The sequence below is a fragment of the Pinus tabuliformis genome, chromosome 5_1 (assembly GCF_031772625.1).
Source record: "Pinus tabuliformis cultivar Carrire ecotype Pingquan chromosome 5_1, CPIR1, whole genome shotgun sequence".
Classification (NCBI taxonomy): domain Eukaryota; kingdom Viridiplantae; phylum Streptophyta; class Pinopsida; order Pinales; family Pinaceae; genus Pinus; species Pinus tabuliformis.
This window is the reverse complement of record NC_142305.1, coordinates 179,989,935-180,062,023: the sequence shown is the minus strand read 5'-3', so window position 1 is coordinate 180,062,023 and position 72,089 is coordinate 179,989,935. Positions and strand designations below refer to the sequence as shown.

The following is a 72,089-nucleotide window of genomic DNA, read 5'->3' as shown; positions in this document are numbered from 1 at the left end:
AAGGCTAAGGAGAGCAAGGCTCACCATATCATCATCGACAGTAGTTATTCCCACACTGCCAAGCTCATCTCTGCAGGTAGCGAACTTGTTTAGATATGTGGATATAGCATCGCCCTTCTCCATCTTGATTCTTCGAAGCTTATCCCGCCAATTTCCTCTGGTCGTTATTGTTCTGGTAGAGGTCCTTTAATGTCGTCCACATTGAAAATGGAGTATCCTTCCCATGGAGACTTGAGACAATATGGTCTCGAACTCCCTCAAAGATGATCTGTCTCGCCTTTGCCACACACTTCTTCCACTCAGCCAACTCTTGTGCATTAGCTGAAGCTAGCTTTGGGATTTCTTGATCAATGAATTCCTTCAAGCCATTGTCTTCTAATACAACCTCCATTCTATGTTTACATGCTATGTAATTCGAGCTACCTTCCAAGGCATACTCGAGTCTCAAGCCATAGAATGCCATTGGCCAACCTTGAATTATGATATGAATTCGATTTGCACTTGCACCCCGAACTTCAAACTTTGAATTATTCTCTCAGTATATTGTTCATAGCTCTGATACCATGTAGAAAAACTCTTGGTAGGTTAACCCGATAATGCAATATAAATCAAAGAAGAATACTATAACCTACTTATACTATCAATTTTCGGAAGCTTAAAGATCGAGCTGAACAATATAACCAGAAGAAGAAGAATCAATGGCACAATACACAAGAAAATACTTTGGGGAAAGCCTCAGCTAAAAACCCCACAATATTGTATTATTATACATGGTGGAAATACATAGGAATTATACAAAGCCTTAACTCTCACAGCTAGTCAGCTCTCAGTACAATCCTCACAGATGCTCATAGGCAATCTTGGCTTCTCTCCAGCCTTCCTCTCTACCCTCCAAGCTCCTATTTCCTTGCGTTGTTCCTTGTGGATGATTAACCTATTACCAAGTGGAAAACCAATCCTTCAAAACTGCGCAATCCTCAAGGATGAATCCTTGACTGCATGCATGAGTTTTCTCCATGAGAAAACACATGCAACTGATAGTACATTGTCCTTGAACATTAATCTCAACTGGGTCTTTCTCATAATAGACATGCATGAGTTTCTAATGAGGGAATCTTCAGTTAACTGGAGTAGCACTAGTTGAGTGCATTAATGCATCAACTGACTGTTAACTCACTATTAGTTCCTCAAACAGTTTGGAACTAATTTAATTGGACTTAACTCAGTAAACTGAGTTAACTTATTACAAATAAAATATAACTCAATCTTATCTCCTTAATTTAAGGGATAAATCTTGCATGACTTCAAAAAGACTTCTAAATTGAATTTCTCTAACGAATTAATTTAAAATAAATTAATTAATTATTTCCAAGTAGCTGTTAAGACTAAATTCGATTTTAATTCACAATTTAATTCAAGGACAAATTAAATTGGAATATTCTTGTTGCCATATTTCAATAATGTAAACATGTCTTACACTCATTTCCAAAGTTTCAAGCATTGTCGCACAAGTTTCGTTGATTTCGTCGCAAAGTGTATCTTTTGTGTCGCATTCGGTAGGAGTCATCACAAAGTTGTTGCATTGAGGAATGTATGTGTTCGTATGTTCTGAGTGTCCCTTATGATGTCTTCAAGTGCTATAAGTGTGTGATCATGCTCAAAGCCTCTCTCTTGCTCATATTTATCTCATTGATCCAACACTTAGTCTAACTAGTAAAACTCCCTGACCAGGCCACTCAGCTCATCTTGCCCAGTGTGAACTGCGTTGCACAATCTCAAGCCTCAACCAGCACCCTTGTCCCTTAGTACTATGCAATGTGGAGTCTTCATATTCCAGGATTGTGCATTGCACAATCACAGTGCTAAAGCTCAGCCTCTGACCTCCAAAACCAATCAATCTCTCTCTTCTACCCAGCCAGAACTATGCATTGCGCAGTCTTAAGGCTCGAGCCTCAGCCTTGAGCTCTTGAACTGTGCAATTGCGCAATCACCCAACCTCCTCTACCTTCCAAAATTGTGCATTTGGTTGAATCAGTGCTCAACCCCTCATCCTGGCTCACTGAGCTCCCAAATTGCGCAATCTTCTTCCTCAGTCCATCCTTAACTGCGCATTGTGCAGTCTCAAGGCTCAATCCTAACCCTTGACTACCTAAGTTGTGCAATTGCGTAGTTACTGAGCCTATCCCTTAGCATGTCACTTGGTTCTAGCTCAGTCAATGGATCATCATGCAACATCTTAGACTAGGGGTTTATTAGGCTGATGACGTCTTGTCATGAGTGAATTGTAGATGCAGGTAATTTATCATGCCATGACAAAATGATGATGAAGGATATGGAGAAGGAGGCCATGCCAGAAGACACTTTATTAGCTGCAGAGATAAGATGATCATTAAGCGAGAAGATGAAGGAACAATAGATTACAACAGAAGATCAAAGATCAGGACCGCATGAAGACTCCATTTGATTCACAACCCTTTGGAGGGTGGATATGAAGAATAAATCATATCTCTCATGAAGATGAAGCATTGCACATCTCTTATTGAATAAAAAGGAGTGGCAAGAATGGATTGTCATTTTTATGTCATCAAGAAGTCCTTGTCAGCAGTGTCATGACATGTCATGTCATGAGTCATCATATGCCACATCATTATTATGGATTATATAATTTCTTATTAAAAAATGTATTGTAAAGTGGAAGTCCAAAGGACATGTACATAAGATGAAGAGTCATGTAAATTTGAAAAGCCATAGGAAGTCAAACATTCATGATGGTAGTCAAAGAGTCACAAGGGAGGTGAAGCATCACCCCATTGGTTATATATACACACTCATTGTATGAGAAAAGTATTTTTCACCTTGGCTCCTCTTGCAAGGCATTAGAGAGACAAATTACTTATTTTAAGGAGCAAGTGGTGGCTCCAACACTCCACTATTGGATCTAGTGATGTTCGATGTATACATGTGTTTTGGGACTTTTACTTAATATATGAATCTTAATGGCCAAATGTTCTTCATGCATGGATTAAGAATATTTGTAATAATATTCTGAGTGTTTATGATTCATGTTTGCTTTCACCCGTACTAAAGTAGTCGAACTATTTCAGTTATTTTAGTGCTTATCATATTGAAAATTTGTTGTATTGGTGGTAATGGCAGTGGCATCCTTGTGGACTATTCTGTTGGGTGTTAGACAGATCCTTTTTGTTCATGTGTACTTCTACCAGAGTGGTACTATTACCTCTCTCTTAGAGGCTCACTTAATTTTCCCTTCGCAGTAGAAGAACCTTGACACACCTACAAGCTAATGCCCATTGGGCATGCATACTTGCTTTTTGAAAGCACACACATGTTTCTCTGTCTTGCTGATAGTTAGAGCCAAGGAAAATCTGTAAGAGTACATGGCAATCGGGCCGATACTCCGAACGGGTCTCCTATTCCAAACAATGTGAGGTCTAACTGGGACTTCGCATCGGGGAGACCCCCTTAGTTGACGAATTTCCAGCACCGTCACCAGAATTTTTATACCACCATTATCCCAGAGGTAACCACTTGACCCATTGGGTTTGTTTATTAGATACAAAGCATCGAAGATAACCTTCCAAACATTTGTTCACTATCTCTGTCTTCCCATCAGATTGAGGATGATAATATGAGCTATGAACTAATTGAATACCAAGGCAAGAAAATAATTTTGTCCAAAAATTTCCAGAAAAAATTGAATCTCTATCATTTACAATAATCTTTGGGTTTCCATGTAGCTTTTAAATTGTTTCCACAAATGCAGTAGCCACTGTACTGGCACTGAAAGGATGAGATAGTGCACAAACACGTGCATACTTGGTAAGTCTATAAACTACCACCATGATGACACTCTTTCCTTCGTACTTGGGTAAACTTGTGATAAAATCCATTAATACTTCCTCCCAATGCTGATTTGGAATAATTAACGGTTGTAAAAGACTTGGGGTCTTAATTGTCTCAACTTTATTTTGTTTTCAAACTAAAAATTTTGTGACAAAATTCCGAATATCATATTTAAGGCCATTCCAAAAAAAAATTCTTCTCGGCCCTGTGGTAAGCTTTTATAAATCCTAAGTGCCCTCCTACAGGAAAGGTGTGCAATTCTAAAAGAACCTTTTGTTTGATTTGGGAGTTCTTACATAGATATGAGCGATATTTTTACCATAATGAATCACTTTTCCAGATAAATGTATCAGATGCACTAGGATCTTGCTGCAACTTTTGAATGTGTTCATACCTCTTCATCATTCTTCCATTCATCCCTTGCTTTAGTTATCCAATCAGGTTGGATAATAGAAATGGCATATATAAATACTTCCACATCCCCATCCCTTATTGAAAGTGCATCTGCAACAACATTTTGCTTCCCTTTTTTGTAGATAATTTCAAATTCATAACCCAACATCTTTGTGACCCATTTTTGCTGCTCTTTTGAAGATAATATTTATTTTAAGAAACCCGGATGCGGGTGTTTCGACGTGCCATTAAGGCCTCCCCGCACCTCAACACCTGTTGACAAGGCCGAGGAGGATCGCAGGTACACGACAGCGATGGCAACCAGTTTCCATTTAATGCTGAGGGCAAGCGATGGTAAGGAGAGGCAGAGCATGGCAGCTACTGCATTGATGCCGAACGAGTTTGCTCCGGTCTCGAGGAGTTTGGGCGTTATGGAATTTGGTACGAGGCATATGGTTTTTGCAGGGGCCTGGTTATTTAACCATATTGCCCAGACCTACAAGCCTCAGAGAATGTCGTTTGATGCGCGCGGAGGGCAGGATACTGTGCTGCAAGCTTTAATCAAAGAAACGGAGCAAAGGCTCCAGACGCTCCAGTTAGATACAGTCATGCGGCGGAGGGGAGTGCCTCGTCGAGGCGGACGTTCTGGGGTGCGCATTGTGAGGGATGAGGAGGTGCCGCATCCCATAGCTCCCATGGCGGCCAGTCCCCCCTCGTCATCCAGCTCAGAGGAGGAATTCCTGTTCTTGCCGGACTCCTACCAGACTTTTCGCTTCCGAATTCCTCGAAGGATCCTGCAGTCGGATGTAATCGTTAATTTTTCTGTGTATCTCTCTGAAGCGCCCTCGGTCAGCCCCTCATGGTCTTCCCCTGCTTCTGCTTACCTCCAGGGCAGCGAAATTCTTATGGGGGATATGAATGGCAGAGTTTATCATATGGCCCGTCCGTTGGCAGCCGCAGATCAAGCTGACCCGCCTCAGCCGGCTCCGGAACAGGACGACGCACTCCGTGATGTCTCTGTGCAGGAGATCTTGCCTCTGCGGAACCGAGATCAGAATAGAATTGAAGGCCAAGATTCGGTTCATCCGGATTCGGAGGGCCAGCAGCAGGATGGTGAGGAGTCGGTCATTTGGCTTGATCCGCCTAGTCCGGAGCAGAGGCAGCCACCTGTGTCGCCCAGTCACCTTACCTGAACCTGTTCGGAGGTGTTTCTCAAGGTTTTTGCTCACTTGTTCATGTCTGTGTTGGTTAAACTTTCCCCTTGTTCAGTTTCTGTTATCAGCCCTATAGGGGCAGTTTGTTATAAGTCAGAGTCAGTAAGCTTAAAATGTCTCTTTTTGGCTATCCGAAACTATATGGGGTCCAAGAAATTCATTTGGACATTTTTGTTATGCCGGCTCAGTGGTCTGAAAGTCTGTTTTAGATGTCTCAGGTGTCTTTGTTAGAGGGTGGCCTCGTCCCCCTCGGATGATGTAATCTATGTAAATATTTTTCTTTCTTAATATAGAAGTAGCCTTTACCCAGAAAAAAAAAAAATATATATATATATATATATATATATATTTGTTTTAAGAAGTATTTAAGACTATCATGATTTGGTTTTACCTTGAAGTGTCTCATAAATAGATTTGTGTAAATACTTGTGCTTGGTTGGCTGACTTTCAAAAGTAATGGGTTTTTCGTCTTGCATTAAAACAGCACCAATATCATTTCCTAAGGCATCATATTCCATAATAAAGGTGTTTGTGAAGCCTAGTGTAGCTAAAACCAGAGTTCACCACATTGCCTCTTTAAGATGTTCAAAGGCCTTATAATTGCTTCTAGATTCCAAAAAAAACATATTTATTTAGTAATGTTGTTAGTGGTGTTTTTATTTTCCCATAATTCTTAACAAACTTGCGATAATACCCTGTCAACCTGAGAAATACTCAAAGATATCTTAAAGTTGTGGGGATTTTCCATTCCTTTATGTCTTTAATTTTGTCAGGTTCTACCTTAACATCCTCACAAGATACAATATGACCCAAATATTCCACTTCATGTACCCCAAAGAAACATTTGGAACGTTTTGCATACAATTTTTTATCTTCCAATAGTTTGAGCACCATGTCAACATGTTGAAGATGATATTTCCAAGACTTGTAGATTAGTATATCATCAAAAAATACTAACACAAATTTTCTAAGGAATGGTTTGGAAATGGAGTTCATCAAACCTTGAAACATGGAAGTTGCATTAGTAAAACCAAAAGGCATGACCAAAATTTCATAATGACCTTCATGATTTCTTAATGTTGTTTTAGGAATGTCTTTTGTCTTCATTCTAATTTGATGATACCCTGAGCGAAAATCTAGTTTGGCGAAGTAAATTGCTCCAAGTAATTCACCTAACAATTCATCAATGATAGGAATGGAAAATTTATCTTTAATAGTGAGTTTACTAATATCTCTATAATCCAAACACATACACCATGATCCACCCCTCTTGTGCACCAATGCTACTAGAGAAGAGAAGGAATTTTGGCTAGGTTGAATTATACCTACTTCTAGCATTTATGCAACCATGTATTCAATTTCACTCTTTTGGGCATAGGGACATTTGTAAGGACTGACGTTTGGAGGAACACTTTAGGAAATCAAGTGAATATCATGATCGTGAATAGGTGGAAGACGTTTGAAAGTCTCAAATACCTTGGAATGATTGTCAAGTACTTTTAGGAGATCTGGAGAAATGGATGACTTAGATGTTTGAACATCTAGTGAGCATAATTGTTCAATTACCCATTGTTCTTCCTTATTCAAAATCTTTTTCATGCCATTGGAGATCATTATCTTCCACGATTTCCTTGTGATACCCCTTAATTCAATTTCCTTTCCTTCCTGTAAAAACATCAAGAAAATTTCTTGAAAATTAAAATTTATTGTCCCCAAAGATTGTAACCATTGGACTCTTACAAGCATTGGACTATTCAATACATATTCCTCCATGGTTATATTGATATTATGGCACTTCCCTAAGCAATTTATAGTTCTTCCATTTGCAATCATTAATTAACACTCTAGTGTTTGATATAGGAAGCAATTCAACTCCTTGGCTATCTTAAAATGAATAAAATTATGTGTACTACCTGAATCAATCAACAATATTACATTTTTCTTATTAATATATCCTTCTATCTTGAGAGTTTGAGGAATGGTGATTCCTGTGAATGCATTACAAAATAAGGTCAGATTCATTTCTTCTTTTTCAACCCCTAGGGGTGGTTCTTGGTGTATATCTTCTTCTTTTTATGTTTCTTGTCCATTTTCTTCCTCCTCTTCACAATCTATGTAAAATATTTTCTTCTTAACACGCTTATGACCTTTAGTGTATTTTCTATAACAATTGTAACAAAACCTTTTTGCTCTTTTTTCCTCTAATTTTTGCAGTATCAACCTTGTAGGTTGTGGGAGGATAGGAGCATCAACACTTAGGTGTGAGTGGTATACTTCCTTGTTGCCATAACTTTTCTTTCAACTTATATTGCCACACTAAATGCATTCTCCAATGACTTAGGTTTCCAAAGGAGAACCTCATATTGGATGTTATCCTTTAAAGTCCCTATGAAGACATCAGCCATCTGCTCCTTTGGAATATTAGTTATCTTGATATTCAATTTTTGGAAGCCCTCAATGTGCTCCCCAACTAAACCCTTTTGTTTGAGATTTATCATTTGGCTAAAGAAGGTATTACTCTTTGTATCATCATAATGTGTTATCAGTTCATCCGTAAAAAATTTCCAAGTGACTAGTGCTTTATAAGAACAAAGTCGTTGATACCATACAAAATTATTGGGTTCTAAATATAAAAACAGCGTAAACTTTGGAACGGGAACTCATACGATTACTTGTTTTTTTAGGTAGCAAAAAAAATATCCGATTTTGAAAAACGTGATTCAGAATACATTTCTTTTTTTTTTGGAGCATATTTTTGACACTTTAAATTTACTTATGTATCAAATATAAATATTTGTTCTTAAATATTGGTGATTTTCATGTTGATTTTGAAATGTGTTGATGCCACATCAACCCTTTTTTTAGAGGACTTATTTTGGACCCCTCAAATTTTTTAATGTATTAAGTATTGATATTTTTTTTTTTAAATGTTACATTTTTTGGCATTTCAAAATTTTTTATGTCAAATTGTTTTTTAAATGTTGATTACTTAACAAATTTTCTAGTTGTCTTATTTCTATTTTTTTTTATGTTGATTACTTAAAAGAACAGATACAAAAATATATATTAAAAAAAAAAACATAAAAAATGTTATATATATATATATATATATATTAGCTTGTAAATGATAAAAATTTAAAAAACTATAAAAATAAATAATACAAAAATTTTTAAAAACTATTAAAAAAAATTAACCCAAAAAAAAAATTAAAACGATTTTAAATCATTTAAAAACAAAATTAAAAACAAACAAACAAAAAATTAAAAAACTAATAAAATTTATTTAAAAACATTAAAAAAAACAAAACAAAACAAAAAGTAATTAAAAATTAATACAACATTAAAATTTAAATTTGAAAAATAAAAATAAAAAATAAAAAACTTCCCAAAAAAACTTCCCAAAAAAATTTAAAAAATTGGAGGGCGGCCTCGTCCAGTGGCCCGGGTGGGCGAGGCCCTGGGCGGGAAAATTTGCATGCAACTCTGCCTACCCAAGGTTGTGCCCCGTCGGGCTCCTAGGCGGGGCTGAAGTCCGATTATGAGCAGCTCCGTCCGCCAAGTCAGCGCTTTCTTCCTTCTATAAATAATCACATTTTCAACAACAACTTAGACTTAGTAGCAACAACTTTGACCTAGCAACAGCAACTTCAACCAACAGAATTTTGACCCAGTAGTAGCCCAGCAAATACTTTGACCCTCTAGTAGTAGACCAGAATATCCACACGTGTGAGAGAGAGATGACCCAAAAAACTTTGATTGTCCTTTCCAACAGTTCTCCTTGCAACTCTCCCTACCCAGGGCCACGCCCCCTCCGAGCTCCTGGGCGGGGCTGAAGTCCGATTATGAGAAACTCTGCCCGCCCAGTCAGAGCTTTGTTCCTTCTATAGATAATCACCCTTTCAGCGACAACTTCGACATAGCAACAACAACTTCGACCTAGCCACAACAACTTCGACCAGCAGAATTTCGACCCAATATTAGCCCGGCAAATACTTCGACCTAGCAACAACAACTTCGACCAACAGAATTTCGACCCAGTAGTAGCCCAACAAATACTTTGAACCTCCAGTAGTAGACTAGAAAATCCACTCGTGTGAGAGAGAGAGATGACCCAAAAACTTTGATCTTGTCCTTTCCAACAATTCTCCTTCTTCTCTTGGAATTTAGCACTTTTTCTGCCTCGTCCTCTTGGATAATGAACTTGTGTGAGATGTGTCTCCAAATGACTTTGAACTGCTTGTATATATAGGCTTTTGGTGAGGTCGAATTACCTTGTTTGAGGCTGGTTTGATCTCCTTGAGGCCGACTTGGTGTGGAGGTGACAAATAACTTATTTGACTCAATAATAATTATTCTTACATAATTTCAAAGCCCAAGAAGGGTCTCTTTAAATGGACAATGACTTAGCATAAATCCTAGAAGTCCTCAAGGGGGACTTTGACCTAAAACATGATGACTCAAACACAAAACCCATGCTTTAATAAGTCATGTTGATAATAATAGAAATTTCTTTCTTTCTTTTGATAAATACATTTTATTATAATTTATGAATACCAAACCTGGTGACATTCTCAACAGAAAGAGGTGAAAAAACTTAATCATGTGTAGCTATGGCAAGGAAGAAAGGGAAATTTGGAAAGTTTGAGCCTTGAAAGAAGTTTCGAAAGAAAATTGATATGTTTAAGATTCAATGTTATGAAATGAATATGGGCATTTTAAAAGGAATTGTCTTAAACTCAAGAAGGACAACAAGAAGGGAAAGGAAAGAAATGAAGCCCATGTCACCAAAGAAGTAGAAGAACCTAAAAAGAAGAAGACAAATAAGAAAGAAGTGAACTACCTATACTATGACTAAGATAACATCATATGCTTAGTTCTTTTCATTTTGTAGAAGGTAGGAGTCATGATGGAAAGCATCACAAGTATGATATGATGCATTATTGAGATGACATCATCATAGAGGCATGAAGGATAGTCGAAGTAGAAGTCTATATGGTTGGAGAAATTATAGTACATGATAGAAAGGAAGTAGCTCATAGCATCTTCGTTGGTAGCTTAGAAGAATAACCAAAGTAAGCAGTTTACATGGTTGGATAAATTCATCTAGAAAAATAAGAAGATAACATTCTTGTCACACTTCATTATCCTTGAAAAGAAGCATTTGTAGAATGAGGATCATCAAGATCCTCAAAAAAATCTTTGTTAGAAGATTCACCTCTACTTAGAAGAAGCAAGTGTCTTGCAGATAGTCTGCATTCCACCTTGTGTGGGATCCACAGTTTAGACGGACGATGGTATAATGACAAAGATATGCAACATGTCAAGTTGGTTGAAGTATTTTATCATCAAGCAAGGAAAGGAAGTTGCTAGAAGAAAGTCTAGATGACCACATGAAGAAAAAGGTATATATATATATATATTTGGTAATAGATAGATAAAGTCATTTCATCATATAGTTGTAGATAGAATGGTTGAATACTCTATCTCATGAGCATGATGAAATAAGAAGAAACTCTTCCATTAGAATGATACATGAAAGCATGTAGATGAAGAATATGAGGTGGTTGGAAACTATGGTTCCTATAATGAAGGAACAATGTATGATCCTTGGGAAGCAATATGTGAAGAAAGGTGAAAGAAGAGTTCGTGAAAGATGTATATATAGTCACGTAAGATATAATAAATGATCAAAATTTGATAACTAGAAGGATTATCTATGACATCTCCATGGAAAGGTGTGAAGACCCTGATAAGTATAAAAGAAGAAGAAGACCCTTGGTAATGAACGTCTTGAAGATGGATTCATACATGTGCAGCATGTTGTTATGAGACCAGCGCACAAAAAGATAGAAAAGAGAGATAAACACCTTAGAAATAAGCCTCTTCGAGGGGGCAACCTCCTTTACATTACACAAATGAACAATTCTTGGATGATACAAATGAAAAGACCTCTTTTCTATATATAGGAGTCTAAGGGGTCATAATATAATCAAAGCCGACATAACAATAATAATGTAAGGGCACAATAATAAAAATAGTGGGCTTCTATGGGGCACAATAATAACAATATGGGGACTACATGGGTACATCAATATAATAAGGGGGTTGTATTAATAACAATAAGGGGTTACACTAGTAGTATAGGGGCCTAACATGCCCCTCTCCTTCAAAAAGTGTTGTCCTCAAAGCTTGAGTAGTTCTTGATGCTTCTGTATAAAATTCTTGTCCTCCCATGTGGAATCTTCAACATGTAAGTTCTTCCACTTGATGAGATACTCTGAAATTAATCGATTTCGTAGCTGTCGGGTTTTTGTTTCTGTGACTGCTCCAAGTTCCAATATGATTTTTCCTTCCTCTTCAATTTCTAGACATATTGTTTGAATTTGGATCTTTTGCAACTTTTGAATAAGTGGCCATACTTCTTCGTCCTTCTTCCATTCATCCCTTGCTTCGTTTAGCCAATCTGGTTGGATAATAGAAATGGCACAAAATAATGCTTCCACATCCTTATCCTTTCTTGAGAGTGCATCTGCAACAAAATTTTGCTTCCATTTTCTATAGATGATGTCAAAGTCATAACCCAACATATTTGTGACACATTTTTCTGTTCTTCTAAAGAGAATAGTTATTCTAAAAAGTATTTAAGACTATCATGGTCCATTTTTACCTTGAAGTGTCTTCCCATTCAGTAAGGTCGCCATTTCTTAAATGCATGTAGTATTGCCAACATTTCCTTCTCATAAATAGCTTGCTTGAGATGTAGCAGTGAAAATATCCAATCACCTACATCAAAACATTTTTCACTACGATGTTGATCTACTTGTTGTTTCATTCGATTTTGCACCAAAGTGGTGTTATCCTTTAAAAGTTGGAGCACTTGTTGTTGATGCTCGATGTGATCTTTCACTGCTTGAACCTTTTTCTTCTTGATATGTCCTTCTATCTTTAGAGTATGAGGAGTGGTAATTTCTTCCAATCCTTTACAAGATATGGTCGGATTCATTTCTTGATGCTCGATGTGATCTTTCACTTCTTGAACATTTTTCTTCTTGATATGTCCTTCTATATTGATAGTTTGAGGAGTGGTAATTCCAACCAATGAATTACAAGATATGGTTGGATTCATTTCTTCTTTCTCAATGTGATATTTCACTTCTTGCACCTTTTTCTTCTTGATATGTCCTTCTATCTTGAAAGTTTGAGGAGTGGTAATTCTTGCCAATGCTTTACAAGATATGCTCTGATTCATTTCTTCTTTCTCTGGGGTTGGGTCCTGGCGTATATCCTCTTCTTTTGATGTTTCTTGATCCTTTTCTTCCTCCTCTTCATACTCTATGTAAAATAATTTTTTCTCAGAACACTTATGACCTTTAGTGCATTTTCTATCACAATTGTAACAAAGCCATTTTTCTCTTTTTCTTCCAATTGTTGTGGTGTAACCCTTGTAGGTTGTGGAAGGCTAGGAGAAACAACACTTCCATCTTTATAGTTGTGAGGGGTAGACTTCCTTGTTACCATAATTTTAATTTTCACTATGTAACAAAGCCCTTTTACTCTTTCCAATTGTTGTGGTGTTGCTCTAAAGAAGGTGTTTCTCTTTGTATCCTCATAATGCGCTATCATTTCCTCCGTGAAAATTGACCACGTAACAAATTGTTTACGAGAACAAAGCCCTTTATACCATAAAAATTGATCCGGTTCTAAATATGAAGATGCAATACATACCTTTTTAAATAGTGGTACACCATGTAGATCAAAATATTGCTCCATCTAAAGTATCCAATTTACCAGGTCCTTGCCATCAAACTTCCTCATATCGCCTTTTCTTGATTTTAGGAGCTCGATATTGAAATGACTATAACTCTGTAATTTCAGCTCTTCCATTTCTGAAATTGTGACCTGTAGTAGCCCTCTGTGTCCTCTTTCCAATGCCACCAGTCTGATCGAATTTAGATTCTCCAAGAAAGAGTTATGCACAATCTCCCAAGATGACCTGAGTATATACCTTTTCAGAATATCGAACTTGTAGGAAGTGCCACGTGTCACTGTTTAGACCTTAGGATCTGAAAAATATACACAGGAAACTGCAGTCTGTCCTCTTTCTATAACTTCTTACGAAATTTCAATCTGATTCTCAAAACAAATGTTATGACTATTTTCCCCAGGTCACCTATTTGGAATGTAATTCGGGAGTCTGCAAAAATGCCAACTTCCTCAGATCATATCTCCACAAATATAGCGCGAAAAACTTTAAAATTCAGACCTGCAGTTCAGAACGATTTCGGCCCAGATGGTTTTTTTTTTAGCATCTTAAACGTCGCAGAACAAAAGTTATGGCGCAAATGCCACGATGACCTATTTGGAGAAGCGAAACCCTATAATTCAAAGCTCTGATACTAGATGTTATGAAACCAGCTCACAAAAAGATAGAAAAGAGAGATAAACACCTTAGAAATAAGCCTCTTTGAGGGGGCAACCTCCTTTACATCACACAAATGAACAATTCTTGGATGATACAAATGAAAAGACCTCATTTCTATATATAGGAGTCTAAGGGGTCATAATATAATCAGAGCCGACATAACAATAATAATGTAAGAGCACAATAGTAACAATAGTGGGCTTCTATGGGGCACAATAATAATAATATGGGGACTACATGGGTACATCAATATAATAAAGGGGTTGTACTAATAACAATAAAGGGTTACACTAGTAGTATAGGGGCCTAACATATGTTGTTATTGCAAAAAGTTGATGTCATGACTAAAGGCCATCACAAAGAGGTAACTTTGATTTAATATTCATTTTGATTCTTGAGAAAGCATCTGGTTGAAACGGGGCTATAGAAAGAAGGTTGTAAAATGTCACCTACAACTAGTACTCATGAGAGTGGATGGAAGATCCTGAAAGAAACATGACTTGGAAGAGTTAGTTGTATGACAGATAATCAGATGATGACTAAGAGGTCACTTCCCGATGAAGAAGAAGATGGCATGACTATTGATTCAACACTACATTTCATTGAAGGGAAGTGATGAAGAAGATAGTTGATGCCCTACGAAGAACTGATGGAAGAAGAAGGCTTGATGATGAAAAAGTTGAAGTTCATCCATGACATTATGATGCAAAAAGGAGGAGCGCTACAAGCAGTGGATAGTACCATGATCTCCACCAAAGAGAAAATAGTTGTTGTTGGTATAAGTCCTAGTTAAGAGGGAGCTTGCGAAAGTCCCTAGTTAAGAGGGAACTTGGGTATATTCCTTTTATAGGAATGAATATATCCTCCCTAGTTGAGAGAGAGAGAGATAGACACATCATTCTTGTCTTCATGCTATGAAAAAAGAATGGAGGATTGGGTAAGCATGTGAATTATAATACTTGTTGAGGATGAGGTAGGGCATCCAATAGGTAAGAGTAGTCAAAGGGAAATTCCTTGAAGATGTGTTAATCCAAGACAGGAATGGTCTTAAAAGGACATACCTTGTGAACATCTGGATGGCTATGTGCCTAGAGAGAGAATGATGAAGGTGTCTATAAATCATTTGCCTCCTCAACATTGTGCTCTAATCTTGTGGAAAGATAGAGTTCTTATTCATGGCCTTGCCATGTGACAATGTTGGTTGATATGATGAGATGCACTGATATAAGTTGAATAAATAGCTTACGAGATGGCTTACCAATCCAACTCTTCTTATGAGAATGTCTAAGTACCTTGTATGTATTATGAATACCTCCCTAGTTAAGAGGGAGTGTTGAACTATGTAACTAAGTTCAGTCTTCATAAATATGAAATGTACTCTTGATTCTTGTGGATTGTAAAAAGAAAGAAAATTTATTATTATTATTTTTATAGCATGGGTTTCATGCTTATGGTCAAATTATTTATAAGTCAAGAACCCATTGAATGCTTCTATGGTTTGTCATAGAGTCGAGAAGTCAATTGAGTCATTGCCATATATGAAAGACACCATTGGTCATAATGTATCATGTCAAGAGAATTATTGTAAGTCAAAAAGTGTCAATAGACTCCCTCCAAGACAAGTCGGCCTACTAGATGACAAGTCGACCTAGCAGTAACAAGTCAGCCTCATTAGGGTTATTTGAACCTCATGAAAACCTATATATAAGTGTGTCATCGACCTCATTTAAAGAACACGCATTCAAGCAAGAAGCAAGTTTGATCAAGGAAGAAAAAGTGACCTAAAGGAGCGAACAAAAAAAAAGGAGAAGCAATGAGACAAAAAGTTAAACCGAAATCTGATTTTTTGGTCCATAAATCCTCTCACGTGTGCGAAGAGTTAAGACATCATTATGTTTTTGCAAAACAAAAAATTCAGACCTTCAAATACGCTGAATTTTGGTGTTATAAACATCAAATTTGCACGCAGGATTACCAATAAGAAAGAAGCAATCTAAGCATAGGAGAGAGAAGGCAAAGTTCATCATCTTTTCCTCACACGTACGAATTATGGTTTCTGCAGTAGAGGCTGAAAAATCACAGGCTTGTAATTGAAGCTGAAATTCTAAAGAGAAGCCAAAATCTAAGTATTGGAGCAAGTTTGACTGACGTTGTCTTTGAGGAAGAGAAGTTCATCAAAGAAGAGCTTGACTTGGTCTTGGAGGGGTTTTTGTCAAGTCTTGGAATTCGTCATTTGAGGATTCGATAAGAAGAGAAGAATTCTTGTGGGTTTTCCTCTCAAGAGGAGAGTTTTTTATCCTTGCTACCAGCCTATATTTTGTTTCCTCGTGTCATTGTTATTCATAGTTTGGTAGTCGTTTGATGATAAAAGAACACTAGAACAATCAAGTAAAGAAGAAGCTAACTACAAGTATATCAACTTAAGTAAAATAACATCACAAGTAGTTATCAAAGTAAGAGAAATCACCCTAATCTAGATTCCCTTGATTCTCAACAGAGACCAGGGAAAAACCCCATAAGGGAGGAAACCAGCAGTCAATTCTTCTTCTTCTATTAGGTTTCGTCAATAGTTTAGTTGATATACAAATACCAACATCAAGAACATCAAGCCATCTATGACCAAACAGATATCAAGTATATCATGTTGTCAAGGAGATGAGCCATCCATCACTAATGAATTTGAAGACACTGCCACGTCATATTGTTGCCATATCGTCAATAGGTTACGACATAAGACAATGTCTCACATAGGAAATTGTGTAGACCACACTCAAAGGAGCCACACATATGTTGCAGAAGAACTGTGAGATCATGTCATAATAAATTAGAGTGTCACTGCTATCAAGGGTCACAGATGTCCATAGGACATCATATTGTGATTAGGGTTTATCTTCAGGTTTTCCGGTGACAAGGGCTTTGTGAATATATATGATACCATACAAATATGATTCTGCCATATACACCAATACCAATATAATACCAACCATACCAATATTGTTGTACAATACCATGAACGTAGAGAAATTGTATTTGATCACAGAGGACTGGGAATCAATGCCATATATAACTGTGTTAATAGCATACATAAAAGGATTGTGCATATCGAAGGCATATATAACTTTTTCAATACTTAACTGTTGGAGCAAGCGCTTGAGACATTCCATACATTGGCATGCCAATGTACCACACTATGATGCCATACCAATACACAGAGGTGTCAAACTTAACGCATAAATGATATTATACAAAGAAGATCCATATACATTTCACAGAGGATGCAAAGATTATCATATCACAGTGTCGAGACTATCATATACACTAGTGCCGATAACAACAATATTGTCGAGGCTCATCTAAATAAAGTTGTGTTGTGACCCATCTATATAATTGTGACGAGATCCATCTATATAATTGTATCAAGGCCCATCTTACTTCGCCATACACCATTACAATGTATTGATGTCAGACAGATTGTAGAGACCATTGTCATACATTGTTGCATGTACTGTAATGTGAATCAACCAAACATGAGACCATATCCATAGAGCTCTGAGATTGTGCTATATAACAGAGTGATATCTCATCTAGAACAAAGGTACCAAACAAAGTATTCAATGCAGGGATGTGTGCAAGAGTATAATCCAAAATAGAGAGATGTCATACAAGAATGATGTAACATATACAAGAGACCTGTAGTGAGTATATAGAAGAGAAAGATCATATGCCATTCAAGAGAAAAAGTAGTCTTATAGTCGATGCAAAGTAGTCTTGTGACCACAATGCCAATGCAAAGTCTTGTAGAGAGCCCAGAAGAGAATGCAAAATAGCACAATCTTGAAGATTGAGAGAATAGTCCTTAACCCTTGAAACACCACCTCAGACCATAACCCTTGTGGAATCTAGAAGATGCATCAAAATCTCAAAACCATGAGTGCCATCTAAATTGTGCAATGAAGATCAATAGCATAGGATTGATATAGTTGTTTCTATGAGAGAATATCTAACTTAACCATTTGAGCCCGACCTTAGATAGGAATTTTAATTTTAATTTTAATTCAAACAATTTCCCTCCAATAATTGAAGCCAACATGACTAAGAACAATTCCTTTTTATCCCAAAAAGAATTTAATTCATATTTCTTTATTAGGGAATTTCTCCCTAGCTACCAAATTTAACACTTTAGTAACTAGTAACATGAGTTTCTTGTGATGATAATATATTTTACCCACTTGCACTACTTTTGACAGCAATTATATGTAATTACATTAAAGTACAATCAAATAAGAATGAAATAATAAAACCAAACATGAGATAATAGTTGTCAAACTAACTTCATCTAACATACCCCATTAAGGTGCATTCCCCATTAATTGGTGCATTGAGGACATTTGCAACTCCAACAATTGGTATATATTAAAGCATACCTTGCAACATGTACCTAATGGAACCATTTTCTCATTGGATAACATATCCATATATAGCCATGAGGAAAATAAACTTAGAAGAATAAGGATGTTAAAACATCACCCTTATATGAGGTAGTTTTCTCTATATTCATGAAATTTGTTTATTTCATCTTGTAAAGCAATAATCATGATTATTTATGGTTGTAATTGTATGGATATTTAGTCACTTGAGAGTTAGTTGAGATCAGTTTGGTTTGATGTGTCTTTGGGTAGAGTGTTAATTTGGCAGCTCAGGGACATTCCCTCCTTCAGAAGGTATTCTTCATCACGCAAAGCCCCTCCTAACCCTTGGAAGAATTTAATTTAATGAAAAATATATTTTAATATGAAATCCCACATGGCACATTTGATCAAGTCGACCTAAAGTCAAATTGCCTCTCCAAAGTTGCATATAAATACAAGTGACCTCAAGTTCATTTGGATATCATCATCACTTATCATTTCTTCTTATTTTGGAGGTTCATTCTATATGAAATCGAAGGTTGAACAGGAAGTGTGACGTTGTAACAGGGGTGCGACGTTGTAACAAGAAGTGCGATGTTGTAACAATTAATGTGAAGCTGTAACAAGAAGTGTGAAGTTTGAACAAGAAGTGTGAAGGGTGAACAAGAAGTGGGAAGTTGTTACAGAAAGTGTGAAAATTGAATAGAAAGTGTGAAGTTATAACAGTAAGTACGAACCTGTCACAGGAAGTGAGAAAGTTGAAGAAGTGTGAAGTCGTAACAGGAAGTGTGAAGCTTGAACAGGATGTGTGAAAGTTGAGCAGGAAGTGTGAAAGTTGTAACAGGAAGTGCGAAGGTTGAACAGGAAGTGTTAAGCGTCACAGTAAGTGCGAAAGTTGAACAGGAAGTGCAAAGTTGTCACAAGGAAAACGACAATTAAACAGGTAGTGTGAAGGTTGCACACGTGTGAAGCTATCAAAGGAAGTGCACAAATTTCTTTGGTTGTTATTGACTTTGACCAAAATTGCAGATATGACAGTTTGACCAGATTTGACTTTTGGGCTCAGTTATCAAAGGAAGTGTGAAGCTTGAACAGGATGTGAGAACGTTGAGCAAGAAGTGTGAAAGTTGTAATAGGAAGTGCAAAGGTTGAACAGGAAGTGCAAAGGTTGAACAGGAAGTGCGAAGCGTCATAGTAAGTGCGAAAGTTTAACAGGAAATCTGAAGTTGTCACAGGAAAAACGACAGTTGAACAAGTAGTGTGAAGGTTGAACAAGTGTGAAGCTATCAAAGGAAGTGCACAGATTTCTTTGACTATTATTGACTTTGACCAAAATTGCAGATGACAGTTTGACCATATTTGACTTTCGGGCTCATACACTGGACTTTGGATATTGATTTTGTTGTGTAGTCAAAGATTTGACTATGTCATTGTTGTTAATGGATTGGGTTATTTGACTCTCTGTTTAACATTTTATGACAATCTAATAAGAAGAAAAATTTGAAAAGGTTTTTCCCCTTGTGGGCTTTTGCTCTAGTCTCTGACCAATCCTGGTGTCTTTGTGTGTGAATGATTTTCTTCTATTGTTCCTTTATGTTTCGTTGCATTGATGACAATATTGTTCTTTCTATATAATTGCATATGTTGTTGAATAATATAATTATGTCGTGGAGTGAATTCAATGTGTAAATAATGAAAGGCAATTATCTAAAACAAAGAACAATATAGCCCTAAGAAAAATTAACATAAAGTAAGTATTTTTTAGTGCAATTTTTTAACTAACTAATCTAAGGGATATTATTATGTTTTAGACAAAAATGTGGTTTGATAATTCATCTTCTCCTCGATATTAACTGCATTTGACCTATATGCCTTTACATGTGATTGGTCATTGATCTCTATTTAAAGAGGATAAAGAGTTATTTGTTAATGATCATTTGTTGGACATTCATATGTAAACTATATTTTTTTCCATAATATATTGCCTAATTAGTTGTCTTGGTCGGGGTCATGGATTGTTTCCCTTTTTGAAGGTTTTAACCATGTAACATGCTAATGCATTAATCTTTGATCTGTTGGTATAACAAATGCACTAAAGTATTCAACTTATATGGATATACCATATTTATTTAACAAAATTCATAATCCTTAATTTTAGACAAGTCATAATATTTCCAATGACAATACAAGGAGATCAGTGATTCCAAAACATCATAAGATAAATGTATCCAAATAATAGTTTCCTTATATAATTTAATCTACTTTTAATTTTCTTAAAGGGTGAAAATTTGGACCAAAACAATAAAATAAGGGAAAATGCCATGAACTCAAATCATTTGAAAATCTAAAAATAACAATTAAGATGTGCAATTATTACAAATTTATAGATGTTTTTTTTATTAATCACAAACTGTGGTGAACCCACTCATATAAGTATACAAAAATTAGCAAATTTAGTCAAATCTTGCTATTTTTTTGTTTTTCTCAAATGCATTCCTTTTAAAGTTGCTTGCAAGAATGTCAAATGTTTAAATTTAAAAGCAACCTACTTGAGCAATGCTTACTAAACTTATATATCAACTTCTTCTAACTCATGCCTTTAAGGCCTTTTTTTAACCAAGTTAAAAAAATTTTTACCAAATGAAATATATGTTCTTTTAACTTAAGAGTTATCCCACACTTTATTTATCATGGTATGTGTTACCGATCAAACTAGCAAGGGTCCTATGAGGGGATCCTATGGAGCAACTACTAGGTTAAGGGGCAACAATAGAGCAATAGCTCATTGTCCCCTTAGCTAAGGCTCCTTGCCCTTTACAGAGTTTTACAGATGGGAGGAGACCCAGTATGGGTAATCATGAGAATGGGTAGGTCAATGAAAGGATGAAGGGTGATTCCCAAGGCCCATTCACAAGAGACTCAATAATAGGGCTTTCTTGCTCGAAAATCAAGGTGATATGCTCTCTAGGAAAGGCTAAGAGAATTCTCAAGGCTAGGGTTTGGGAATATACCTTGTCAAGAAGTTTCCTAGACCCGAAAATCCTTGTGGAGAAATGGTCTTTATGTGATCTTTGTAGAATTAAAGTTGTAAGGTTACGACCACACAAGACCAAGTGGACCTAGAATTAGGTCAAGGATGTGGGGTTGATCAACCAAAGAGGGGTTTGACCTAATTATGAAAGAGAAGAGGATCAAACGACAAATATTCTTTTGAGAATTGAATGCAATGATCCAAATGAGGACACTAGCCTAATGAAACCTAGGACAACAAATGATCCTTGAGCTAGGGCTTGATATATCTCAAGATCCCACTGTCAGAATTTCTTGAAATTTGGAGGGCTTCTAGAGAAAACCCTAACACATTTATGAATAAGAAATCGAAGTTTTTTAATGGCTACAACGAGAGAAAAATGATGCCCTAGGTTACCCATGGAGGCTAGGCCTAGAAGGAGAAGAAGAGGTGAGAGAAATATTCTTTAAAGGTGATCACTTATGAAAGGATTAGTGCCTTATCCTTTGGGAGAGATGGAGTCAGAGAATTTGGTGTCTAGAAAAGGTTTACCCAATCAAGGAGGCCTTCAAGCAACTTCACATGGCATTTGGGCATGAGAGCAACTAATTAAGGACTTTATACTTCAATATGCAACAGTTGATGACTTATCAAGATGTATTCAAAAACAATAATCTCTAGAAACATTCACCCATTCATACATGGCCCATTCAATGATGCAATGCTACAAAAGATCAAAAATTCCACAATTTCACATAGAAAAGCAATAAATTTCAAACTTACATAGCAAAAATCCCAACAACATTTCTTGTGACAAAGTAAATAACAAGAATAAGCATGAAAAATATCCCTTACATGTACAAATGAGTATATCCAATCATCAAATTATGCCAATAATGAAGCTCCAAGATCGAGAAGAGATAAACCATACATCAAAATTCATCCGTGAAACTAAACTCGCCCTCCAAAAGGGAATGCGAAATTCTCCAAGTAACTACTAAACCCAAATCCAAGTCATCATGAGAGAATGAATCACCTCTCATTTATTTATACAATCTCTAATGAGTTCAATTTGCCTAATTTGGCCTAATTGAGCCCCAAATTATAAAATAAAGTGCAAAAATAACATCCCTTGGTGACAAGCCCACCAAGATAGCTCAATAACATAAGAATGGGCTTCTCAAGAGGGTACAATGATCAATAAATTGAGTCATTGGGCCTTTGAGGAGGCCTAATGAAGTCCAAAGTGTGCCATGATGTGAGAATGGACTTCAAACATAGTGGACAAGGGGTTGGCTCCTAGTTTTCCAAACAAATTCTTGTGGTGCTCCCAAGTGGGTGTGGGAGCACAAAAACATCCTCATGGGTCTCCAAGTGGATCAAAAATGCATGTAAACCATTCGTAAGGGCCGACATAACAACATAAGCCTTCCCTTTGTCTCCTATAGTGAGACACATCCTCATCTAGACCCTGGAACATCTACCAAATGTATGGTGCAAGTGTGGAGTTGGTTGGGCATGATGAACCAAGTGCATCATCCTCATCCAAAAGGTGGAACACGAGCAATCAATGAGTGGTGTCAAGGATCCATGAAGTACTTTCTACTATGGTGGAAGCTCGTGGCTCTCAACGCTCACCCTACAAGTGACAATGTGGCCCTCTTGAGGGCTACGACCCCGTATAGGGAGACTAAGCCCCAAATGGAGACCCACATGTAATCCTGCATAAGATCCGATGCGTCCCCTTCCTCTCCAATACAACAAATCATTAGAATAATCAAATAAAAGAGATTACAAGTCATGGAACCAATGGGGCACTTCATGGTGGCATGTCCTTCCATAATGGGATTTGACATGTACAAGTGTATCCAAGCTCAATAAGGTGGTTAATCAAGGACCTTCGTGCCACATGCCATGGTACATCCATCAAGTGGTAGGTAGCAAATGATATAGTGATGGAACGGAGTGGGGATCAGGGGAAAGCTCCATGCTACATGCCATGGTACAAGGGTAGATATAATAAGGGGAGCCCACACCTGGGTATATGAGTGTAGGAGGGAGCAAATCGTGGTTCATGAGTTACTCTGGCCTTTGTTTTTCCACCCTTATTCATATGCCTTTTGCCTTTGATTGATTTTTCTTCATAACTGCTTAGGGCTCCAGGGATGACAGCATGATGTGTAAGATGAAGCCATAAGTACCCCCTTTTGAGGTGGGACATTTCATTGCCCACCAGGGGTTGGGTCAATCATGGGTTCCTTAATGATGGAAAGGGTTCATCTAGGGTCCATAGTAACCAGGGTGATGGCCATGGATAAAGGGTAGAGCTCATATTTAGCTTTTGCCCATGCACTAAATTTGTATGTCCCAACCATCTTTTGCATTTTGTGGTACATTTCCTATTGATAGTGGCCAAATTATGCTTTTCCTTTTCTTTTTAGCTACATCAACCTTTGGGCATCGTTCCAGACCCAACCCAAGGTGTGGACAAGGGGAGGGGGAGGATAACCCTATGTGGACCCAGTGGACACATGGACTCGAATGGGAAAAGAGACGAATGGGGCTAAAATGAGTGGAAGGGAGTGATGTATATGGTGTCGAGAAGCGAGACCACGCAACCAAAATCGAGATTTCCCATGCAGTGTCAACCCTAAAGCTAGTGGTCAATAAAAGAGATCCCACAAGACTAGAGTACAAGGCTAACCACGAAATCGGACAGTGGAGACAAGAATACAAACGTAGCCCACTCTTTCTGTCGAATCCCCCCACCAATCCATGCCCAAAAGTGTCCATGAAAAGTGAGGACCCAGTGGACACATGGACTCGAATGGGAAAAGAGACGAATGGGGCTAAAATGAGTGGAAGGGAGTGATGTATATGGTGTCGAGAAGCGAGACCACGCAACCAAAATCGAGATTTCCCATGCAGTGTCAACCCTAAAGCTAGTGGTCAATAAAAGAGATCCCACAAGACTAGAGTACAAGGCTAACCACGAAATCGGATAGTGGAGACAAGAATACAAACCTAGCCCACTCTTTATGCTGAATCCCCCCACCAATACATGCCCAAAAGTGTCCATGAAAAGTGAGGGAAAATACTCAACTATACCAATGAAAAGCCATATCTTCAGGGTTGGGAGGTCCACCTTCAAACATACGATCATAACAAATAAGCAAGGGACCACATGGTTGGCTGAAGTGGTGGAAATAATGGCACATCAAGCTATCTAGTAGCTGCAAAGGGTTGTTGGCTGCCGACAAAGGACCAACTAGAAGAAAAAAATTTCAACTATGTATATTACCCATAGGTGGTGGGTAACAATGTGCAATAGACATTCAATACTCTTCACCCATGTGTGAATTTAATTGTTAATCGTTGTCTTCTTCTTTACATTTCATGTGGAATACTGGCATATTGGATCTTCCTTTACTTTTAATTAAAATTTCAATTGTCATAATGAGAGTAATACAGTGGGATTTAACATCATGGGGAACCATTAACATTATCAACATGGTTAGCTCTTAGGTATGCAGCTACAAATCAAGGTATTTATTCCACCAATGTTACCCATGATTCGCATCTAGCCCCAACCACCATTGTATGAATTAGCATTCATCTACAAGCACAAACATGTCACTTATCTAGACTTGAACCTAGATGGTAGCTATATTAACTACCCACTTTCTATGACCCAACAAACCATCATTCATTGGATCCCATTTTTCAGGCAAAGTAAGCTTCAAGTATAATTATGGTTTCTTGCCCCAGAACAAGCAAGTACATTGTTTAACATGTTGACCTAAGAAAAGTTAAACCTTGCAAAACGTAAGCTAGAAAAAATCAATCCCCGAGACCAAAGCTAGAAATAGATTCCACTTCATTGGTTGATTATCTCTTCCTAAGCATCGCAAAAGTGCACTTGACAAACCAGGACTATAGGAAACATGCCCTAAGGTAGTAAATTGATGTTTTCAATGAACTTGCGTGCAGGTCCTAGTGGCCAGTAATAGAGGCCAACAGTTCCAGGTCCTTTAGCTTGAGAATAGAGATAGCACTACAAGATTATAGCTCCCAATCATGTAACTCCATAATACGATTACCAGATTCAATGCTACTAGCATAGATTCATTTTAAGTATGGATCTAACATGAGCCGAGAGGTATCGGATTTATTCGTGTACAAACTTCTTTAGAGTGCAAAATACAATGTGTTATTTTTCATTGTTTAAATTGTATTTTTGAATGCTACATAGAGTATATATAGGACCAAATAAACATTTTAACTTTTAAAACTTAATGTTTTCATGATATATACATTTTTTTAAACGATATATAATATAACATAATTTACATTAAAATATTTTACATCGAGACATTTTATCACGCAAATTAAAATGGTTTTTTATTATTAATATATTTTTAAGTATATGTTAATATTAATTCTTATTAAAATATTTTATTGATAACCCACATTGAATATTTTTTTATATACAACATTAAAATGTTTTATTTTAACAAAAAAATTCTATATATAAATATATATGAAGTTGATATCGATATAATTTAGTTAACATAGACCTTCAAATAATTTATTTAAATCTCTTGTTGAAAATTTTAAAAAGTATAAGATTTAAAAATTTTACTCATACATTTTTTATTGCAGTTGTCTATAACGCGACTTTTTGAAAGCTTTTCCGGTGGGTTTTTATGGTCGAAATCCGGCAGGAATTTATTGGAATCACAAGTTTGATAGCTAGTTTCTGCACAATGAAAGCGTCCCAGGGGTTTTCGAGGGTGCTGAATCCAAATATGCAGTTAAAAAACCATTTTAACTGCAACAAATCAAGATTTAACCTCAATTTCTTCTGTCGGATTCCGTCACCGGAATCTCCAAAAAATCGCATTATAGACAACTCCTTTTTTATTATTATAGCTGATATTATTTTTCTATTTAGAGCATAATTTTTATTTTTTATTTTTATTTTCAAGGGGACGGATGGACGGACAGACTTACACATCCCCTCATACTGGGTTGTAGAATGAGCCTCTCGGCTCAACAATGAGTCCTGAACCTTATTAGCTTCCTTGACTTTAGTTTCAAGCTAGCTCTTTCGCTTCTAATTCTCTGTGGTGTCCTTGGTGAAATATTGATAGATCTTTGCAATTTCCTTGCCCAGTATTGTCGTTCTCTACAGAGGCACAGCAACAAACTCAGCAGACATCCATGATGAACTTGAGGGCACAATGTCTTCCAAAAACACCTCTTTCCGACCAATGAAACAAAACCATAGAGTACAAGCAAAAGCACGAACCAAAAGAGGAATGAAGCACAGAGAATGAAGCCCACACCTTCTATAACCTACCCTTTTTATGCAAAGACCTTGGATGCGCATCATAAAGATCTTCGTCATTCTTGCCCTAAACTCACATGCTAGAGAACACAAACCAAGAAAAGAGTAAGGCAAACTTATGAACAAATGAATGAAGGGGGGTTGTCAGGGGTAATCACTGCCACAGTTCATATGGTTTCATGAATCAGACAGGTGGGGGTATGAGAAATAACCTTCAATTAAATACAATTCTTAACTAGGGGCATATTATTATAAAAAGGGACCCCCGCCTACCTTGCAAATAGAAGCCCTTATGGATATGACGCTGACGTATGTTCTCTCCCCTCTGTTTCAATTGCATACTTCCTTCCGAGTGAGAAGTGCCAACATTTACCATAATGTCATTGAAAGTATTACTGTCTCTAGAAAGAGGCTCCTCAACATCGATGGATACAAAGGGTTGTTCTTTGAACTATTCGAGCAACCTCAGACAAGAAAAGACCGCTACCATGCATCAGATCTCTAATGATAATCATGGAATCCCCAAAAACGGCTATGCAGCCTGTTGTTCTAGCAATCTCAAAACAAGCATTCAGAAAGTTTTGAATAGTAACTTCCCTAGTGTAACAATCATCCAAATTATTAAAAAATATGAAATATCTGTCAAATTTTTTGAGTGCGCTGACAACATTTGTTTATGAAGACTCTGTTAATTAGAAAATGATGCAATTTGAATTTACTGCAGAAATAATGTAAAATGCTGTCTAGTAAACTTCTAGCAAACTTCAGAAATTTTTCTGCCACAACTGGTAGGAGATCAACAACAACAAAAAATTAGACATCACGAGCTCCATGGCAGGGACCTTCATGTTCAGGTGCCAAAATTGCAACCATTGGGTTAGCTAATGATAAATGGCACCAATAATGGCACCAATAATGACCACATCAATGAAGCATACACCCATACATCAGAAACCAAAGTAAGATGTCAAATAGTAGATGATAGAGAATATTAGAAAACATAGGTACCATGGTCACAGAAAAGATAGACACTAGACAGTAAGATGGATGGTGCCTTAGTTCACTGGTGAGCTCAAGAGAGTAATAAGCCAAGCCCCAGGGTTCCATTCTCATGTTGTCTTCCCAACCTGAATGGTACGTCAAAATGGGATGAGGCCAGTTGCAAGTTCTGGGTACATTTATCCGGATAGATATCCCTTGGACCTGCCACCTAAGACAAAGAAAGTATGTGTTATGCAATGCAACCCCAAACATGGGGCATATCTCGTGAAGCAACTTCCCAAAAAGAGAGATAGACAGGTCACAGAACACCCCATTCTCATTGTGGATTGCCCCCCTCCCTGAATGGCATGTCAAAATGGGATAAGGTCAAGCCTCCAACCTTGGGGAGTGTTTCTCGCAGCAACTTCTCCAAAAACAAACATACAGACCCAAACTTGGGCTTGTCTCATGAAGCAACTTCCCAAAAAGAGATACAGACAGAACACTCCATTCTCATTGTGGACTGCCCCCTCCTTGAATGGCATGTCAAAATGGGATAAAGCCAAGCCTCCAACCTTGGGGTGTGTTTCTCGAAGCAATTTCTCCAAAACAAACATACAGAAGTGCTCTGCCCAGCCATATGGCATGTCAAAAAAGGGATGAGGCCAATCCCCCAACTTCAGACATTTTTGTGGAACCAACCCACCGCTCTGCTCCCAACCCCAAAAAAAGTAAACAGATAGACAGAAATGGTCCCATTTTTGTTGTGGTTTGGCCCACCCAAATAACATGTCAAAAGAGGGATGAGGTCCAGTGCAAGTTCCAAGGGAATTTGGTGGAATAAATATCCCTTGAACCTGGAACTTAAGCTGAAAGAAATTCAACCTCGCAATTTCTTTTTCAAAGCAACTCCCTACACACACTCCCTCCTCCAAAAGAAGAAGAAAGAAGATAGGCATATGTGGTTCCATTTTTCTTGTGGTCTGCCCTGTTGAATTTTGGTAGCTAGTATTCCACAGCTACATTAGCCCACAAAATTAAAATTAAAATTGAAATTCGAATTTAATCAAGTCGGCTCAAAAGAGGGAAATTAAAATTTTGAATTTAAATTAAATTTTGCCTCCAAAATTACAAACCAGCCCAGAAAGAACTTATGCCCCTTGGCCATCTCAAAAACAATATTAGTCATTCGACCTCTCCATTTAGGTAATCAATTTGGATTGTCTCATAACTTCTGAGGTTCTGTTCACACTTGTGAAGGAGAGATGTCTTTCTGAGGTTTGACTAATATTGACCAGATTTGACGAATTATTCCGAGGCAGTTTTTGACCAAGTTTTCTGGGCTGTTGACCGAACTCTTCTGGGCAGAATTTCTGGCAGTTGACCGCAGATTTGACTGAGTATTTTTTTATCTTCGTTGACTGCATTCTGAGTAAAGTCTTGACCACAGTTTGGCAGAATTGCAGGAGGCCAAAATTCGGTCTGTTTGACTAGATCTTGACCAAGTTGCAGGAGGCTGAAAAGATGGTCTGTTTGCCCAGGTTTGACTTATTGACTTACTGGAATTTGTGGTCTGTTTGACCTAGTTTGACTGAAAAATTAGATTGTACATTTTTGTTGAATTGAACAATTTCTCCTAAAAAAATTTGTTGGTTTTTTCCCTAGTTATGGTTTTGCCAGGGTAAAAATTTGTGTCCTGTGTTTGGCTGTCTCTTTATGATCCTACTGACATTATTGCATTTCTGTTGATATTTTCTATGTAAAATTACTTAATGATGTAATGAATTGGTGAAGAAATAATTGGATAGTAATTATCAGATTAGAAGATCTCGAAAAATCAAGATGCTATCAGAGCATAAGTGAAAGAGCAGCCAAGTTTGAAGCCAGCTTGCTTCAAGTCACCTCACTAAGGTTTGTTCTCTCTCAGCTGTTCAGAATCCAAGTTCTATAGCCCTAGTTCAGGACAGAATACCTCAAGGCTCAGACCAGCAAGAGAAAGTTGGGTTTGAAAAGAATATGAATCGTTTGAGATAAGACTGAAGGGAAAACTATATCCTGAAGTATTTTGTTGGTGCCCTAAATTAGGGCTGAATGGCCTCAGCCCTAGTTGCAGGATGGTCGAAGGGCCTGAGTCCGAGAACAGGAAGGCTGAGAGGCCTCCGAGGGCGATCACAGGAAGCCGAGAAGCCTCAGTTCGGAGGGCAGAAGAGGTCAGCGAAGTTGTCTTTCTGTGTAGGAGATCTGTTGTAGTCTATTTGCATAAGGAGGTTTGAACAAGCATAATTTGATGCTCCTAGAATTGTAATCCTTGTAAACCTCGGATTGAGGAAAAGACTGCAAGCAGATGTATATATACAGATCACTGAAAGGAGGCATTTGATTGATGCCTTGTATATGCTGTTAAAATTATATGGCTAAAGTGCGATTACTTGATTCTTGCCGGAATAAGATTTGATTCGAAGATATTAGAACCAGAGGGAGATTCTCATATTGAGATTCATGATTTAAGGGGATGTTTACAACTGGAAGAGATCTAGGAGCTTCCAAGCTCTAGATCTAGATTTTGACTACATAGAACATCCAGATTTGTGCCAAATCTATATACTATTGATTGCAGCATGACAATGGAATTTTCATAGTTATGGTTATTCTAACAAATGTTGTCAAGTTTAAGGTGTTTTCAAAGGACTGTTGTCAAGTATTACATGCTCGTGCCACTTGAAGGTTGCTGCTTGCACAAAAGAGTGAGTTCTCATGGAAGATTTTATGGACGACAATGGAATGCCATGGTCTTATTCCCTTTTCTGAAAACATCCTACCTTCATGGAGCATTCTTTATTGGAGACTTGTAAATATGGCTCAATCTGCAATATCTTATCCTTATTGACATTGTAGTTGGAGAATATTGTTTCTTTACAATACTAGTCAATAAAGAGGCAGAATACAAGCCTCACAGAGGCTATATTGGATCATTGATCTTGGTATTCTGATAGAGATGGAACATCCTTGATTCAAGCCCTGGTTGGGCAGCTTCAAGGACAACATTGAAATCTGTCTAGCAAGAAACAGAATCAAAGAGTGTTGCTCATGTATATGTAAGAGATCCCTTGTATATGCTGTTGAAGTTTTGCATGGGTCGAGATATGTTACTAGGGTCTTGCCAAAACAGGATTGAAATTTACTCCAAAGCCAGAGGGAGGGAGCTGAGGAGAAAGGCTCTCTCACATATAAAGCAAGAAAACTCATATCACTTGTGCTAAAACATGAGCCCTTCTTGGAAGAGTTGTAGACTTAGGGTTTGTAAACCCTAATAAAAATCTTGAAGGTTGTGATTTTGAAAGCCCTAGGGTTTGGATAAAACCCTAACATGTCCAAGTATGTTGATGTCATTAGCTTGCTGTTAAGTCTTTGGTGTGGATGGACAATTTGCAGATGAAGAAACTCTAGCTCATACATTTCATGCAAAGAAGGAAAGGCAACCAACATGCATTAGTAGTTGATGATGAAGGCAAGGAGGATGAGTTTGCAGATGGATTTCTAAGATTTCTACAAGAAGGAAAGGATCTAGAGGGAGTTGACAAATCCCCTTCTCCTCAAAAGATAAGCACTTCATATCTTTATTCCTTGATTATTATTACTTTATTTTTCGTCAACCTCTTGCCTTTGTATCTTTTGCTTGGTTACAATCATTTCTTCCATGACCTCCTAATGAGCATTGCAGATACATCATGAAGACCTGCCACGGCTCTGGTAGTAGTTGGAAGCATTAGGAAGAACAAAGAAAACGTTTATGACAAGAGGATTCTCCCAAGATCGAACATAAACTCAACTAGAGTGACTTGTGTTCAAGAGGGAGAAATTGTACTGATGACTGGAAGAGCTTCTAGTTAAAAGGGAGCAAGCGGACCTGCAAGTTTGAGGGATGTTGTGATAGAAGAAATGGTGTCGACGAGAAGTCAATGGTGACTTCCAAGGGGATCTAAGAGATCAAGTATGCATTAGGTGGCAACATAGAGAAGTACAAAGCGAGATTCATGAGGATTCTCCTAGAAAGAGGGAGAGGACCATGAGGAGACACTTGCTCCAATTGTCAGGGACGCTTCTATTAGAACTATTATTTCTATTGCTTTTGTTGGAGGTTAAATCATATGGATGTAAAGACCGCTTTCCTCGATGGAGTAATTGAGGAAGAAGTGTACATAGAGTTACCTCAGGGTTTCAATATACATGAAAAGAAATCTCATGTCTACAGACTAAAGAAAGCTTTGTATGGACCTCAAGCATGGTATTCTTGGATTTGTTAAACACACATGGGAGAAAGAATAATTTGAATGATAAATCATGAGTACAATTTTTATTAACAAGAGATATACATTTATAGTACAACATGTGACCGTTGGGTTCCACATCCCAAGGTCTCTTGGAATACTTTGTCTATTCAGCTTCCACACTAACCCATTTAGGATTAGTGTCCAACATTCCCCCCCTTAATCTGAAGGGTTATGTATAAGTCCAAGAAAAGAGTTGTAATACAAAATGTGCAAAAATGCATGGCAACACAAGGCTGAATGTGCTCTCTGAAATGTTGGTATAAAGGGCGGTGGTTTAAGGATGACCACCAACACTAGAACGCTTGGTGCAGTTCCCGGAACTCTTCCAAAACTAGCAAGAAACTGAAGTTTTCTGCTAGAGGAAGTGCTCCTATTGTTTTGAAGAGGGAAACCTTCAACCATGAAAGGGAGGTCTCACCCCGCATAAAAGGGAGAACTTCAACCTGAAAAGGGAAGTCTCAACCTGTGATGGTTTAAGGATAACCAACAACTCTGGAATGCTTAATGCAATTCCTGGAACTCTTCCAAATCTGGCAAGAAGCTGGTGTCTTCTGCTAGAGGAAGTGTTCTCAATTGTGTTCCTGGAATTCTTCCAAAATTGGCAAGAAGCTGAAGTCTTCTGCTAGAGTAAGTGTCCCAGATTGCCAACTGAAGGCATGTTCATGGGCATCTTTGTTTCTGGCTACAACTCTGAAACTGGTGTGGTAGGTTGTGGCTCAGGCTCGCTTGATGTGGCTTTGAAGCTTGTAGATGACCATCATTTCCCCCCCTATCAGATACAAGGTGAGATGATGGAGAAAACTCAACTGCAAGATTGTTCAATACTCTAGAACAAGTTCTGACATGTGTTTGGAATATCTTCTTAGCTGTTGATGCCCATTGCCAAGAAGCGATCCATCCAAGATGAATCTTTGTTCTTGCAGGACGTTTGTTTTTGAAGCATCTGTTTGAAGAATGACTGGTTTTATGACAGTGCTTACATGGATGAAGATCAAAACAGTGATCTTTCAGATGGCCAACTCGATCACAGTGTTGGCATTTCACAGTCTGTTGTTGTTTTTGTTGTTGTTGTTGCTGTGGAAGAGAGGCAAAGTCTGGAGCAACTAGAGGTGAACTGTCATGAGGAGCAGTTGAACTGTCATGAATGAATCCAGCAGTCTGAAACTGAATGGGCTCGGCATAGTCTGGAATATGAAAGGACAAGTCCTTGTCATATCCAAGACCAATTCTGTGCTTGTTGTGGACAAGCTGTTCCCAAGGTCTGATGATGGGCTTGGGAGGTGCAAACTGAGTTTCTGCATCTGCATGCAAATCTGTTGTTGTATTAGGCACTGAATTTGCAACATTAATGTCTTGCTGTTTATGGGAGTCTGTTTCAATTTTCTGAACAGAAACAGATTCAGAATGATGATTCCTCTGTTTTAATTCTTCTTGTTGTAGCTTTTGTCTCAAGCTGCAAAAACTCAATATTCTCCTGTGCATTTTGTAGACATATTTTAATATTGAATAGAGAGGTTTTGTTGATCTTAACCATCTCATCAACATTGGAATGTATCAGAGTATTTAACAACTCTAATGCACTATCAAGTCTGTTCATTTTCTTCATTATCTTACACATTAAAGAAACTGATCACAACTATCAACCAGTGAAGAAGAAGCAACAATCGCTCACAATTCAATGTCACTGCAATATCCTTTATAAATGTTAGCAAATGATCAGTGTGCAACATAAAAGATTACAGTCAGCCCACCAAACTCTTTATGCAGCAGTGGAATCAAGGAATCAATGTACTATAATGAGTTTTAAATACAATGCTACACTGCAGCAGCAACAACTGCAAACTTGCTTGGATCCTTCAAATACTCGTTCACTTTTCAACGTATATCAACACTTCAGTATCAACTAGTGAGAAGAATATATAGCCACACAAACAGCCTCTAAATGGCATCCAAATTGTGACAAACTCATTCTGGTATGGTAGAAACTGATTCAGAATACCAACAGACCAACCAGCAGCAATATATTAAGTAACTCGATAACTATGTTTGAGCTCATCCAAGTACCACACAAACACTTTATAATTCGGCTTTGCTTGTGGGTAAACTAGGGAAACAAAAAATTCAATTCATATACTTCAAAGATCAAGCGGTCACAAACTGATTTGATCGAGAAATCCGTCAAAATAACTTGTTTTTCACAGATTGAGAGAGTCGCAATGAGATTCCAAAAACTGATACTATAAAAACATTCATTATTCAGTCAGACAGTGTTTGAAAATTTCTAATATCAATGCCATAAAATACCTCCTCCGATTAATTTGAAGAGAATCGATTGAGCCGTTGCAATTCCTGGTTTCTTTCTTCAAAGCAATTGACAGACAGCCAGGCTGGGGAGCATATATTCACTCTTTGAAGTCCACGCGGCCGAAGTCATGCAGCGGTTGGCTATTGTTTTTTTTTCTTCTGCTACAACATACAAGAGATAGACTCTAACAACAGAGCTCTACGTCCAAACGGAAATTTCAAGTATGAATAGTTCCGAAAAATTAGCTGCGGTTGGTACAGTTCAACAGATCACAAGCTTACGCAGCCTTCTCGTTCACCGGTAAGAGTATGAAGGGAGAATTTCTGATGGCGCTGAGGTTCCAGGAGATGCTGGAGAACCAATTCTCTTCCCAGAATAACAACGATTTTAAGGATGCGCCAGATGAGTTTGATGAAACAACAATGACTCGTAGTAGTTTCACTTCATGAATAGATACAAGGGTCGATCAATAAATGAAAAACTTGCCTTCGCTATTTTTATAAAGCTTCATCTCATACCCCATCTTCCTAAATTGTCTAGAGATGTCTGAATTTACGTGGTAGTTGAAACTGAACTTGCAAGCAGCCAAAGGAGATGGTTCCATGAACCGGATGATACAACTTTTACATCTATTGTCATTATGATAAACAGATTTCTGCCAATGCTTTTAACCGTCTAAATTTCTTCATCTTTGGGAAAAATGATCAGCAAATCTTCATTGTCCCGATAAGCTTGAACCAGTGCTGCACCTTAGTATGCAAATAACCCAAGAACTGCTGGAGCAAGCTGGAAGTCAAAAGATTCACCAAAGTAATGTTTTGATAAAGCCCAGAAACCAAATATTGCAGCTGGGATTACCAAGCGGGGGGAGGAAAGAGCTAAAGCACTTCCTCTCACAGTTTTCTCAAATGAATCCCTTAGATCATCACTGCAGATGCCGAGGAGATTAGTCGACTCGAGGAATGGAGAAGTCTCGTTGAGGAGTACAAAAAACTGAGCGCAACCATGGAAAAACTCAACTTAATTGAAAAAACGAAGATTACGAAGACACAGAAGCCGTCGAGGAATTTTATAGCATACAAAGAATTGAGGCCACCTCAGATCAGGAAGATGAGTTCAGCGAGGCGAGCTGTAGTTTTGAATCGAAAACGGGGGTTCAGAGAAGCCTTTAGAGATGGAGATTCAGTTACCATTGCATTGTCATTTGGTTTCTTGTGTGTAAATTATGTAGAGGAAGAAGCCAGATAATCAATTCGGTGCAGAGGTTCAACAAAGTACATAAGAATGCTGGTTTCTTAGCTTAATTTGCAGCCCGTCTATCTCTTCAAACTCGGCTTCTTTACACTAGCAATCTGCCCAGAATTTATCTCTGATGTAACACACAGCCCAAGAAAGCAAACTCGGTCCAGAAGTAGTTGTCGAGTGGTGTACGACTCCCTTGTTGTCACTTTCAGAACTCGTGGCTAGCTCAGAACTGGAGATTCAGTCATAGGAAATAAATCTGGCCACGTTCAACTGATGCACTCGGTCTTTATGCATTCCCAGCAAACTCAGCACTTCGAATTCAAGGACTCAGGTGTGAACTTGTCTTCAGGTGGCAGAAAATCAACTCGGGTAGGAGATAACTCAGGCAGCAGCAAAAATGAGTGGGTTCCGTTTCACCTTCCTCAAGACACCCGTCCAGCTACTCAACCGACGATTTCAACGGTCTTGAAAAATAACTCACGCACATGTAAGAACCATTTACCATACATGAGCTCCATACCATATAACCCAACATATATTGGCCGTATATATGACGTTCAATAAACCAGTCATGCCAACACTCCAATCATACGTTCCAAACGTTGTGTTCGCACCATTCTAGCCTCTCCGTGCATCGCACAAGATCATTAAAATGAAACAACCAGTAATTTACGCAGAGACAATCCAATGTTACACACCAAATATAATATATACCATGACGACTTTATTACGACCCTTTGAATGAAACTCCCATAGAAGGATTCACGCATCAGCAGCATACCATAAAGGGCAAGCCGAGCAGACATTATCTCTGATGTGCGTCCAGGCAGGTGAAAATTGAAGTTTGCAGGGTGCTCAACGAAACGAAATGCTTGAGGAAGCAGTAAATACGCTGGGCATTTCACTGAATCGGCGTCCAGTCTGGCGTTATAGGCCCATTCGTTCGACTTGGCATCCTTTTCTTTAATCCACGCTAAATTTCCTCTGCAAATCCTCAACAGGTATGTCAAACCGGCAGTGTAGTGTTTAAGAGATAGCAGAAAAATCAACAAATATTCTAAGCTCCCAGAAAAGGAACGATATGCGTTATTAACGCAGCCTCAGTTGGAAAGACAGTTCAGGCGGCGTTGATACCAAAGACAGGCGGGGGCGTAAGGAATGAACAGCGTTCAATCACAGTGTTAAGGACAATCAATTACAACAGTGTTCAATGACCAGCGTTCAAACGTATGAAACGTATGAATGTCAGAGAATAATGGTAAATCGCAGATGGAGCAGCGCTTTTAAATGGAGCGTTTATGGACAGAGAGAGCAGGTAATGGCAGAGAATGAGAGCGCAGGTACAGAGAGCGCCGGTATGGTAGACAGAGGTCAGAGATGTCAGTCAGCAGCGGATTTCAGGCAGAAAATTCTCAGGAGGGAGCGCATGCAGTGTCAGGAGTATGGAGGCGCTTCTATATGGAGAGTAGACACCAGCAGCGGTATTAACAGGTTGCAGCTAAAATTTAGCTGAAGAAATATTCATGAGAAAATATTCATGAAGTTCATGGCAGAAATAAACTGCACAGAAAGGCCATAAAACAAATGGCTCAAATTAATTATGCAGGGCAGGAATACGCCTGCTCTGATACCATGTTAAACACACATGGGAGAAAGAATAATCTGAATGATAAATCATGAAAGTACAATTTTTATTAACAAAAGATATACATTTATAGTACAACATGTGACCGTTGGGTTCCACATCCCAAGGTCTCTTAGAATACTTAGTCTATTCAGCTTCCGCACTAACCCATTTAGGATTAGGTGTCGAACAGGATTGATGGATATCTTATGAGTCTTGGTTGATCTTGTTATTATGTGACTTGTTTCTGACAGGAGCAAAAGGATTCACATGACAAAGGGAGCAGCAGTGGTAGGAGGATTTGTTTCCATGATAGAGGGAACAGTCAAGCCCTTTCAATGTTAGAGGGAGTTGACCTTTGAGTTCGAGATGAAGGATCTTGGTTGGATACATTACTTCTTGGGACTAGAAGTGTGGCAAAAGACGAGAGAGATCTTAAACAAAGTCTTTCGGTAGAAATCACATGAGAGAATTTTTTGGCTGACGTGTTTCGAACCAACAAGTGTGGTTCATCATCAAGACCAGATGAAGAGGAAGACCATGGCAAAGGCTTAAACAAAGAGCAATGTAGAGACATAATTCAAGTAACGGCTATATTTGAACAATAATGTTTAAATTATAATATTAATTTATTAATATATTAAAAACAAATATTATTAAGTAACGACTATATTAAACAGCTAGTTTTTGAAAAACATATTTAAATAATGATATTATTTCATTAATTTATTAAAAATATCAATAGGTAACGGCTATATTAAACAGCTAGTTTTTGAAAAATAATATTTAAATTAATTTATTAAAACCAAATATTACTAGTTCTTGAGAAATAATATTTAAATAATGATATTAGTTTATTAATTTATTAAAATATTAATATGTAACGGCTATATTAAACGGCTAGTTTTTGAAAATAATATTTAAATTAGTTTATTAAAACCAAATATTACTAGTTTTTGAAAAATAATATTTAAACTGTGAGATCTTCCTTGGTCAAAGGAAGCACATTATCACGATTCTTCGGAGATTTGGGATGATGGATAGCCAATCCATGGTCACTCCCATGGTAACCAATCTAAAGAAGTTGAGTGGCAAATGGAGCAGCTAGAATTGCCACAACATGATCTATTTCAATGTCAGAGGGAGCACCTAGTCAGGGTAACTGGAAAGTAGCCATGGCACAACATGTGTTGAGGTACCAGCATGGTACAGTTGGATATGGATTGAGATATGTCTCAAATAGTGAAGTACAGTTACAAGGATTCACAGATTCTGATTGGGTATGAAGTACTGAAGACAGGAAGAGCACATCAGGATATTTTTGTTTAAGTTTGGGATCTACTATGATATCCTAGATGAGCAAGAAGTAGAAATCTGTCACACTCAGCATTGTTGAAACTGAGCATACTACAGCTTGTTTAGTGAGTTGTGAAGCAGTGTGGCTTCAAAAGCTACTCGTAGGAATGTTTGATTAGGTGCAAGAGACTATCGTGACAATAGGTCAAAGGACATTGAGATCACGGTATTGCCACATCCGAGACACGATAAAGAAGGGAGCAATGAGGCTCCAATGCATTTCTATGGACGAGCAAGTTGCTGACATTCTCACAAAGCCCTGGTCCCAAGATGAAGTTTGTATACTTCAGGGATAAGATTGGAGTCGTCGAAAATGTTTCCCTTGGTTAAAGATAGTGTTGATGTTGTAGCATCAAGGGGGGAGATTCTCCCTAAGTATGGGTATTGACCGGGAGACATGTAATGTGACTAGGGAGATTGGCCTAGATAACGTCAAGGCTCGGAGTGCTCCCCCGATCAAGGGTTACTTGACCATATTGCTAGTGGTTATTTGATTAGTGGGTTGAGTGAGTGCCTTATAGCATCGGGCAAGTTTTTTTCCATTCAATAGCATGTGATGACATGTGGGAGTGTTAAATGGGCCCAGCGTTTCACCATTGGTCAAGGGGTTCCTAACATGGCTCCAAGTGACGACTTGATGAGTTGGTGACCTAGTACTAGTCTTGTTAACCCTGGTCAGAAGTTTTTACCATATTGCCATGGGTTTTGGCTAGTGGGTGACTAAATCCATTTGCAAAGCGTATGTAACTAGTGGGTGACTAGACCCCTTTGCATGATATTGATGCAGGATGCTTTCCTCATGTAGTGGATGGATACATCAACATAGCTAGCTCATTCAATCTTTTCTTGTGATGGAGAAATTTTTCAACAAAATGTACATCTAAGAAAGTCAAGGTGAATACCTCCCTAGCTAAGAGAGAGTGTTGAATTTTGGTAGCTGCGGGAGGTATTCCCCAACTACATTAGCCCAAAAAATTAAAATGAAAATGAAAATTCAAATTTACTCAAGTTGGCTCAAAGAGGGAAATTAAAATTTTGAATTTAAATTAAATTTTTCCTCCAAAATTACAAGTCAGCCTAGAAAGAACTTATGCCCCTTGGGCATCTCAAAAACACTAAGTAATCATTCGACTTCTCCATTTGGGCAATCGATTCGGATCATCTCATAACTTCTGAGGTTCTGTTCACACGTGCGAACAAGAGGAGATGTCTTCTGAGGTTTGACTAATATTGACCAGCTTTGACCGAATTCTTCTGAGGCAGTTTTTGACCAAGTTTTCTGGGTTGTTGACCAAACTCTTCTGGACAAAATTTCTGGGCAGTTGACCACAGATTTGACTGAGTATTTTTTACCTTCGATGACCACGTTCTGGGCAAAGTTTTGACCATCGTTTGACCAAATTGCAGGAGGGCAAAATTCAGTCTGTTTGACCAGAACTTGACCAAGTTGCAGGAGGCTGAAACGATGGTCTGATTGACCAGGTTTGACTTATTGGAATTTGTGGTCTATTTGACCTAGTTTGACTGGAAATCAGATTTTGCATTTTTGTTCACTTGACCAATTTATCCTAAGAAAAACTTGCTGGGTTTTTCCTGTTAGGGTTTTCCCAGGGTAAAAATTTGTGTCTCTTGTGTTTGGCTATCTCTTTAAGATCCTATTTTCATTATTGCATTTCTGTTGAGATTTTCTATGTATAATTACTTAATGATGTAATGAATTGGTTAAGAAATCATTGGATAGTAATTTTCAGATTAAAAGATCTTGAAAAATCAACATGCCCTACTAGAATGGCATGTAGCCAAAAGAAGTCCATGATATACAGTGTAGAACCTGGCCTCAGCATGTGTTTCTCAAAGCAACATACCAAAAATAAGATGTTGAAAGATAGACACAGATAGATGTTGAAAGAAGTAACTTTATAGACGCCAAAAGCTGCAATTTCACACTGACACCAGAAGGAGCTCTCTAATACAAAGCCAAGATTAATATAAGTAGGGATAAGTTAATATCTATGGCTTGTCACCCTAGCCAATTAGTGTGCAATCTTTTCTCAACCTAACATACCACGTGTCACTTCTATAGCAGCGAGTGATACATTATCTACTAATCATGTAATCACAGGTTAGGGTCTGTGCCGGGGAAAAGTCTCTATAAAAACTTAGTATATGATGCTTGATAAGACAGACCAATCCACATCAAACTTGGGAGGTACAAAGTCCATTATTTGATCCCAAATCTACTGAAATAGGAAATGTATTAAACAGACTACCAGCATAATAGTGTCAATAATGGCTACCACATGTTAGAACATATGAAGCTTCTAATTAAGCAAACAATTAATGAATCTTAGGAAACTCAACTTTTTTAAAATTGAGGAACAGGCTATATAGAACTCATATATCTAGAAAGAGGTATTCAACAACCTCTCCTACATGCAAATCTAAGGAACTCAATTCTACGGCAAATTTTTTAATGTAAAGAAGGCATTCAGTTGGAAACAAGATCATGAATGTTGGTCAAATCGAAGGATGAAATCACTAGGCCTGCAGTGATTTCTTCATTATATTATGGATGAATCTGTCTTCGTCTAAAACTGTGATCTCATCACTAATTTTTCTACTTATTATATGGTGGATGATATTATCGCTGATCTCATTGCTGAGCTACAAGAAAGTATCCAGGCCTCTTTATATTAAAAGGAAGTTTATGTGATGAGATATAACCCATATGGGTTTCTCAACTGCAGTATGCATTTGCAGAATGTATTTTCTTTCTCCCCTAGAATAGAATTTATGGATTGTTCCAGGAAAAATAAAAGGAAGTTTATGTAATGAGACATAACCCATATGGGTTTCTCAACTGCAGTGTGCCTATGCAGAACGTATTTTCTTTCTCCCCTAGAATAGAATTTATGGATTGTTCCCAGAAAAACAAAATAACTGAAACATCTCACACGTATAAAAGAAAATAATTATGCAAAATATTCACTTAAATGAAAATATACAGAAACTCTCAACAACTGGCCTGTGCATGTGTGTCTAATAGATTGCAGACTAGCAAACCTAACATGTTCCACAGTGGAGTTCAGAGGCAGCTTGCAGTATATGTCGAGGACGATGCGAACGTCTCGCCTGCAAGAATTTTGATAACCCTAATCTCTGCATTCCTCTGACCTTCTGAGCTCGCGTCGCCGAGCTCCTTCTGACTTCCTTCCATGGATACGCCTGCAGGAGGGGTGGGATCCTCCCCCCCTCCTCTCACAACTCCAGCCTCTAACAATGACCAGACTGCAATTCCTCTGACCCCTCCTAGCGATTTCCCTGAAACTGATCAGGGAGGAAAATGGACAAATAGCGAAGCGAATCCCTCAACACCATGTGACGCGGCTGAAAAAGAAAAAGATGCGCAACAAAAAGCCTCTTCGTCACAGCCAAAGGCGACCTCGGCTACCTGCATCCCGAAGGCTGCAGAACGAATCAAAGTTGATCTTCCCAGTCATCGCATTAACAGTGAGATCCAGTTCATGCAGGATCATGCGCTAATAGGCAAGTTTCTTGGATTCTAGCCAACTGAAAAGGCGCTGCAGGGATGGATAGCTTCAAAATGGAAGCCTAAAGGACAGGTTACCCTACAGCTTGGACCAAAAGGCTTCTCCACATCCATTTTCCACTGTGTGGAGGACAAATCTCGCATATTCGAAGGAGGCCCGTATTTTTTTAACTCCTTAGGGCTTCATCTCAGGGATTGGAAGCCTAGGTTCAACCCTGACAAAGAAGATTTCAGTTGTGCTCCAGTCTGGATATGTATGTATTCCCTCCCTGTGGAATATTGGAAAGAAGACACGCTCGCAGACATTGGCAATAAACTAGGGGCTTTCATCAAAGTTGCTGAGGAAACAAAAACCCGCAAATATACCTTGTATGTCGGGATCTGTGTTCAGATGCACTTGACCAAAGCTCTAGCCAACTCGGTAAGTCTCTTTCACGATGATTTTGAATGGACCCAACCTTTAGATTACGAGCATATCCCCTTTCGTTGTCGTAAATGCCATGAACAAGGCCATCTCTTTCGAGATTGTCCTATGAACTCGCAGTCCAAATCTTCAACCAATGAATCCAATAAAGACTCTGAAGGATTCATCAAAGTTCTGAATCGTCGTAGGCATGCCAAGAAAAACCATGCAGTCCCCGACAGCTCCATCAAATCGGACTCCCAGAACAGATTCATTTTGCTATCTTCTCCTGATCCTCAGGATAAACCAAGCTCTGAACCACAGGAGAATCCCTCCTTGCCCTCATCCTCCCATGCTCCCATTGCCCCCAAGCAGCCCTCCTTTCCAGTTACTCCTCGCCCCTTAACCAATCCTCTTTCGGATAATAAACTGGTTTCTGACCCCGGCCCTCACCCCTCTTCCCAGGGGAAATCTGTTCTAGAATTCAACCAGCAGCCCTCGGCTATGGAACTAGATGCAGCTCTTGCCCTCAGTTTACAGGACTCAGCAGATGTGGAAGACCAGAGTTCCCCTACCATCATGGAGGAAGATCCGGAGCATGTCAGCCTGGATGGTCTAGATATCTTCAAACTAGAAACGGCTTGCAAACAGAAAGAATATAACTCAATACCCCCTTGGCAAATCGACAGGCTTGAAGGAGTCTTAATCAAAGCACAGCATAACAAAAATCTTGGTATACAAGCAAGAAGCCCATGGGACGGGAAAAAAAATCTCAAAGAAACTAAGAAAAGGGGGCGCAAGACAGACTTACAAAGGACAATCATAGTAGGAGAAATACTTATGGAATCAGGGCGGTTCCCTAAGTTGACAAAGTTTTACAAACCCAAACCCCATTGTCCATCATGAAGCTCATCTCCTGGAATGTGAGAGGACACAATAGCCCCTCAAAACACCGAATGATAAAAAACTTGATTCAACAAGAAAAACCATCACTAGTTTTTCTTCAAGAAACAAAAAGCAATAATACTGCTATAGAAAGAATTCGCAACAAGATCTGGGCAGGTAGCTGCTCAGTTTCAGTAGATGCCTCTGGGGCTTCAGGCAGATTAGCTATCTTGTGGAATCCGCAGATTCTCACTTTATATGACTTTCATGCCACCCATCACCTCATCCAAGCGTCCTTCCATCTCATTGGCACAAACATCCATGGGCATCTCTCAAATGTGTATTTTCCGCAAACTCTTCAACAAAAATTAGATCTTCTGGATACTCTTACTATTCTCAATGCAAACAGGAAGTTCCCCCTCTGGATCGGTGGTGGCGATTTCAACATTATAAAGACGATGGAGGAGAAAAAAGGAGGCAAAAAAGGAGGCAGAATCAGGTTAGAAGGTGACAGCAATGGTCTCAGAGAATTCATACAAAACAATCAACTCATGGACATTCAAACCTCCAATGGAGTCTTTACTTGGACCAATAAGCGCAGGGGCACACAACATATCGCCTCCAGGCTAGATAGGTTCCTCATTTCGGATAATGCTATACATCTGGGAGGGGACTTCCATGCATCCATAATACCCCAAGGAGGTTCCGATCATTGGCCAATAATGTTACAATGGTCTCGGCCGGGCACACGAAGCAATAGACCTTTCCGATTTGAAGCCTTCTGGCTCACAAATCCTAACTTCAAGACAGTGGTAAGTGAAGCATGGCAATCTTTCATCCCGCCGGAGGGTGCCAAAATGTTCCAATTCCAACAGAAATTAAAAAACTTAAAACAAGTTCTCAAAGTCTGGAATCGTACACAGTTTGGCAACATCTTTGAGAACCGCAAAAGGCTGGAGCAGCAAATGAATGCGCTTCAGCAAGCTCTCATCCTGGAAGGCGGGACAAATGAACAGACGCATCAGGAGCAGATCCTCTGGAATCAAATTAAAGCCCGCAGGCAACAAGAGGAAATTCTTTGGCGTCAAAAGTCCAGAATTAGGTGGCTCAAGGAGGGGGAGAAGAATACCAAATTCTTCCATAAAACTGCCATCCAAAGGCGAATGCACAACAACATCGCATTCATAAACAATCAACAAGGGGCAAGATTAGAAGCATATGAAGACATGGAGTAGTTCAAAGATTACTTTCAGGACATTCTCAGGGAGCCTACAGGAAACAGAGATCATGCAACTAGAGCTATCACGCAACACATTCCTAGAATCATAACGGAGGATCACAACAACAAACTGCTCCAGTCCACTTCACTCAGGGAGGTCGAAGAAGCAATGGCCCAAATTAAAGACGGCAAGGCACCTGGGCCTGACGGTTTCACGGCCAATTTATTTCATGATTTTTGGGAGCTCATCAACGCAGAGGTATGGGAACTAGTGGAGGAATCAAGAATTATGCACTGGATTCTTCCCTCCCTCAATGCAACCTTTTTAGCGCTGGTACCTAAAGGTGAAGAACCAAATAAGCCTGATAAATACCGACCGATAGCATTGTGCAATGTCATCTACAAGCTCATCTAAAAAGTAATAGCGAACAGGCTCAAACCTCTCCTTCCTCTTCTCATTTCTCCGAAGCAGACGGGTTATGTAGAAGGGCGGCAGATCATGGACGGTATTATTCTATCGAATGAGGTAATCCACTCTCTAAAGCTTCTTAAAAAACCAGGTAAGATTCTAAAGTTGGATCTCTCAAAAGCTTTTGATAAACTCAGTTGGAATTACATTCATAAGATGTTATTGGCTTTTGGCTTCAATTCAACATGGACCAGATGGATCATGAATCTCATTTCCTCTCCCAGCATCTCTGTCCTGCTGAATGGTTCCCCATCATCACCCTTCCGCCCCTCCCGTGGTATCAGGCAGGGGGATCCCCTATCCCCATTCCTCTTTGTCCTAATGGCAGAAGGGCTCAGTCGACAGCTCGAATCAGTTGTCTCCACCCATGCTCTAAAAGGCATTTCCCTCCATGGTCTCAATCCCCTTTCCCATCAACAATTTGTAGACGACACCATGTTATTTGGCCATCCATCCTCTCAAGAGGCCACTGTTTTCAAATCCCTGCTCTCCCTTTTCTCTGAAGCCTCTGGCACCTCTATCAATGCTTCTAAATCCCAGCTCTTCTTTTTCAACACTCCCACTTCAACTCAAAGGAATATTGCTCGTATTCTGGGGTTCTCTATTGCCAAGCTTCCTTCTAAATACCTGGGGGCTCCTCTAGCTGATTCAGCCATCAAGCACGCTTCTTGGAGGACTCTCCTAGACAAATTAGAACCAAGGCTTTCGTCTTGTACTTTTCGCTCTCTAAACATGGCTGGTAGACTTGTCTTGATCAAATCGATTCTCCAGGCCATGCCTTTGTATCTTTTTTCCATCCTGGCAGCGCCAAAATGGGTCCTTAAAGCAATCCGCAATCTTCAGCGCAACTTTCTATGGGGCTCCTCTGGTCTGAACAGGAAATGGGCTCTTGTCAACTGGAAAGAAGTATGCAAAATCAAATCAGAAGGCGGGTTGGGCTTAAGGGATCCTCTCCAAAGCAACAATACAATGGGAGCTCGTATATGGTGGAACTGGATCTCCAAGCCACATTCACCATGGGCAAGACTCTGGCAAGCAAAATATGCCCCGGGCAGTCAATGGAATGATCTCATCAGAATCAGCACAACAACCCAAGGTTCTTTGATATGGAATGCCGCAAAGCTCCACAGCGCCTTCATTCAAGAGCATAGTTTTTGGGAAATTCACTCAGGCACCACTGCAAGGTTCTAGGAGGACTCATGGCAACAACTTCTGAAACTGGCAACTCTATTCCAAAAGCCAATATGGCAAGCTTCCATGCAGCAGGCAAACCTCACACTTATTCATCAATTCTGGCAGCAGCATACGCACCAAGATTTCCAAATCTGGAAACCTGCTAGCCTCTGGCAGACTGATTGGCAAGGAGAAACGCACACTGAAATAGATCAAGAACTAAATTACAGAAGAATTAGATACTCAAACCAGCAGGAAAAACTGAGATGGGGACATACGCCAAAAGGAACATTTACCACCAAAGAAGCTTACCAGTTACGCTACTCAGCCATCCAGACAGACAAGGATCAGATATGGGAAAAGGTCTGGCAACCAGGAGTATGGCCTAAGGTCTCCACTTTTTTATGGCTTTTAAGTAAAAGGCGCATACTCACTTGGGACAACCTGCAAAAGCGTGGATTCATTGGCCCATCAAGATGCCCCAATTGCAATCTCCACTCTGAAACCATTAGACACTTAATGGAGACCTGTCCGCTAGCAACGCAACTTTGGGAGAGAATTGAAAAATGCAACAGGAGATCGGAAGCTCGGATGGAAGATGTTACAGAAACCATCAGGAAATGGACAAAGAACCCTTTTAAAAGCCAGCTTCTTAACTCTCTTTGGAGTCTAATACCAAGCTTTCTCTATTGGATTCTCTGGAAGGAAAGAAATTACAGAATCTTCAACAACACCAGCCGGCCAATTGAAGCTCTGTGGCTCCTCCTAAAACAAAATCTTCAAGAAACTCTAGCCATCAGAACCTGGTATGACACGGATCTGCCAGAATCTCCTCAGGAATGTATCATTTTGAAAGCCTGGAATCTGGACCTCTCCTTTTTAGCCCAAGTCAAAGCCCGTCCTCCAACCTGCACCGCCTCTCCCCTATCTTGGTCCCCTCCTGCAATTAACTCTTACAAACTGAATTTTGATGGGGCAGCCAAAGGTAATCCTGGGCCAACAGGATTTGGAGGAATCTTTAGAAGCCATACGGGGGCAATATTGCATATCTATTATGGTTCGATTGGCAAAGACACTAATAATGCAGCTGAGTTGGAAGGACTTTGGAATGGGATCTGCATTGCAGAGCAAAAGCACTTCTTCCCTCTAGAGGTCGAAGGCGATTCATTCATCCTTATAGCAGCAGCCAACAGAATACAAGCAGGCACTACAACAGTCAAGATAGCATCCAGCTGGAGATTGCTCAGTAGATTGGAATCACTGGAGGAAAAGCTAAGGAATCCCCAAAGCATAACCTTCCAGCATGTTAGAAGAACAGCCAATAAAGTCGCAGACAGATTAGCCAACCAGGGAGCAACTCAGCAACTTCCTTATTTCTCAGGATCCCTTGAAATGGTAGATGATGAACAACTCAAACAGGAATGCACTTCTTTGGTGCAGAAAGATATCTCTCTCCGGGATGCGGGTGTTTGAAGGCAATGAAGGTACGAAGGTGGCGCTTCACATGGGCAGGTGTCAGCCCAAGCACGCCACGGGGTACTTTGCAGAGCTGGTGAGCTGGTCTCACACAAGTCTATTAATGTCGGTCCTTAATTCCTCCATCCGCCTCTTGGTTAACTGTGCAATGGCGCTCCATAAACTCTGCGCTCCTGCGGCCTCTTCGCACTCCTCTGCGGTCTTTTGGTTTGATGTGCTGTGGGTCACTCAGTGTTACTCAATTACAGTGCCTAAGTCCGTCCCTGTTTCAGGCACAAGAGTGTTTTACAGGCATCGGGCTCTGGCTCAAAGGGCATACGACTTTGTTGGTCACTCCCCTCCGTGTTTCTGCTCACTCGTCAATCCTCTGTACATCGCAATGCCGCGAGAACGGCCCAGGATGGGAAGCAGACGTGGTGGCTCCCGTGGACGTGCCACCTCTCAGAGGTCCGCCCCCATTTCCCCCTCTTCCTCGGTCGAGCTGGAACCTGAGCAAAGCAGTCCCCCTGTTACCAGAGCCGGAAGAGGCAGAGGACACGGGCGTGGCAGGATGGCCGAGTGTGAGCATGCGGCTCACCCAACAGTTCGTTATCGCATCCCCTGTACTCTTGCCAATTCCACTCTCCTAGTTTCTGTTACTATAGAAAAATGTGAAGATCTCAGCGGCCAGGCAGTAGCACATCCGGAAATTCCGCCAGAACAGAGGATGGCGCCTCCAATAGATATTCAATGCCCGGTCATGGGAAGCTCCTCTATGGCGAATCAAGCTGTTCCTGCAGGTCCAAGTGAACCAGCTCAGGGAGACCCAACAGGCTCGGTGGTTCTTCACTCAGACTCGGAAGACTCTTTACAATACGGGTGTAGGGTAGTGGAGGAACCTTACACTACGGATGATGATTGATCTTGCCTGGTATTCTGCTCTCGGCAGCCTCAGAAGTAGGCGCATTACTCTGTTTTGAAACTTGCAATTTTGCTTGTGTCAGGTCATTGTATGTGTCTGTATGTCTCTGTGTCGTTGTATGTGTCTGTATGTCTCTGTGTCGTTGTATGTGTCTGTATGTCAGGACGTTCAAGTATAGCGTTGCATAGCTGTGCAATTGATGTATGTCTCTACATGTCCCTGTTTAGCAATGTTTCGAGTCTTAGGAGAAGACATTACAGAAGGAAGTCTACTAAAAATTGGAAACGTGTTCATCTGGGCTAACTGCCAACTTCATGGCAAGATTTTCAAGGCCAAGGCCTTGATGTAACTTTTTGGATCTTTTTGTATAATAATAGAAGTAGACAGATTGAGAAAAAAAAAAAAACATGTTCCACAGTGTGCTCAAGAAGCCAAAATGCATATTCATTTGCAATGAGTACATAAAAGCAAGAGCAAGTTGCTCTGGCTAAGTGGACATTGGCAGATACACTGGACGGGAGGGATTTTTGAAGTCCAGTGTTGCGAACATCGTGAATTTTTCGCCCGAACGATTTAATCGCCGATGTTTTCAGCGATTTTTTATTTTCAAAACATCGCGGAAAAAATCGTGGGTGCTCGGAACAACGCGTTTTTAGAGCGATTTTTGAGTTTTTATTTGTCATTTTTTGCAGATAGCGGGCTTGTTTGAGAGTTGAAGAGGAGAGGAAGTCGACTACAACGGCAGAGAAGCAGAAAACAAAAGATTTTAGCATCTCAAGCAAGACAAATTCGAGTTTGGACCAAATTTCTTTGGCAAAGCGTGGTTTCCAGATATGGGCTCCAAATTTGGCATTTTTTTTGTTTTTTTCTTGTTTTTGCTTGGGTTTCTATAACCCATTGATTATCAATGATTTTTGAGTGGATTTGATTGTTTTTTTTTTCATTTTTGTTGCATAGAGTGGAGAGGATTCATTTTGGTCAAAAATGCAAAAACTTTATTGTTAGATTTATTAGTTTAATTTCTTCTTGTGCTCTATTTTTTTGCATCATTTTTGTTTGGGTTTGAATGTGCATTTTTTCTATTATTGTTGCATTGAGTTGAGGTTTTTTTTTGTCAAAAATTCAATGTGTTGTATGTAATTTTTTTTTTTAAACTTGTAATCAGTGTTCCACGGGGACGCGTCCCCCAGGGTGGGGTGCGCGCACCCCTCGCACCCCACGCACTCGGGACGGGGAGACTCTCGAGGGTGTGTTTCCCCATGTCCCCCTTTTGGGGAGACTCGAGGAGACGCAAGGGGGTGCGTTTCCCCAAGGTGGGAGACTCGACTCCCCGAAAGGGGTACTTCTGGGCGTCCCCCCAAAAAATGGGGTTCTTCTAGGCGTCCCCCGAAAATGGGGTTCTTCTGGGCGTCCCCCCTTCATTTTTGTCTAATTACCCTTTATATATAAAAAAAAAAATGAAAATTAATTTATTAAAAAAAATAAAAATAAAAATAAACTAAACTAACAATTACAAATAAAAAATTACATGAAAAGTTAGGTTTAACTCTACTTTTCATTCTGCCGCCATTCATTATGCTCTTACCTCTGTTAAAAGTTAAAACAGTTGAGCGCATTTTTTTCTTCCATCGTTTCAGTGTGAATCTGCTCTCACTGCGCCCACGAGAACCTCAGAGCTTCAGCTCACGCCTTATCCTCCTTCTTCTCAACACAGCGGCTTGTTGTTAGTAGTTACGTTGCAGTGGTTATTGGTTACCTTGCTGCTCCACGCAGCCAGCAGCATTGCTGCTCCATGGTTCCACCAAACGCACCCAGCAGCTGAAACAACGATTTGTTATGTTCTATTTGTTGTGCTGGTAATTTTTGTTTTGCAATCTACTATGCCAGTCTCTTAACATTTTATCTACCTTCTAAATTTTAATCCAATTTAGGCCATGCATTATTATTATTAAACTGTTTTTCGGATTTCCCTGTGCTGTTTGTCTCTTTAAAACATGGGTTCAACCTCTGCTTGCTAGGTGGGTGTTTATTTCACGGTTCCACCAAACCCTCCACGCGGCCGGCAGCATTGCTGCTATAATATGTTATTATTTGATTCAATTATGAATTTAAATTTTATGTATGGATCAATTTTGAAATTTCAATGTATTGGTATTACTATTACTAATTAGTCTATTTAATATGCTTTCATTATTGAACAATGAATATGAACATGAAAATTTCAAAATTATATACATATATAATATATATATAATTAAAAATTATATTATATATACCTCGACGTCCCCCCGTCTCCCCTATATTTCCCTAAAATTTGAGGGTACTCCCACACGTCCCCTTTGTGCGTCTCCCCGCACCCGCGTCTCCCCGTCCCGGAGACTTGGTGGAACATTGCTTGTAATTCTTCTTGTGCCCTAAGTTCAACTTCAAACTTCATCTTACATTAAAACTCAAAAGTTCAACCAAGTTACAAACATGCCAAGGAAATTGGACCCTCTGTGGGAATTTGGTGAACCTGATGGAGGGTTTGACAGAGCAAACTTGTCTTGCAAGTTGTGTGGGCATCATATGACGGGGGGGTGTATAGATTGAAGTATCACCTTGCACAAATCCCTGGACATGAGGTAGGGCCTTGCACCAATACAAATCTGGAAATCATCCGAAGAGCCCTCAGATCATTGGAAGAAATAGAGCAAACCAAACAGTCCAAGTCAGCTCTGAGGAGTCAACTAGCAGGGAATAGAGTGTTAGGAGGTGAATATGAGAGTGGCACTAGTTCTACTTTAGCATCAATATCTACAACCAACCCTGTAGCTACCTCATCATATTTTGTTCCTAGAACCACGGCTGGTTCACAACCATCTATCTCTTCAATACTTAAAAGAAAAAAGAGAAAGAAGACGCTGACGAGTTGTTGGGCAAGTTTCTTCTTTGGAGTGATATTCCTTTCAACGCTGCAAGGAATAATCTATTTTTCCAGCCTGTTGTTGATGTTATTGCAATTGTTGTCCCAAGGTACAAAGTCCCTTCTTATGATGACTTTAAAGGCCGCATTCTTCAAGCTGAAAAGGTTCACTGCACCAAAAGATTGGAGGAGTTTAGGGCATCATGGGCACACACAGGATGCACTGTGATGTCAGATGGTTGGACCGATCAAAAGAGGAGAAGCCTTATAAATTTCTTGGTTAATAGTCCCAAGAGGACAATGTTTATGAAATTTGTTGATGCATCTGCACATATCAAAGATGCAAAATTATTATGTAATTTGTTGGATGTGTTTATTTTGGAGGTGGGTCCAGAACATGTTGTCCAAGTCATAACGGACAATGCTGCAAATTATGTTGTTGTTGGCAAGATGCTTATGGAGAGGCATCCTACTTTATTTTGGACACCCTGTGCTACACATTGCATTGATTTGATGTTGGAGGACATAGGAAAAATTCATTTTGTCAAAGATATTGTTGACTCGTCAAAAAGCATTACAAAATTTATATATAATCGTGCATCTGTGCTTCATTTGATGAGAAAATTCATCAACAACAAGGAGTTGGTGTGCCCTGCCATTACACGGTTTGCCACCAGTTTCATATCTCTTCAATCCCTCTTGAATTCTATGTGGGATGTGAAGAGAATGTTTCTTTCAGATGAGTGGTGTGCTTTGGCATTTAGCCGCAAACCAAAGGGAGAGGCCATATGCAGATTAGTTTCATACCAGGAAAGCTTCTGGGCAGGAGTGCAGGAGGTGTGCAACATTACTGAACCTTTGGTAAAGGTTCTTCGATTAGTTGATGGTGACAAGCCTACAATGGGCTACTTGTATGAGGCCATGGACAAGGCCAAAGAATCCATTCGGACCTACTATGATGATAAAGGAATTGAAGGGTTTCAAAAACAACTCCTCCTATGGGAAGTGATTGATGAACGATGGAACAACACACTCCATCGTCCCATTCATGTTGTAGGGATCTACCTGAACCCCACATTTGCTTACCCCTGTGGGTTCTTATTTGATGCTGAGGTCATGGATGGATTCTTCACCTGTGTTCAGAGGATGGTGCCATCTCCAGCAGAACGTGCAGAAATCTCCAAAGAAATGGAGATATACAGGATGGCAGGTGGCACATTTAGCTTTGAAATGGTTGTGGTTGATAAGAAGACTAAAATTCCAGGTATTTTTTAGTTTGTTTCAAATTTCATTCTTTCTTCAAGTTCATAACTTCATACTTTGCTTCAACTTTCAAATTTCATTTTTTTTCTTATGTTTATCTTATTTGTAATTTTGTTGTAGATGCATGGTGGAGAATCTATGGTGCCAAAGTACCCCATCTGCGAAAGCTTGCCATTCGAATCCTCAGCCAAACATGTAGCTCCTCAGGATGCGAGCGCAACTGGAGTGTATTTGAAAAAATACACACCAAGAAGCGCAACATGTTAAACTTAAAACTTAAAATATTTCAAATTTCCAATTAATTTTTTGAATTCATTAAATAATATTTTTTATATAATTATTATTTTATGACCTTTGTACAGGTTAAAGTCCTAGCGACTTAATGACATGGTCTACGTCTACCACAATCTTCGATTGTGGGTGAGGCAACTTGAAACGACACGGAGGCCATCTCACTGGATGGGATTGACACCACTGCTACATGGAGGGTTGAGGCTGAAAGGCCTCTCATGGAGTCTGTTGATGATTGGTTAGAGTAAGAGGTAGTGGAGGGGGTAGAGGGCGCGGAGGAGGAGGAGGTGACACCACCTACCCAGGCTACCCCTGTCACCAGTAGAGGACGTGGTCTACCTCCTGCAGCTCCGAGTTCTTCAGCGTCTAGAGCACAGCAAAGTCCACTGCCAACTCCACCGGCATCTACATCTAGAGGGAAAGCTATTGCAATTTCTCGCAAGAGGGGCAGAGGAAATCAATAGTATTAGTTATTTGGTTCATTTCATTGTATATGACATTATGACTCATGATATGAGATACATTAATATATTTTTTGTTGATATTTTGAGATTGAGTTGGGACTCAGGAGTCAGGACTTACTATTTAGGACATGATTCACTGTTATGTGTGATGTAGCACTAGAAATAATATTACGCATCTTATATATTAGCCTTTTTATCATATTTATGTGTTGATGTATTTATTTTATGTTGTAGATGCTTTAGCTATTAAAAAAATTGAAAAAAAATGAAAATTTTTGTATTTGCCGATTTTTTCCCGATTTTTCCCCTCGCCGATTTAAACCCGATCACGATGTTCACAACATTGGAACTTTGAACATAGACAAGATGAAACATCAAAGATCTGCCATGGCCTTCAAAGTGGCAATGAATAGTAAATATCATGTCTCTGTTGAAAAAAAAAACACCACTCAAATCAATATCAGTCATGTGCAGAATATCATGACAACAAAGTAAATAACTGACATTGTAAATATCTCCAATGGCCACATTATTTTGAGAAACTACAATTTTTTTTAATCTGAGGTTAGGTGCATGTTCAGAAGTATCTCCTGGCCACTGAGGTAGTCAAAGAAGAGTAGCAAGAATATTACAACTACGTATAAAGCATTGCTCCTCGAATATTTATCATGTTATAGATTATAATTTATGCATCATCTTGCATATGTGAAGCTATCTTAAATGCATTTCTATTTGTTGCATGTATATGAATGGATCCCAGACCTGAAGTACTGCAATCGACAATAGTGCAGGGAATAGGCCACAAAGCCAAAATCAATATCTATCTACTGCTACATAAATGACCTCTTGTACTCCAGTCAATGTTTTGGCATTGACAAGGAAAGGCATGTACAAATTTATATAAACAAAGTCAAGGATTCACTGAATATCTTAGACATATTATAAGACTAGACCAAGGCTGGAGATATATTTGCCAAAATGAATTCGGTGTGGAAGACAAGGATTCTATGGGTATTGATTAGCCAATAATAGAATAGAAGCTAAATTAGACCAAATCTTGGCTGCTGGTAATTTCCAAACAACTCAAACGAGAAATATTTGTTTGATACCATAGAACTGCAGGGTTGAAATTAAAAAAAATTCAAAAATTTGTGTTTGACACAAGTCAGGCTGTGATTATGTGGCAAAACATAACTGATTTGACCCAACTTCTACAACATTCAGTAGCCATATTTTATAAACGAGTTACTGAAATGCATAATTTCATGAATGGTCCAATCTCTGTATTTAATGGGAATTAGGACCTTAGGTTCCTATGTGGGTATTGAAAAAACACAGATGAAAATTATCTAAACTCTGACATCAGTCTGAAAACCATTCCAATGAAAATGCAGAATGCTACAACTGGAAGTTACCCTTCTAAGTCCAACAAAAGTTGGCAAATGTTTTCTTGCAAACAAAATATTAAACTGCAATGTAAAGAGAACTGTAAAGTTTAAACATTCTGCGATCCTTATTCAAAACCATTATTTTATTTCCGCTAATTCATTCCCAAAAAGAGATTCAATTTCAAACAAATCAACAAATTCTGAGATGGATCAAAACTTGGTAATTATAGTTCTAGCAAGAAACTCAAACAAGGTTTATGTTTACGCTGTGTCGTAATGCCAAGTTGGAGTGTACCGAGGTTCAAAACTACATGTGCACATGTGCTAGCCATGTTCATAGAGAAGAAAACAATATGATAGCTGAACTAACACCAGATGCAAGTCCCACTACATTGACAGCCCATGGGTGCAGTGTAATCAATGGACAAAAACCATATAAATGTCATGGGTGATTTTGATAAATTAGATACCCATATCATCTATTTCATAAAAACGTAAAGTCTAAAAGAAAGTATATTTATCTATCTAAAGGTGAAGTTAATTTTCCTTTATTACCAAGACACAGTGTCATTACAATTTACAACAATAGATATTGACCCTTAAGCATGCACAACAACCTAGCTTAGCCTGTATACAGCCAGCTGCAAGAACAGTGTTACTCAGTAGCATGCACAAGGACCTAGATTAGCTTATATATGGCCAGCAGGAAGAATGTTGCTGTCATTATTGAGGATGGAGCTCTAGAATTGTGTTATGCAAATTCTCCACTTTATTAGACCACAAGCTCATGCCTCCATCTATCTACAAAAGAATACTAGTCTATGCAAATTCTCCACTTTATTAGACCACTAGATCATGTAATAATATAAATTGGAATCCATGGAAAGATATGATGCAGAACTGAGAAAACACTTAAAATTGCATCTTAGTACCCAAAACGCCGAAACGGGCATAGAATGCCTCATATGTTGAAAATGTAACTAGTTACGGTCTTCATAATTGTTGTTGTACTCATTTCAATATGTATCCTATGTAACCAACAAAATAATAAAAGAAAAAGTTATTATTATTAAAACATGGGTTTCATGCTTCTTATTGATGTTCTTCTAGGTAAAAGCACGTTCTTCATGCTTCTAGGGTTTGTTAGGTCTTAGGAATTATTGTCATGAGTCAAAGGAGTCAACATCATGTTTATAAGACCATTACAAGCAAAATGTAATTGGAAAAAGAAATATTTTCAAGTCTAGAAAGTCCTGGAAACTCCAAAAGTACAAGTTGGCCCTCGCAACTTCAAGTCGGCCTAAAGGAGGGAATTCAACCCCTTGGAAAGGCTATATAAAGGAGCAATTCGACCTCATTTGTCACTCACTCACCAAGAAGTTTGATCTCAAGGAAAAGGTTTGATCTATAGCTGGGAAGTAAGAAGACAAGAAGAGTGAAGGTCTAGAAGAAGAAGAAGACTTGTTTTTGGGCTATTTCTCTCTCACACATGTGAAAGTCTAGGGTTTCTGCAGCTACAAAGGAGGCCAAAATTGCAGATCCAAGTTGCAATAGGACGAAGTGCAGTTTCGTGTTGCTAGAAGGAAGAATATTTTGTCTTGACCTCGTTGACCTTAGAAGGAGTTGTCTTGCTCAAGGAAGGTCTCAAGAGGAAGTTGGATTAGGGTTTTTGCAGCTGCTACAGGGCCGAAGTTGCAGGTCAAAGGAGCAGTATTGAAGTTGGGAGGTCAAAGTTGCAGTTTGAAGTTGGTTAGTGTTGGATCAAAGGACTTGTTGGAAGGGCTAACTTGGTCTAGGGATTGGGTCTTTGTTGTCTCATTGGAAGCATAGTCTAAAGAAGATAAGAGTTTTTCGGGTTTTCCCTTTGGAGGGGTTTTGCCATGGCTAAGAGCCTAATTTATGTGTCCTCTACTGCTACTATTTTTTATCTTGATATTTGTTTGATGAAAAAATCTAAATAAAGAACACAGGAAGACTAACTGAGTTCACAAGCAAATATTAAGGTTAAGTAAAATTGATATAATAAGATGCCACTTTGAATTTTCCAACATTGTATCAGAGCTAAGGTGAACAAGAAGGCGGCTGGAAGGATCATCTTGTGGACACAAAGAAAGGTTTTTCTTGTCAAGGGGAATCATTTGTGGAAGAAAAGAAGTAGAAGACCTATTCTACATTGAAGAAGATTAAGAATACATCAAGCTCTCATCAAAGGAAGGCTTGAGAGGAAGACTACAAGAAAGGTTGTCTCTTGAGAGAAGGAGATCTATTTAAAGGCTCATTGAAAGGCATCTTTGAAGAAAGCATCAAAAGGATCTTGGTATCATTCATAACTCTTGAAATTTGTTGTTGGAGGAATCCTTGGAAACATCTTTCAAAGACATTATTAAAGTTTCTTCAAATGTCTTGAGGGCATCAAGAAAGGTTGAAGACATCATCAAGGAAGAGGAGAATCTTGGTTATCAAGTAAGTATCATATTATTACTCTATGTCTGAATCTACAAGTCATATGGGTTCTTTCTGCAAGGAGAGCAATAAACTCGTTGGAGCATCAAATTACATAGCATTGAAGAAAAGGATTGACCTTGCACTTATAGAACATGAGCTAATGGAATATGTAACTAGGGAAATTTCTGAACCTAGCAAAGACAAGAACAAAGAACTAGCAAAGTACAAGAAAAGGGAAGTAAGGGCACAAAGGATCATAGTTGAATCCATTAAAGATCCTCTTTTTCCATTTTTTGCAAATTTGAAACTTCCAAGGCTATGTATGACAAGCTAGTGAACTTATACTCCATAAATACATTACAAAAGATGGCTTTGCAAAATAAACTATACAAGATGAAGAAATAAAAAGATGAGGACATAGCATCCTTTCTAATGAAGATCTCTCAATTAAGAGATCACTTGCGGGGGCTTAGAGAGAATGTTTTATTCGGAAATGACCATTTATGTCTTAAATGCATTGCCACCAAAATGGAGCAGCTTTGCAACAAGCATCTACTCTAAGAAAGATTCAACTCCTTTCTTTTTGATGAGTTGTGGGCTCAGTGCATTTTGGAAGAATCAAGGATCAAATTAAAAGATGATATTGGATCATATGAACAGTTTCAAGCCTTTCTAGCTCGAGTCAAGAAGCTAAAGAAGGGAAAGTTCGAGAAGTCCAAGAAGAAAGATATGTCCAAGATTCAATGCTTTAAGTGAAATGAATAAGGACACTTTACGAGATACTGTCCAAGACAACAAAACAACAACAGGAAGGAAAGAAGCAAAGCTCACATAGCTGAGGAAACAAGAGAACCTGAAAAGAAGCCGAAGAAAGAAGATGCGAAAGATCTTTACTATTGAAGAAGGCACACTATTTGTCAGGTTATTTATGAGGATTAATCTTTCCTTTAGGATAGCATGCATTGTTGTTTATTTTAGAAGGAATCTTGATTTTGCATAACATCATAAAGAGAAGCATGTGGTAGTAGCATATGTAGAGTCTACTTGGTTAAGTTGCTTTGTAGAAATCATCTAGTCTTTAAGAATAGATAGATATACCATTTTTCATATTGTTCATCCAAGGATTATATAACATTATGTTAGAAGCAGTTATCTTGCTTAGATGGATCATCATGATTTCGGAAGGACAATCATTTTGGAAGGTTCTTGGGAGAAGCATTATGAAAAGGTTAGTATACATTCCATGTAATGTGGAAACAATACTAGTAAAGGGATGAAGGAATGCAATGGGTCAGGATGCAAGCTCATTATGAGACATATAGCTAGATGATGGAATAAGAGGCATACTCATTCGAAGTGACTCTTGGTTAAAGATTCATGTGTGTAGAATCTTGTAACATGCTTAGTATGATTGTAAGATGTTTAAAAGGAAGAATTTGACTTACTTTAGGATGTATAAAAGACTAATACTTTCTCTAGAATATGTAAGATAATGATTCAACATCCAGTATAATCTTTGGAAGAAAAAGTTGTAACTTGGTAATCAAGTTTGATGCTTAGGCACTCCAAGGCATGACGAAAGATTCTTATGGAGATGAACCATGAGGATGTTGATAGAACGAGAAGGTCATCATGATAAGGTAAGTATGATTTTAATTATTGTTGGTTATCTAGTTAACATATTATTTTGCTACCCAGATTAAAACGAGGATCTTAGAGATAGATATCTCCTGCACTTATTCTTTTGGGATCAGTCCTCTAAAATGAGTATTGTAATACTTCAAACAAAGATTTGTAGTGGCTTGGCCTTACCTCCAGGGATCAGAGAAGATTTAAGAATATCCTTCTATATGCTTACAATGATGATACAGTCTCAAGCTTGACTAAATAAGACTGCAAAATAATCCTCCATAAATATATTACAAAGCACTAGAACATACCTTGTTGACTTCCAACTTTTGCCTATGATGATTGAGTTGCTCTTGAATTGGTGCACATGCTCATTGATTAGGGCTTGTAGAAGGCCTTAAGAAAAAACTACAGATTTGTCATTCTTGAACTCAAAATTGCCCTACCACACAGGGTTGAAGCCTGAAGGTATCAATGAAATTCTTCAGATGCTTCTTAGTGATTACAATCTGATACCATGTTAATTTGAGTTAACATGTTCTTTGCTTAGGTTAGTTACTTCATTCAACCATTTGCCCATTAATCCATTAGCAATCACATTAAACATTATATGACAGTAACTAACGAAAGAACATAAATGATAGATGCTGAAGACAAGCCAAGACAGAAGGACACGAGAATATGGCTCAAGCCAGGGAAAAACCCCAAGATGGGGAAAACCCTTGATCAATTCTTCTTATTATTAATCATCAAATGTTCAGCAGAGAGAGAGGGGTAAAGTACAATGATTCAAAGTCAATACTGACTTGCCAATCTGAAGATCTGATCATCACAGTCCTTAGACAAATAAATGATTCACTCAAAACTGTAATCCTGGCATGAACTGGAGACAAATAGCTGAAGAGAGTAGGTCTAGTTAGGGTTGCTTACGGATCATTGTTATCCATTATGATTGCACCAAAACACCTCCTCATAACTGCGGCTAAGCTTGATATGCAAGGAGCTTCCCTTAGGGTTGGTCTCTCCTCATATAAGGCATCTTAGCCTCCTTTATTTAGGTTATATAGAGTGCAGCCTGTTGACCCCTACTGGTCAACTACCCATGCAGTGCACCCCGTTTTTCTTGACAGAAAGAAGCAGCACCGGATCAGCATGTCCGTGCCATCCTGCCATCATCAGCAGTTTGATCTTTTTGATTGTAAACCCAATCTACATGTATTAATTGTAAATAATCTTAGCAGACATGAAGTCATGTATGTAATTTGCCTAGGTGGACCTAACTTTCTGATGATAATCTACGTCCCGGAAGGTTTTTTGTCTCACCGATCCACGGATCGGCAGAGTTTTCCTTCAAACCTGACCCAAAAGCCGGGATTGATTTTGTCATTAGAACTTTAGGAGAATCCTAGTGTGTTGATCTGCTAGATTATCGTTGTGTCGCAGAGCTGGGTGTTTTGTGAGGGTCTGTTTTAAATGGGTTTGTCCCTTAAGATGTAATTTTGTAAAAGTCATGATGTAATGTGTCCTGAGGGTCGAGAAATGTTTTAAATCCCCTCATGAGTCCTAAGTCCTAGGTCCTAGGTGATGTTTCCGATGGTTTAGTTCAGTGATCCATTTTAAAATGAATTAAAAAATTTAAAAAATGAATAAAAATAATAAAATAATGAAAAATAATAAAAAATTAAAAAATCAAGCAAAAACCCTAACTAATAAAATAATAATATTTTAAGTGAATAAATCGACGGATGAGATCAAGAGATGTCTTGATCTTCATCAACGGTCGAGATCATTTCTACATGGATCACTTGAACTAGCCATTAGGATCATTTCCTTTATATAGGGTCTTAGGGGGTCATTTCAAGTTATCTGATCTGTGAGTCTGTACTGAGAAAGCTCTCTTGTAATCTGATTTTCTGATTAATAAAAAGACTTTGGGGTTCAAAACTGGCTGGTGTTACTCTCCGGAATTGCTGTGAGATGATTGTTTTTTCTGCATATTTCAGTTTTCAGCAGTTAATAATCGTTGGTTTTCAGAGTATTGTGAGTACAGGTATCTTGCTCACGTGCTAGGGTTGGAATGTTGTAGGGTTTCTGGAATAATGGCAGGTATCTCCATTATTCCCTGAAATCTAGCAGCATTTCTTGCTCTCTTTACTGATGTTTGCTTGAGGTGTGCAGGAGATCTTTAGGTAAAAGGTACAGGTGGGCGTTTGGGGAAGTTCTAGGCTGAACCAGCCGACTCCCACAGGCTCTTCTGTGCAGAGCCCAGCTGATTGTGCCCTGGGTTAATCATTAAGAGTTTCTTATCTGTTTTACATTGAGAGATTTTCTTTCTGTTCACAGTGAAGTTCAAGTTTCTGATATTCTGAAAATATTTCTGTTATTATGGCTAAATCTGGCATTTCAGGGGCCACAAATCTGTAAATTATTAAGCTGTCTTAGGGTTTCATTTTTTTTTAGGGTTTCCAAACTTCTGCTTTTCACATTTTTTTTCATTAGGGTTTTGTATTTCTATGTTTTCAGCTACAGGGTTTTCAAAAGGGCAATCTGTCAGAGTATAGCTGGTTTCATCGTGGGCATCAAACCAAAACACTCCAGATTCTCTGGTAAAGACGCAGGAGGTTTCACGTTTCATCAATCTGCAGGCATCAGCAAAAATTTGCCACTGTATTCATGCTAGGAAAAGGCTCCTTAAATATCCGCCAACAGAAGAAAAGCCTGAAACGAGAATACGTCGCTATCTCAGCAAATCATGAAGGCAACATCGGATTCCTCAGATCTCGATTTCTAGTTCGATGAAGCCAGGCGGCTTAGACAAACAGTGACTTCCGTCAATGTATGACTTTCATTCACACACGGTATCGAACTCTAATTCGACACGGCCCAGGTAAATTTTATTTATTATTTTGACTGCGTTAAACCTTTAAAATCGATTTTTTCACTGCAGCTGTCTGTGCCATCGTGTTTATACTCTTAATCTGTTGTGTTCTGGTCGAAGCTGTTTTATGCATCAGGGTTTCGATTTATGTTTTTTCTTATAGACAATTCAGCTCATCTAAAATCAACCCGCAGACCCATCACCGTCAGTTTCTCTCACTCATTCATCGATTTTTGCTGACTGCGTATCGTTGAAAATTCTCCAGCATATGCTTCGAGACGGTTTCGCGATTTTTTTTTGGGACTCTATCATTCTTCATTAATTTGTTGAAAGTTTGTGGCTCACTGCATATTGAAGCCGTAAAGGGCTGTAACATTTCCGACTTGCCAGCGTTTTGCCTGAAGTTTTGTTGGCGTGAGTTATGCATGCGGACAAATAAATCAATATTCTGGTTATGCGTGGATCGACCAGCAAATTTTTTTTCCCTGCCGTCACGCCGTTCCCTTGTGAAATCGTTTCCGCCTTTCTTCTGAAGCGATTCATTCAGCTGTTACGGCTAGGGTTCCCTGTTACATCTCGCATTTTGGTTCTGATGAGTTTCATGTGTTTCATGTATTTAACGCAGGCTAGGTATTTACGTTTTTTTTGAAACTTAGTTTGTATTTTGATTAACGTAGATTTCAGTTCAACGTTTTGTACAGTCACGTATTTTAATTTCAATTTATTCTTCTTTAGTTTAGTTTAGACTTAGGCTTTAGTTTCATTAACTTAGTTTTTATTTTTTATTTTTAGATTTAATGATTTTAGTTTTTTTTTTATTTTTGTATTTTAATGTTTAGCTTTAGTTTAAATTCTTTAAGTTTTGTTTTATTTAGATTTTAAAATAGCTTTAAAGTTTTGTCATAAAAAATCAAAAAGAAAATGTTTTTGTTTTAGATTAATTTTTTTAAATTTCATTTTTTAAATTTATTTAAAAAATAAAAATGTTTTGTTAGACTTTTTTTTAATTTTAATTTAATTTTTTGTTTAGTTTAGTTTTAAAATTAGATTAGTTTTAGAATTTTAAATTTTTTTTTATTTTTTTTAGATTTATTTTTTTTAATTTCCATAGCATTAAAAAAAAAAAATTGAAAAAGAATTTAAAAAAAATAAAAATAAATAAAAATTGAAAAAATAAAAATTTTTGCGGAAATTTTATTTTGCCAAGTTTTAGTGGTTTTCATGCTATATCTTTTATGCTAAAGATCTAAATTTTTTTTTTTCGAGATGCGAACCTGATATCTGGTTAATGGTTTACGATTCTCGTGGTGGTTTTAAGCATTTATCTTTTCGACATTTTCAATTGCTGGATATCGTTTTGGTCATGTGATTTAGCTGATGATAGATGGTTGTTGTTCATGGTCCATGTTTCTATATCATTTAAAAAGTAATCATTTAAACATTAACTCCACAAGGCACTGGTCTGCAATTTATCAAATCCATCGAGTGTTTTTTTTATATCGTATCTCGTGTCTCCCAACCAACTGGTCGACAGTTGGTCTCATCATCTCGCAGGGTCTACCCCCCTTAGCCGCGGGAGACAGGCTTAAACGGAGGGATCGGGGATCAGAGTGACAGCCCCCGGTCCGAGCGTTGTCGTGCCAATCTGCGCGACAACACAGCCCTTCCTAAGATAATAGGTCAGTGATGCGGCCTCATAAGGAGAGGGTTTCTCCTTTATCTTAACCATAGACAAGCCCAGAAACAATTCTACTAACTCAGCCTGCCATTATGCTCCTGAACATGGACCTACAAGGATAAGATTGCCCATACAAAATTGTCCAGACTTGCAGTTGTCCATCTGAGAGAGTCTCGACACTAGTGTAGAAGATAACCCAAAAACTAACCATCCTTCAACCTCCTTGAAGACCTCAGCTGCCTCAGACATGGATCCAAGCCTTTTTATGTGTCCAAAATTAGGGAGAAGGCACCTCTATATATACAATTTGATGGAGGTCAAGGGACGTGACCATTGGGCTTGATGAGCCGACATAAGGGAGAGGCTGACCTTGATAATATACTTGTGAGAGAACATAAATTCAAAAACCCACTTCTCCCTATCCAAATTTGACGATCTTTAGGTCGATTTTGGTCCTCTTGAAGAGAGGAATTCAATGCCATAATTATCTTCTTCAAAGGACCTGTCTAGAGTGGAATTTGGCCCTAGTTGCCAATTTTAACAGACATTGACTAAGGTGACAATGGATCCATGTCACGTTGTTGCCACTTAGTCTAGTAGTTGCCCTTTAGGTACCCCTCCTAGGACCTCTGCTAGATTGTGTGGTAACAGCCCCAATTTCATCAGACTTTATATAGCAAAAGTGAAATTTCATATTGCATTTAGAATTTGGCAAACTCAACAGTTCTAAGATTTCAAAGTGAGCAGAATTGTAGCATTTCCACTGGATTTTGTCATGTAAGAGGTTATGGAATTGGCATTAGTCAAGACCACAAAACCATGGGATTTTGCATCATGTAATCTCTATGAGAATTACTATAGACATGGGTTTCCTTCTAAAACGACATTTATGTATATCACAATGGTTATTAGGGGTTGAAAAATGTAACTAGGTTTGGTCTTCATAATGATGTGTAATTGTGATTTTATGTAAATAATGTAAAGAAGAAAAATAAAATTATTTTTGTAATGCTTGTCTCATGGGTTTCATGAGCAAGGAATCTTAGTTTTAGTAATGGCTCCCATTGTGAGCCCTTAAGATTGGTCATCAAGTCAAAGAGAGTCAATGTCGTTTATGAAGGACCCTTCTTAGGCATGTTATATTTGTATAAGAGTCAATGAAAATGTCAAATAGCCTCCAAGACCAAGATCAAGCACTACTTCAAGTCGACCTTAAATGAAATAATGAATTTGCTCCAACAGACATGTCGACTCACCCATTGCTAAATTCAGCTTATTATGGAGGCTCCGACAACTATAAATAAGGCAGCTCGTCCTCATTTCAGAGCAAGAATTTCGGTCATCAAGAAGTCTGCAATAGGAGGTGCGAAGTTCATCAAGGAGGCCTATAACCAAGCGAAGGAAGGGAGAGTATAAACCGAGGTCTTTTCTGATCTCTTTTTGGGTTGATCTTCTCCACATGTGCGAAGAAAAGAGTGTTTGTCCACTGCAATAGAAGTCGAGGTATCTCAGTGTCCTTTGAAGGACTGATTAAGAAAGATAACAGGTTCATTATCAAGCCGAGTTGTCAAGGAAGCTACCTCCACCTATAGCCAAGGGAATCAAGGTTCCAAAATTGATAGTTTGCAAGTCAAGAAGTTGCAGGTTTGAAGCGGAGAAAAAGAAGGCCGAGATCTGAAGTATAGCTGAGGTACAAAGGAAGATAAGCAGTTGGACAAAGAATTGACTTAGGCATGAAAGAGAAGTAGTGAAAGGAAACTTTAGTCTTGGTCTTGGAGTGGAAAATAGGTCAAGGGTCTTGGTCTTGGCATTCGTCAATTGAAGTCTCTATAAGAAGAAGACTTTGTTCGGATTTTCCTCTCAAGTGGGAGAGGTTTTGGCCCTGGCAGATAGCCTACATTCTATGTCTCTTGTCTCTTTATTACTTATGCTTTGATAGTTCTTTGATGAAGAACACTATAATAATCTAACTAAGAGAAGATCATAATATATTGAAGTAAAAATCATTCACAAGCAGTTATCTAAAGAAGAGAAATCATCTTATAGATATGCCCTAGATTTCTCAACATGGTATCAAAGCTTAGGTGACTAAGTCAAGGAAGGGCATCTTATCAAGGGACACTCAAGGATCAAATCTCGAGGAAGGCATCAAAGCAAATCTAGAAAATCATCTTGAAGTCAAGATCTACAAAGGAAGTATCAAAACCTTAGATCAAAGAAAGTCTACACCAACAAGAAGTTTTGAAATCCTCAAGTCATCTCAAGAGACCTCAAAGACCCTAATCAAGTTAAAGGACTTATACATCAATCAAGATCAAGAACGTTGTCATCAAGATTCTAAGGTGATCTCTCTCTCGTTGAAACAAGATCCTTACCATTGAAGACATCATCAAGAAGGCATCATTGATCTTCATCAACAAAGACTCTATCATCAAAGGATCTAAAGGGATCTCCCTCTCTGTGGGATGAAGGATCATTCTTGAAGAAAACTATCTTCACCAAGGAAAAATTTTCTCTTCTCTATATCATCATCAACATCAAGGAAGAAGCATGGAGAAGGAGCATCCTGTCAAGTAACTATAAGTATATTTATGTCCACATAAAGCAACAAATTGATTGGGGCTTCAAACTATCTTGCATGGAAGAAAAGGAAAAATTTGAACCTCATTAAAATGAGGTTATGGAACATGTCAAAGGATCAATCACCAAGCCAGCAAAGGAAGATGCTCAAGCACTTGCAAAGTATATGAAAGGAGAAGTTAGGGATCAAAGTATTCTCATAGAATCCATCAAAGATCCCCTCATCCCATATGTATCAAAACTCTAAACTTCAAAAGAAATCTATGACAAACTGGTAGAGTTGTATTCCGTAAGCATTGTTGGACAAGTCATCTCATTAAGGCAAGAACTCTACAAGCTAAAGATGTCAAGGGAAGATAGAATAGCCTCATACTTTATGAGGATATCTTAAATCAAGGATCAACTTCAAGATCTGGGCGAAGTCATATCTGATAGAGAAATGACTACAGTTGTAGTAAATGCACGACCGAAGGAGTGGGGTAACTTTATTTCAAGTATTTATGGGAAGAAAGAAGCTATGCCATTCCAGGATATATGGTCACCGTGCAAGATTGAAGAATCTAGGATAAAGGCCAAATCTGATATAGGATCGGTGAGAAAAATCAAGCTTATGCTACAATGATAAGAAAAAAAAGGAAAATTTGGAAAGCCTGGTTCTCGGAAAAAGAAAAGGGACATGGCCAAGATTTAATGCTATGGGTGTCAAGAATATGGACACTATAGGAGAGATTGTCCTAAGCTCAAGAAGGACAATAACAAAAGAGGAAGAGAAGAAACCCATATAACTGAAGAAGTGGAGGAAGCTGAAAAGAAGAAGTCTAAGAAAGGGGAAGAGATCTCTACTATGCCTGCGATAGTCTTCCTCACCTAAATTCTTTTCAAGTTCCTAAGTCTTCTGTTGTAAGATATGGATATCATGATTCACTAAGAAAAATGATGGGATGCATCATAGCATCATAGAAGCATTAGCTTGTGACATCATCATAGAGAAGCATGTAAGATGGTTGAAGCAAGACAGTCAACTTGGAAGGATATAGCTCTTGGAAACCTCATTTGTAACATAGATGGCACTTATGGAAAAGAAAGAAAAAGGTCATCTAGTACATGGCTCATCATACATTTGTCAAAAGGTGTCAGGCAAGGGTAACTCCAAAATAGACAGAAGAAAACTAACTGCCTTAATTCATTAGCTAACTATCATTTATATACATAAATGGGATGGATCAGTTCATCTTCTTGATGACTGTTCGCGTTCCAATTCACCCATCCGTTGAGGATTAGGTGTCAACATTCCCCCCCTTAATCTGAAGGGATGTTGGTGAGTCCAAGCATCGTTCTGAATCTTTCAAGCTTTTCTCTTCCAAGCACTTTGGTGAAGATGTCTGCAATTTGCTCGTTTGTGGAACAATGACGGAGATGGATTGTTTTGGCCTCAACATGATGTCGGATCAGATGATATTTAGTATTGATGTGCTTAGTGCGATCATGGAACTTTGGGTTCTTGGCCAACTTTATTGCAGAGGTGTTATCAATCATGCGTGGAGTTGATTGTATTTGTTTTACCTACAAATCTTCAAGAATTTTCCTGAGCCACACAATTTCTTTCGTTGCTTCAGCTGCTGCCACATATTCTGCTTCTGTTGTGGAATCTGCTGGTACTGATTGTTTGCGTGATCTCCAGGAGACAGATCCTGATCCAAGACTCATAGCATATCCTGAAGTAGATACCCCAGTTTCTTTGTCTCCATTGAAGTCTGAATCAGAGTATCCAATCAAGTTGAAGTCGTCCACCTGTGTATACTTGATTCCAAGGTCTTGAGTTCCCTTCAAGTACCTTAGAACTCTTTTTGCAGCAGACCAATGTCCCTCACAAGGCTTTTGCATAAACTTGGAGAGGATTCCAACAGCAAATGAAATGTCTGGTCTGGTAGTAGTGAGGTAGATGAGACTTCCTACAAGCTGTCTATACTTTGTTGCATCCTCAAATTCCTTTCCTTCAATAGATGTGAGCTTCAAGTTTTGTTCCATTGGAGTAGAAAGAGGGTTGCACTCTGTCATGCCAAATCTGTTTAACAAATCTCCAATGTATTTCTTTTGAGAAAGAAATATGGACTTTGGATGTTGGGTTACTTCAATGCCAAGATAGTAATGAACATAGCCCAAATCAGTCATTTCAAAAAAAATTCCTAATTCTTTCTTTATGGATGCAATATAGCTTTCATTGTTCCCTGTCATTAAAAGATCATCTACATATACCACAAGATATACAACTGTTTTGCCAACTTTGTTGACAAATAAAGTTGCATCATCAAGATCAAAATGATTGAAGTTGAGTTTCAGAAGATGCTCAGTTAGTTTTTCATACCAGGCTCGTGGTGCTTGTTTGAGGCCATACAAGGACTTCACAAGTTTGCATACTTTATGTTCATGTCCTTTCACAGCAAATCCTTCAGGCTGGGACATAAAAACATTCTCTTTTAGATCTTCATTCAAGAATGCAGTTTTTACATCCATTTGATGGACTTTCCAACCGTTCTGAGCAGCTAGTGCAAAGAGTGTCCGGATGGTGGCCCATTTTGCTGTGGGGGCAAAAGTTTCCTCATAATCGACCCCTTCCTTCTGTGCAAAACCTTTTGCCACAAGCCTAGCTTTGTGCTTGTCAAGTGAGCCATCAGCTTTGTACTTGTTCTTGTAGACCCACTTGCAGCCAATTGGTTTGGTTCCAAATGGAGGATCAACCAGCTTCCAAGTGCCATTCTTTATGAGGGCATCATACTCCTTCTGCATCGCTTCTTTCCATTCATCATGAGAAGCAGCTTCTTTGAAGGAAGTTGGTTCAAAATCTGTAGACAAGTTCAATTCACAATCATAAGTAACATCCATATCAACAGGTGAATTAGAGTTATCTACATCACCTCCATCTTGTCGGTTTGTATTTCTGGTTCCTGTTTTTCCAATTTCATCAGGATGAACACTTTCAAGTGTCTTTGTCAGCCACTTTGGGGGACCTTTCTGAGATGGTCCAAGCTGCTCTGTTGATTGAGTTGGGACTGAATCAAGATTAAGTCTCCCAATTCTATCAATTACATCACTTAAAGCATCATCCGTTGTTGGAGTGTCATGCAGGGGAGATTGTTCTTCAGAAGAAGATTCCACATGTTGATCTAGTATAGGAATCCCCCCTTCAAGATGTGGAATCTGATTATCAAACTCTTGAAATGATTTCGGTTTTGTGAATCTATCCAAGCGATCAAGTTGCCGCTCAACAACACTGTCAGATTTGGATGATTCAAGAAAAATGACATCTCTAGATACAACAAACTTTTTATTTACTTCATCATAGAGACAGTATGCTTTAGATGTGTTTGAATACCCCAGGAAGATACACTTACGACTTCTAGCACCAAGTTTGTTTCTATGTACCTTTGGTATTAAAGCATAACAGGTGGAACCAAAGATCCTGAGATGTTTTACCGAAGGAACATGTCCATACCACAATTCATAAGGAGTTTTGTTTCTTATAGCACTAGATGGACATCTATTCTTTATATATGCAGCACATAGAACAGCATCAGCCCAAAACATTATCTTTACATTTTTGAAGAAAAGCATGGATCGTACCATATTCAAAATTGTTCTGTTCATTCTTTCAGCTACACCATTCTGTTGAGGATTATAAGGCACAGTTGTTTGATGTTTAATCCCATGTTGGCGAAGATAGTGTTCAAATTCATTTGATGTATATTCTTTTCCATTATCAGTGCGAATAGACCCAATATGAGATTGTGCATCATTTTCAATCCATTTATGAAAATTCTTGAATGTTTGAAAAGCATCAGATTTGTTCTTCAATAAATAAACCCAACACATTCTGGTGTAATCATCAATAAATGTCATGATATATTTATTTCCATTTGCAGAAGGAACAGGCATTGGACCACATAAATCTGAATGAATGAGTTCAAGCTTCCTATGTGCTCTTGAATGTGAATCATGAAAAGACTGTTTGCTATGCTTTCCTAGAATGCAAGCATCACATTGCTTATGTTTTCTAGGAATTGTAGGCAAACCAGCAACACCATTTTTCTTCAATAAGCGGAGACTGTCATAGTTTAAATGTCCAAATCTAGCATGCCATAATAAACTTGACGGAAGTGTACCTTCTTCATGATGAGAAATATATGAGAAATGTCGTGCATGAGCAGAAGTTCCTTGCAGTTTAAGAAGTCTTTCTTCTTCTATACCCCTCATGACAAGTGAGTGGTCAAATGCCTTTCTTACCTCAAGCTTGCCATCAAACATATGAATGGAGTGACCTTGCTGGCGGATGTGGACCAGGGACAGCAAGTTTCTCTTGAGCTGTGGGAGATATAGAACATGGTCCAGAAGAAAGTCTGGAAGACCAGGCAGTTTAAGCCTGATTGTGCCAAGCCCTGATGGCTTGATTTTTGACTGATCTGCAAAGTATAATGCTCCATCAACATTGTCAGTGAAATCTTCAAAAAAATCTTTCCTATGAGTCATATGACAGGTTGCTCCTGAATCAAGCAACCAGTCATTTTTCGAAGAAGCAAGTGAAGCATTAAACAAATCTTCATTTACTCCAATGTTACATTGTGCCTCAATATAGTGAGCGGATTCAGGTGCTTTACCTTTGTCTGTGTCATCAGTTTTACCTTTCTGCTGATTTCTTCTCTGCTCAATCTTGTCCCATGGTAGCTTGCATGTAGAAGCATCATGTGATCCATTTCGTTTGCAGCGAATGCAATGCAGATCTGCTTTTTCTGCTTGAGAATGTCTGCCCCCCCTGCCTCTGAAGTATCTTCCTCTTCCTCTTCGTCCACCTCTTCCTCTTGTAGAATCTTGAGCAGGATGCTTTTCTTTATGAGCAAGGCAAACAGTCTCTTCAGAAGATTCAGGGACTGTTTTCTTTCCAAAGGCTTTTTCTCTTTCAGCAAACTTTTTCACAAGAGACTCAAAGGTTATGTCTTTAAGATTTCCATTTGCTTGTAAAGACTCAAGATAATTGGAGTAGGTAGGATAGAGTGCTTTGAGAAAGGCAATAAGAGAGATATCCAGCTCAACCTTAGTGGATTTAATATCATGCACTATAGACTTTATTTCAGATGCAAGAGCAAGAGGATCATTATTTTTCAGTTCAAGAGTGAAGAGTTTAATCATGAGCTGAACAACTTCAAGTGCAGAATGTGAATCATAGAGTTCTTTCAGCTTTTGTAAAGCTTCAAAGGCAGTGGAATAGGATGAAATATGACGACTTACTTCTTCATTTACAGATGTTGCGATCAATGCATAGGCTTTGCTATTCTTGTTTTCCCAAATGACAAGTTCTTTATCTGATGTAGGCTGCACGGGGTCTTTGTCTTCTTTTCCGACACACACTCCTTTCCACAACTCATTGTAGATGAGGGTGGTAGACTTACTTCTTCATTTACAGATGTTGCGATCAATGCATAGGCTTTGCTGTTCTTGTTTTCCCAAATGACAAGTTCTTTATCTGATGTAGGTTGCACAGGGTCTTTGTCTTCTTCTCCGACACACACTCCTTTCCACAACTCATTGTAGATGAGGGTGTGTTTTACCATCCGAGACCATTCAGAATAGTTCTCCTTGCCAGTGAGAACTATTCCGACCATAGAAATGATTGAATGCATTCTGTAAAAAAAAATGTCTCTGCTGATAAAAAAAACTTCTGTTGGTAAAAAAACTTCTGCTGATATACAGTGAAGTGGTATTCAAAAAAGGCAACAGATTTTAAATACTTTTATATCCTGTTTCTTCAAATCCCTCCGAGGATACTGTATCCACTATATTTCATATCTACAAACTCAGTTTGAAGACCATAATATATATATACTGGTTAATATAACCACAGCGCACAAATATATATATATATATATATATATATATATATATATACAGGATTCAATAGTGAAATATTTTTTTTTTTTGCTAAACTCGATACCTCAA

The 72,089-nt window shown here is 38.6% G+C and overlaps 2 protein-coding genes across 2 annotated transcripts; both read left to right on the top strand.

The window, feature by feature from the left end:
- The first annotated feature begins 43,800 nt into the window (after window positions 1–43,800).
- Window positions 43,801–44,577, top strand: LOC149164012 (uncharacterized). Its single transcript, XM_089429338.1, has 2 exons — window positions 43,801–44,154; window positions 44,266–44,577. Exons 1-2 carry the CDS (start codon window positions 43,801–43,803, stop codon window positions 44,575–44,577), a joined length of 666 nt encoding a protein of 221 aa, XP_089285464.1.
- A 774-nt stretch (window positions 44,578–45,351) lies between these two features.
- LOC149164011 (uncharacterized) lies at window positions 45,352–46,221 on the top strand. Its single transcript, XM_089429337.1, has one exon. It carries the CDS (start codon window positions 45,352–45,354, stop codon window positions 46,219–46,221), a length of 870 nt encoding a protein of 289 aa, XP_089285463.1.
- Window positions 46,222–72,089: the final 25,868 nt, after the last annotated feature.

Coding starts and splice junctions, on each gene's coding strand:
- LOC149164011 (XM_089429337.1), top strand. CDS start 45,352: ATGGCAGAAGGGCTCAGTCGACAGCTCGAATCAGTTGTCTCCACCCAT.
- LOC149164012 (XM_089429338.1), top strand. CDS start 43,801: ATGGAGGAGAAAAAAGGAGGCAAAAAAGGAGGCAGAATCAGGTTAGAA. Junction 44,155..44,265: donor ATCCTAACTTCAAGACAGTG/GTAAGTGAAGCA, acceptor AATCGTACACAG/TTTGGCAACATCTTTGAGAA.